Source organism: Cricetulus griseus, chromosome 3, assembly GCF_003668045.3.
Source record: "Cricetulus griseus strain 17A/GY chromosome 3, alternate assembly CriGri-PICRH-1.0, whole genome shotgun sequence".
Classification (NCBI taxonomy): domain Eukaryota; kingdom Metazoa; phylum Chordata; class Mammalia; order Rodentia; family Cricetidae; genus Cricetulus; species Cricetulus griseus.
The window spans coordinates 183,456,936-183,529,024 of NC_048596.1; the positions used below are offsets into that span (position 1 = coordinate 183,456,936).

Genomic DNA, 72,089 nt, shown 5'->3' on the forward strand with positions numbered 1-72,089 from the left:
ATAAGTTAGTCATCAATCTCATTATCAGGGAAGGGCATTTAAGGTAGCCTCTCCTCTCTTGCTTAGATTGTTAGTTGGTGTCATCTACACATAGTTTTTTAGAATATAGCTTTACATAGTTTACATACAAGTACCTTATATTAGATATATGACTTCCCAACATGTCCTCCTTTTTTTTTTTTTCCCCCGAGATAGGGTTTCTCTGTGGCTTTGGAGGCTGTCCTGGAACTAGCTCTTGTAGACCAGGCTGGCCTTGAACTCACAGAGATCTGCCTGCCTCTGCCTCCCGAGTGCTGGGACTAAAGGCGTGCGCCACCACTGCTCGGCCATGTCCTCCCTTTTTATAAGCTGTCTTTTAGTTTTCTTGATAGTAATCTTTGAAGATATATTTCTAAAATTTTGACAAAGTTAGGTTTATGAAATGGCCAGCAGGTAAAAGTGCTTATGGCACAAATTTGACAATCGTAGTTTGATCCCTAGATCCCACAGTGGAAGGAGAGAACCGACTCATAGCATACACATGCCCACACTAATGCTCACACAGACATCACTCTCGTGTACAATAATAGTAATAATAATAAATGCAATTTAATATTGGCAAAGTTCAAGTTATTTATTTTTTGTCTTGACCCTTGAGCTCTTGTGGTTGTATTTATTCCTCTTGCTTTTAATTGTAACAGTTGTTTGAGAGATCAAGAGTTGCACTCACCTCTCTATTTGCATGTAGAGGGTAGAAGTCAATGTCAGGTGTCCTCTATTTTTCCCAACCTTATTTACTGAGACAGGGTCTCTCACTAACCCTGGAACCTCATGTTTAGATCATAATGGCTTGCCAGTGAGTACTTAGAATCTGTCTCCACTCCTCAGTGCTGGGGTTACAGGCATGTTCTCATAGGGTCTGTCTTTACATGAGTTCCAAACTCAGGTCCTCATGCTTGCATAGCAAGAACTTTACCCGCAGAGCCACCTTCTCAGCCCACTGTTTCCATGTTTCCTAACTCTGAGTTAGCACAATTGTGTTAATTACTTTTTCTTGTGTTATGTCCAAGTCTTTGATTATGTTTGGATTTTAGCTTAATGGTTTCTTCAGAAAAATTCATGGGAAAGATTTAATTATTATTAGGTTGTTCAAGCACCAAAGAAGGCCACCTTTTCTCACAGACTTATTTATTTATTTTTGGTTTCTGGAACAGGATTTCTCTGTGTGTCTCTTGTTGTTTTGACAGCTCTGTAGACCAGGCTGTCCTTGAACTCAGAGATTCTCCTGCCTCTCCCTCTGGAGTGCTGTGATTAAATGTATGTGCCGCCACCACCTGGCTCATCACTGATTCAAAGTAACATTTTCTTTTTTTTTTTTAAGATTTTATTTATTTATTTATTATGTATACAACATTCTACTTCCATGTATATCTGCACATCAGAAGAGGGCACCAGATCTCATAACAGATGGTTGTGAGCCACTCTGTGGTTGCTGGGAATTGAACTCAGAACCTCTGGAAGAGCAGTCGGTGCTCTTAACCTCTGAGCCATCTCTCAAGCCCTCAAAGTAACAGTTTCACCTCAACATCTATTCTAATTTTTTTCAGCCCTGAGACTGGGACCTGGGGCCTCACACTCACTAGTTGAAAGCTTTAATATTAAGCTATATTCTTAGCTCTGCTCTTTTTTTTTTTTTTAAGTTGGGGACTAGCAAGATGACTTATCCAGTGGTAAAAGCAATTGTTAGCAAGCTTGATGACCTGAATTGGATCTCTGGAACCCACATGATAGAAGGAGAGAAACCAACTACCACACATCACCACCTGACCTAACAGTGACAAATGCATGCCCACATGTGTACATGTATATGTACATATATACATACAGAGAGAAATAAATGTTTAAGAATTAAAAGATATTCTGAGACAGGATGCTATCACTTGATTATGAAATGTCCCCCATAGGCTCACGTTTTGGAACACTTGGTGGTGGTGCAATTTGAGGAAGTTGTGAAACCTTCAAGAAGTAGAGCATAGACGAGGAAGTAGCCTGCCAGACTATGAAACAAGGCATTCCAGGGAATTGGAATTTCTCCCAGGACTTCAGTGCTTTGGGAAGAAAAAGGCAGAAGCTTTTTTAAGAGGGAGAAGCTATAGTCATTGGAGAGGAGGGAATCTCAACTGAGAATATGCCTCCATAAGACTGGGCTGTTGATGGCCAGGTGATGGTGGCACAGGCTTCAATCCCAGCACTGAGGAGGTTGAGGCAGGCAGATCTCCAAGTTTGAGGCCATTCTGGTCTATAGAGTGAGTTCCAGGACACAGAGAAACCCAGTCTTGGAGAAAAAAAAAAGACTGGACTGTTGGCAAGCCTGACCATCAGTGGTTCTCAAGCTTCCTACCGCTGCAATCTTTTAATACAGTTCCTTATATTGTGGTGACCCCAAGCCATAGTTATTTTCATTGCTGTATCATAATTGCAACTTTGCTACTGTTATGAGCCATAATGTAAATATCTGATAAGCAACCTTGTGGGTTGAGAGGGTTGTTTGACCCCTCCCCCCAAGAGGTCATGACCCACAGGTTGAGAACCAATGCTGTAGAATATTTTCTTAATTAGTGATTGATGGGGGAGGGTTCAATCTACTGCAGGTGGTGTCATCCCTGGCCTGGTGGTCCCAGGTTCTATAAGAGAGGTTCTATGAGCAAGCCATGAGGAACAAGCCAGTAAGCAGCACCCCTCCATTTCTTCTGCATCACTTTCTGCCTCCAGGTTCCAGCCCTGCTTGAGTTCCTGTCCTGACTTCTCTCTATAACATGGAAGTGTAAGCCAAACAAGTCCTTTCCTCCCCAACTTGATTTTGGCCATGGTGTTTCATCACAGTAACAGAAACCCTAGTCACCAGGACAACTTGTCTCCCAGAGAGATTTCACAGTGCTAATACTTGCCATACCACCTTGCAGGATGAGACTGAAGCTCATTGATGGGTGGGACCTCGCCTTAACCTGGACTGAATAGATACACATTACTCTGGACATCTACTTACATCTCAGCTTCATGTGAGGACCCAGCAGATGGAATGGGGGCGGGGTTCACTAGATCTTTGTCCCTCTTCCCAGTGTGGCCACATTGAATGCATCTTCTTCTGTAGCCAGGCCCTATGTAGGCGTGGCTACTTTTCTGCTTTTCATTTTTTATTTGCTTCTTTTAATTGTCGTATAGAAGTGAGAGGCTGGTAATGTGCACTTATTTTTACTTCTTTTTTTTTTCCCTTTTGCTGCAGCTTGAATATGGGCCTTTGTGTGTGCTAGGCAAATGCTCTGTTACAGAGCCACACCTCCAGTCCATGTTTATTTTTGAAATGTGAACATACTTATTACCAATTAAAAACAAACTGACAACCCTGGAAGGAGGAAGAATGAGGTTCTGATGCTAGGCAGCTGAACTCAAAGAGGAAAACATCCTCATTAGTGCCTGTTTGTCCAGAGCTTTCCCCAGATAAAAAGTAGGGGAAAGCAGGCTGATCTGAGGGTGCGAATTTTGCCACAGAATGCTGATGACCAGGCTAGAGGATAAAGGTTCCTAGCTTTGCAATAACAAACTTCCCAAAGAACTTCTCAGAGGTTGGCCCTGGGAAGGAAAAAAGAGAATGATGGACTGTGATAGCTTTAAAAATCCGTCTTTCCCTCAGGGAAAGACCTACTTTTCCTTTTCCAGAGGAACATCTTCCACCTCTCCCTTCGACAGAGTTTCTCCCATTCTATCTTTTTTTTAAAGATCTTATTTATTTATTGTGTATACAGTTATCTGCATGTTATTGTGTATACAGTTATCTGCATGCATGCACACCCGAAGAGGGCACCAGGTCTCATTACAGATGGTTGTCAGCCACCATGTGGTTGCTGGGAATTGAACTCTGGTCCACTGGAAGAGCAGTCGGTGCTCTTAACCTCTGAGTCATCTCTCCAGCCCCCATTCTATCCTTTTTAAAGACACCAAACATTATGCTGGGCAGTGGTGGTGCACACCTTTAATCCCAGCACTGGGGAGGCAGAGGCAGGCAGATCTTTGTGAGTTCGAGGCCAGTCTGGTCTACAAAAAGGGTTCCAGGAAAGGCTCCAATGCTACAGAGACCCTGTCTGGAAAAAACAAACAAAAACAAAACCAAAACAAACAAAAAACACTATTGGAGGTAGAAAGGAAATGATGAGAGAACTTTAATTAAATCATCATATGGATGATAAAGGTATTTTTATCATGATTTAAAATTCAGTGTTTTTCAACACTGTTCACAGACAAACTGCATGAAAAACAAGGGAAACACTTGCTAAAAATGTCAATTTCTGGCTCTATATCCGTACCTACCGGTCTCTGCATGTGCGGCAGAGAATCCTCAGAAGATTCGCATGTACTGAGGTTCCTTCTGAGCTATCAAATATGTGCAGAGAGCTTGTTTTCACTGCTTTTGGCAATAATCTCTTTTAGAAATTAAATCTCTCTCTCTCTCTCTCTCACACACACACACACAGAGAGAGAGAGAGAGAAAGGTACATTATATGTGTCTGTGTGCCTATGTTTCATTTCTTTCAGAGGAGAACTGGTTTCTTTGGATTTTTTTCTTTTGTTCAGAGCTGGAAATTGAACCCAGGGCCTCAGACATGCTAATTAGGCATTGTATTTTTACACCCTCAGCTTCCAGAGTTTGTTTTTTTTGCTAGAAGTGGTCACACACACACTTAATCTTAGTATTTGGGAAATGGAGGCAGAGGCAGGATCTCTGTGGGTTCAAGGCCAGCCTGGTCTACAGAGTGTGTTCCAGGACAGCCAGGGCTGTTACACAGAGAAACCCTGTCTCGAAAAAACAACCAATCAAACAAAAAAGATAAGAGGTTCACAACCCTGAACTTTAACTTGGAATTCCGAAATACCTAGACTTCTGGCAGGGGTCTGAAGTAAGTCCCATTTTAGTTTTTTTGTTTTGTTTTTTGTTTTTGTTTTTTTTCTGAAACAGGGTTTCTCTGTATTGTTTTGGAACCTGTCCTGAAACTCACTCTGTAGACCAGGCTGGCCTCCAACTCACAGAGATCCACCTGCCTCTGCCTCCTGAGTGCTGGGAATAAAGGCGTGCACCACCTTTAGGCTCCACCGCCTGGCATCCATTTTAGGTCATTTAAAAACTAAAATAGTGTTGACAGGTCCTGATCACTGAAAGATTCCATCAGAGATCATTTTTTTTTTTTTTTTTTTTTTTTGTAGTGGAGGAAACTTGGGGTATCTGCTCATGCCTCCAAGTGCTGTCCTTGTGTGTTGTGCCCTGGTGTCCAAAGCCAGCTGCAATTTACACAGCGACTGCTGTGTGCTCAGACCTTTCTTTACACACTCCCATTTAGTGTGTCAAGCGTCTGCAAAAGGAAGGTAGAGGTCATCACGCCCATTTTTATTGCGGAGCCGTTTGGAGCCTAAGGGGAACCAGAGCAACCCGGGGCTGCAATTCTGTTCGGGAAGATAGAGCTTCCGGTGACTCGGGGAACCCAGGGTGGAGGGAAGGGAAAAGAGACTCTGGAGACCCGGTTCTTTCAGGACTATGTTTGCCTGTGGGCCCAGCGAAGAGAACCCTCTCCCGAGGTGACATCTGTCACCCGGCAACGTTTAGGCGCCGGTCCAAAATCACGGTATCTGATTGGCAAGGTTGGAAGGACTGGACGACGCTGATTGGTTACCTGGAGGTCGGACCAGGCTTTACCCGGTTACGGAAGCCGACGAGGAACAAGCGCGGGCCGGACCTGAAGGAAGTTCGCTGCAGAACCCCAGATAGCGGTAGAGAGGGACTCGGACCCAATGGCGACCTCAGAGGCCTGCGGCAGCGGCGGGAATGACGAGGGCTGCGACCCCTCCGTCAAGTACTACCGGCTGGAGGAGGTGGCGAAGCGAAACTCCGCGGAGGAGACGTGGATGGTGATCCACGGGCGAGTCTACAATATTACCCGCTTCCTCAGCGAGGTGCGGGCCTGGGAGGCGGGAGGCCGCCGCGCGCTGCCGGGGTGAGGGGTGGAGGCCACGCGCAGCCGTCGCGCGGCGCGCCGGAAGGGACCGCAACCCTCTGGGGGACCTCCCGGGAGGCAGGCACGGGCTCTCGTGGCTGCAGTCTCAGCCTCGGGTGACAGCGTGCGTTTCTTAATGAATGCAGTACTTGCTAGATCACGTGGCAGACCATCAGCCCGTTTTCCATATAGAGAGACTGAGGCTCGCGGAGGCCCGTTTTCCATATAGAGAAACTGAGGCTCGCGAAGGCCGAGAACCCTCAAGGTCACACACACACACACACACACACACACACACACACACACAACACACACACTTACTTAACGGCCTAATCCACACACACACACACACACACACACACACACACACACAACGGCCTAATCCACACACACACACACACACACACACACACACTCTCTCTCTCTCTCTCTCTCTCTCTCTCTCTCTCTCTCTCTCTCTCTCTCTCTCTCACTTACTTACTTAACGGCCTAATCCAGTCGAAACCGTTTCAGAACTGCTCCTTACTTTCCAGAAAGTATGCCTTAGGAAACAGTACCTTTGGGGCTTTTATTTTCTTGAGGAGAAGCCGAGAATTTTTTTTTATTAAAAAATTAAATTATTATGTGTACGAGGGCTTGTGCATCAGTGTTTTGGTACCTGCAAAGGTCAGAACCCCAGGAGCTGGAGTAATGTGGGTTCTGGGTACTGAACTTGGATCCTCTGAGAGTGTAGTTTGTGCTCTTAACCAATGACTACTCTCTCCAGTGGAGCCGAGATTCCTGCTATCCCCGTTCCCAACTAGCCAGTTGATTTTGATTTTTGTTGTTAAAGACCAGGTCTCATTGTATATATCCTTGTCTGTCCTGGAACTCTTTGTAGACCAGTCTGGCCTCAAACTCAGAGAGATCTGCCTGCCTCTGCTTCCTGAGTGCTGAGTTAAAGGATGATGGCCTGATTTCTTTTCTTTCTTTTTTTTTTTTTTTTAGATATTTTCCTCCCCTATTTTGAGTTGACCTAGAAGCCATGATTTTTTCCCCTTTTGCCATTGACTATATATTCCGTCACTTTATTTTTTATTTTTGAAACTTCTAAAGGTATTGGGGATTGACCTTGGGCCTTGGCCATATTAGGCAAGTCTTTTACTTTTAAGCTAAATTTCTCAACCCTTTTTCTTAGCTCTTCAGATCAAATCTCATTACACAAGATTTCTTTGAGACGGTTGTGCAATAGATAATTTTTTTTTTCTTCCTGAGACAGGGTCTGATGTATCCCAAGCTGGCTTTCATCTCAACTATGTTGTCGTCTATTTAGACCTTGAACTTTTTCTCGGACTCACAGAGATCCGCCTTCCTCTGCCCCCTGAGTGCTGGGATTAGAGGCATGTGCCACCACCGCCCGGCTAGACCTTGAACTTCTAATTTTCCTGTGTGTGCCCTGCTAGGGATCCAGTCCTCTTGCTTGTCAGGCACTCTGTCAACTGAATTACATCTCTAGACTTAGGTTTGACAGGTATTCAGCCACGTAATCACCTCTGAGGAAATGGAGCATCTTCATTCCCCTAAAATGTACCCTTTTGTTCCTTTGCTGTCATTCTCAACCTCAGGGAAGCAGTGATCAGCAGTCACTAAAGATTAGTTTGAAGCCTTGATTTGTGTGATCATTTTTATTTTGTTATAGAATAATACCCTATGGCTGATATCTTATAATTCAGCTTTGTTTTGAGAACAATTCATTTGTGTGTGTGTGTGTGTGTGTGTGTGTGTGTGATATTGGATATTGCATATGAAGGCCTTGCACATACCAGGCAAACACTACTTCTGAACTATTTTCCCAGAGCCACACCTTCCCTCTAGAGTCTCAGTATAAAGTTTTGCAAAAAGGACATTGTGCTAATGAATTTTTCCTAGTAGACAATGAACAAAATTAAAGAATTTGGTAATTTCTTACATTTGTATAGTAGACCATACACTCCACCCCCCAAAGGCTGGGAAATGAACCCAGGACCCTCACACATGCTAGGCAAGTAAAGTATTCTACCCTGAATGTCATTGTTTGAGACAGGATTTTACTCTGCGGCCCAGGCTAGGGACTAAACTCTTTGTAGTCCTACCTCAGCCTCCTGAGAGCTGGGTCTCCAAGTCTGTGCCACCATATCTGACTCTCGGGTTTGCTCTTCCTCCTTTTAAAGAAATGGTTCTTCAGATTGCACCCGGGGCCTTAGATGAATACAGGGCAAGCACTGTACCATACCTCTATACACCCAGCCCAGTCATTTGTTGTTTTGTTTGTTGAAACAAATCTTACATAACCTTTAACTTTTGATTCTCCCAAGTACTAGAATTAATGATGCCTGTATAACATCACTCCTGGCCAGGCCCCTCTTTTCTGTCATTCCACCCTTCCTTTCTCTCTCTCTCTCTCTCTCTCTCTCTCTCTCTCTCTCTCTCTCTCTCTGATGTCTGCCTGCCTCTGCTTCCTGAGTCCTGAGATTAAAGGTGCTCAGCTTAATTTTTTTTAAACAACTTGTTAAGAGTGACATGGTTAGGGATACCAGAAATAGTTTCTGGGAGATTATGATCATACAATTGTCTGATGAGTGACAGTCAGGCTTAGAAGATCCCTTGATTTCTTTTGTCCACATAGTATTACTTTAAAATCCTAGTTTTAAGTATGTATTCTGGTATTTGCCTTCTAAGACATTTTCTGTTAAATTATAGTCCATAATATGGAGGCAGTCCATTATTTTACTTCAAGCTTTGTGATTTTCATTTTCCCAGAATTTATTGATTGAGCATAGATAGTGAATTTGGAAGGATCCAGGTAAGTAAAGGTTATCCGCCTATTTTACCATGAACTGATGTATCTACAGATGACATCTGGTAGGCAAGGCTTCCCTTGAAGCTTGAGATATGGCTCTTTATCTTCAGTTAGCTGTTTCTTTGTTGTCTTTTTTTCTTTTTCTTTTTTTTTTTTTTAAGATTTATTTATTTATTATGTATACAACATTCTGCATCCATATATGCTTGCACGCCAGAAGAGGGCACCAGATCACCAGATCTCATTACAGATGGTTGTGAGCCACCATGTGGTTGCTGGGAATTGAACTCAGGACCTCTGGAAGAATAGTCAGTGCTCTTAACCTCTGAGCCATTTCTCCAGCCCTCTTATTTTTTATTTATTTTTTTTTTAAGACAGGGTCTTAACCTGTATTCCATGCTGGCTTTAGGGTGCCCAGAATGGCCTTGATTTGTGGCAGTCCTTCTGTATCAGCTTCCTTAGTGTTGATACGACACACTTGAACCACCATGCTTAGTTTGCAGTTAGCTGTTCCTGGTTAACCTGTTCCATAATCTCTATCATTCCAAGCTTATTCATTCATCTACTTAGGCAAATATTAAACCTCTACTTAGTGCCAGATGCTGTTTTAGGTACTAAGGATACGGTAGTGGATCTATGCCATCTAAAGTCCACAATGCATAGGAAACAGACAGTAAACCGAGTAAATGAATGAATTGTAATCCATGGTTAGATAGGTGCTAAGAAGAAAGGGGATGGTGTAATCTGTGTATATATGGTGGAGAGAGTAAAGATAAGGGATTGACATTTTTGGTATGAAAGCCAGGGATAGTGTCTTGAGGGTGAGTAAAGGCCAGGAGTAAAGTGAGGGAGCTAGTCAGGTGGATGTCTACAGGGAGAGCATTCCTTGGGGGAGGGCACAAGAGGCCTTGAGGTAAGAATATGTCTGATATGTTTGGGGACATTGGTTGGGTAGTAGCACAGGAGACCAGAATGATTAGAGGGTTGATCATGTTCCAGCTTTGTTGGTTTTAGGATGAAGTTTGATTTTTATTCTGAGATGGGAAATCACTGGAGAAAAAGCATGATATAATGCAATTTAATGTTTAATTGGGTCATTTCTCAAGCTCTATTGAGAAAGCAGTGATGGAGGACAAAGGTAGAATTGGGGAGCATAGTTAAGGAAGATGTTGTAATTAAGGCAAAGAATAGTGGCTTGGACTAGAAGGGTAATAAGTACACGCTGGGTGGTGGCGCCTTTAATCCCAGCACTCAGGAGGCAGAGCCAGGCAGATGTATAAGTTTGAGGACAGCCTGGTCTACAGAGCGAGTTCCAGTACAGCCAGGACTGTTACACAGAGAAACCCTGTCTCAAGTCTCCCCTCTCCTCCCAAAAAAGATAATATGGCCAGAAAACTATGCAGAAGCCAGTAAATCTGGCTTGGTAGGTAACTCACATGAGGTACCAGTAGATGTTGGATTCCCTTGAATTAGAGTTACAGGCAGTTAAGAGCACCTGATGTGGATTCTGGGAATAAACTTGATTGTAAGCACGTACAATCAATCATTGAACCATCTCTTCAGCCCCTGCATTGCTTCTTTGTTTTGCTTCATTTTTGTTTTGTTTTTGAGACAGGTTCTCACTATGAAGCCTTGGCTGATCTGAAACTCACTACGTAGATCAGGCTGGCCTTGAACTCACAGAAATCCCCCTTTCTTTGCCTCCCCAATGCTAGGATCAAAGGTGTGCACCACCAGCCTGGCTCCTGTGTTTCTTTTTTTAACCTATGTTCTATTTCTATGAAGAGATACCATGACTAAGACTACTTACAAAGGAAAAGTCTTTAATTGGAGGTTTGCTTACAGTTTCAGAGGTTTAGTCCATGAATATCATGACAGGGAGGAATGACACAGGAGCAGTAGCTGATCTACAAGTTGTAGAGAGAATAAGACTGGGCCTCCTGTGGGCTTTTGAAACCTCAAAGCCTACTCCCAGTCACACACCTCTTCCAACAAGGCCACATCTGATCTAACAAGGCTATACCTCCTAATACTTCCCAAACAGTTCATTCAAATATATGAGTGGGAGGGGAGCAATTCTCATTCAAACCCCACAGTACCTCAAAGGACTTTCCCATATCAATATTTGGATAGGATTTGTTGTAGATAACCTAATAAATTCAGGCAGTTTCCTATTGATAAACATTTGGGGTGTATAAGTATCTAGTTTCCCTCTAGCCCCAAGTCAGTTTTATTGACATCTTACATACAGACAATGAAGTGTACAGATAATGGATATAGAGTTAAATATTTAAGTTTTCGGCCTGGACACATGGGGGAGGGCCCAGGCCCAGCCCAGGATGATGTGGTGGCCCTAACCTCCCTGGGGAGCAGGGGGGGGTGGGGTGGGGTGGGGTGGGTGGGGTGGGTGGGGTGGGGCTGATGGTGGATTGGGGGGAAGAGATGGAGAAGGGATTGACAAAAAAAAATACAAAATAAAAAAAATATTTACGTTTTGGGAAATGTTACATTTGTAACCACCATTTAAATCAGGAAGAATATTTTTACCATTTCTAGTGTAACCATTGATTTGATTTCTAATGTAGAATAGTGTATATGTCTCTCACTTCTTTTATCCATTCCTTTTCTGTTTCTTTTTCTTTGTATGGATATGCTTTTTATTCACCTGTTGATTGACATTTGGGTAGTTTTGGTTTTTGACTGTTATGACTAAAACTGCTATGAACTTCCATGTACAAATCTCTTTGTAGACATAAATTTCCATTCTTAATACTTACTGGTTAAATGGTAAGAGTGAAGCAATATATCTGTAAATTTTTAGGCAGTGGTCAGTGCTTCTCTTAGAATTCACATCATTTTATACTCATACCAACATGTAAGTTCTTTAAGGTCTGCTTGTCTTCACTGGCACCCTGTATTTGTTAATCATTTTACTTGCAGCTATTCTGATGGGTAAGCAGTGGTATATAGTTCTACTTCCCTGATGACTCATGATCTTTGGTACTGTTTCATGGGCTTTATCTTTTTGTAAGATAGCTTTTCAGTCTTGCATTTTTTTTTTTTTTCACTTTTTTTTTGTTTGTTTGAGACAAGGTCTCACTGTATCCCTGGTTGGTCTGGAACTCACTGAGATCCTCCTGCCTCTGCCTGGGATTAAAGAAGTGGGCTACCATGCCTGTCCATAACTCCCCCAACCCGCCCCCCCCCCATAAGATTTAACTAAATTGCTCAGGGTAGCCTTGAACTTTGTATGTAGTCTTGGCTGACCTCAAACTCAATCCTTCTGCTTCAACCTTCTAAGTACTGGAATTGCAAGTATATATCATCATGCCCAGCTTTTTTTTTTTTTTAATTAAAAATGTTTATTAAGTTTTAAAAATTGTGTGTGTGTGTGTGTGTGTGTGTGTGTGTGTGTGTGTGTGTGTGCGCGCGCGCGCGTGCGTGTATACAAATTCACAAGAGTGCCATGGTGCACATGTTATGGTGTGTTTAAGGTCAGATGACAATTTGTAGAACCTGATTCTCTATGTCCACTCTGTGGGCCCTGAGAATTGAGCTCAGGTTGTCAAGCTTGACAACAGGTATCTTCTTTACCCACTAAGCCATCTCATGGGCCAAGATAGTTTTTTAAAATTTTTTCTCCTCCCTCCCTCTCTCCCTCCCTCCCTCCCTCCCTCCCTCCCTCCCTCCCTCCCTCCCTCCCTCCTTCCCCCTCTCTTCCTTCTTTCCTTCCTTCTTTCTCTTTCCCTTTCTTTTCCCTCTTTCCCTTCTTTCTTTCTCTTCCTTTCTTTTTCCCTCTTTTCTTTCCTTCCTTCCTTTTTTTTAATCTGTTGTTTTAACCTGAAAGCATCCTCTTCTAATAATGACTGGAGGCCAACTTTATGGCCCAGGTGCCTGGTTCAAGTGTCCTACTTTAGTACTTACAAGGTATGCAACTTGGGTAAGTAGCACTGTAAAGACCCTTTCTCATCTGTAAAATGCAGATAGTAGTATGATGGGGGAAGTCCTTTTGTATATATGTTTTTTCTTATTGGTTGATGAATAAAACACTGCTGGCCAATAAGGCAGGAAGATAGGTGGGACTAGGAGACAAGAAAAATTCTGGGAAATGTAGGCAGATAGAGTTGTCATGTAGAGCCCCGGAAAGAGAGGACTTGCCAGGCATTCTCTGGTAAACCAAGACCACGTGGAAATACTTAGATTAATAAAAATGGGTTAATAATTAAGACAGAGCTAGCCAATAAGCCCTAGCCATTGGCCAATAGTTTTATAATTAATATAGAGTCTGTGTGTTCATTTGGGGTTGGCGGGAAAGAACCTCCGCAACAGTAGTACCTTCTTGGGGTGGTTTTGATTAGTAATTTAAATAGTGCATATAAACACTTTCAGAACCTAGCATAAAGAGCTTAGAAAAACATGGATTTTTTTCAAATAATATAGAACTAAATTGTTCCAGCAACATACATTTATTTATTTATTTATGGGTAGATAAAACCTGGAACTTTCCATATTCCAGCCATATCTTTGCAATGCTAAGTGTCAGAAACTTTGAATTAGATGCCTAGGAGTAGCAGGAAGGAGCTGGCAGTAGTTGCTGTCATATGTAGGAGACAGTGGCTTGGCCTGACAGAAGGTAGAGAATACAGTCTATTAGGTGCAGTCCCAGGGGATCCCCTGAAAACATCAGTTTGACTACTCATTTTAGTGGATTTTCATAAGAATGGTTAAAAAAAACAAAAACAAAAGCAGCAGCAACAAAACCATTCAGTTGTTAAGTGGTGGGTAGGCATATCTATATCTATATCTCTATCTATCTATCTATCTATCTATCTATCTATCTATCTATCTATCTATCATTCTGTTCCCTCAGCAGTTCATGTGAGTAGTCCTAGGGAAGACTTGAAATAAGATGAGGCAAAGTTTAATCCTTGGCCCTGCACAAGCAGGGTGACCCGATCAATGGCTTTGTCTTCATTTGTGTGTTCATTTCATATGTGGTCATAGGCATGCATGTACCCTTTGAACAGAATGAATGTTCCCCAATCGTCTTATAGATGTCATGCTCTGTCTCAATCACATAGAAGGCAGCTGTGGTCCCTATTCCTAAGAGTTTATAGTCTAGTGGTAAAGAAAGACACTAAATAATGTAACAATTGTGGGTTCTAAGAGGTGACTCAGCTGGTAGAGCACTTATGGTTCAAGTCTCACTACCTGAATTCAATTCCTGGGACTTACATAGGGTGAAGGAAAACCTACTAAACAGGATTGTTCTCTGGTCTCCACACATGTGCTCTGTCTGGCCTGTGTGTGCATCACCCACAGTAATTAGCTAATTAAAATTGTTATTCTATGAAGATACCTAAACACTTGTGAGAGTCTGTAGCAGTGGTGCCTGGGGTGAGTAAGGTTATCAGGTTATGTTAGAATTTGTAGACCTGAATTTGGGAGTTGGGGTAGTTTGGTGACCTTACGAGGTACACCCTTTGGCATCAGGCTTGTTTCCTAGGCAACACCCCTGTCTTACCAGGTTCACTTTTATCCTAAGCAAATGCTATCATTTCCTCCTGTCACTTCCTAGCTGTGTTATCTTTCTTTTCCCTGTCACACTTTAATCTTCGTTTTTGGCTTTGGTGATATAATGTATTTGGCTAGAGATTGCTCTTTATCATCCAGCCTAATTTTTGCAGCTTCCTCAAGCTAATGTTTCTCAGTTCCATTTTCCAAATCAGGTGATCTCTAGTAGAGTTCCATTGTCACATTTTTACTGCATCAATATGGAATTTCCATCCACAGACAACTTGAATACTTTTTTTCCAGCTAGAATTTTATACTGTAATTGTCATTCCTCACATTCTCTTGTCAGTTGATTACTCCTCTGTTCTTTCCATAGACTTAATAATCTGGGATAAATTTCCATTAGTAATTTGTTCTTTGATTTGTCTTGTAAAGCATAGATTTTTCTGTTCTCTATCAGTAGTATTTAGTAAACTAATTGAATTTAAGACTACTTCTGCTCCCTACAACATACATAGTCTTTGGATGGTTGAATTGTGATCCTTCACAAGAGGATAGTACAAAGTTTTCTCATAGCTGTACATGTTTTATTTGGTTATTTTTTGCTTGAGTTAAAAATATGTTATGTAGACCACACAGTCAATTGTTTCTTCTGTTAGCTTATATGGTAGCTTACATGAGATTTAAATGCAAGCCATCTGTGGTGTCAATCTGAAATCCCTGTACTTAAACTGAATTAGGAAAATCTTGAGTTTGAGAACTGTCTGAGTTACAACAAAACCCCAAAACTAAACACAAGAGATTTTAATGCAAAGTAGGCGCTAAAGAAAGTGGGCATTATGTATTATATAATACTAGGTTTTATTTAATCAAAGTAGGTGGGAATCTTACTTGTTTGTTTTGGTGTAGAGCTTGAACTGGGGACCTTGGGCTTACTAGGCAAATAAACACTCTATGATTGAACTGTTTCTCTAGCTTGTGTGTATGTAATTGGCTCAGATTTATTTTTGATTTTGTGTATGTATGAGTATCTGTGAACTTGAGTGCAGGAGCCTGTAGAGGCTAGAATAGGGTGTTGGATCTCTTGGAACTATAGTTATAAGTATCCCTAAAGTGCCCATTGTGGGTACTGGGAACCAAATGAGTCTTCAAGAGCAGTAAGTGCTCTTAACTGTGGAGTCATCTCTCCAGCTCCTTGTAAGTTTTGTTGTTATTATATTGTATTTTGTTGTGCTTTTGCTATGCTAAGTATCAAATCTTCTGCATGTTTGATAAGCACACTGCTACTTCCTAGGCCAAGGAAGAAATTTTTTGTTGTTTAGTAGACTTAATTATTAATTATTTATTAATTATTAATCTAGACAACCAGTCTTGATTATGGAGCATAACCTCAAACTCTTGTCTTGTTTGTCTGTGATTTAGACAGAAGTAAATTTGGGCTTATGTTAAATGTTGGTATATAAATTAAGGTTCTGTTTTATAACAGTAAGTGGTGTATATGTGTATTTATATATGTGCAGGTATATAAAACTATTTTTACCTTTTTTACTTTTGCAGTGTTGAGGATTGAACCATCATCAACCATTTTTGTTTTTGTTTGTTGGTTGGTTTTTTGAGAAAGGGTTTATTTTGTTTTGTTTTTTCGAGACAGGATTTTTCTGTGTAACTGCTCTGGCTGTCCTATAACTCACTCTGTAGATCAGGATGGCCTTGAACCCACAGAGATCCACCTGCCTCTGCCTCCTCCTGAATGCTAGGATTAAAGGTGTGCTGCACCACCACCACCACCAGCACCACCACCACCACCAGCACCACCACCAGTCTTGATACAGGGTTTCTTTATGTAGCCCTGGCTGTCCTGTAACTCAATCTGTAGACTTTGTTGGCGTCAAACTCAGGGACCTGCCTGCCTCTGCTTCCTGAATACTAGGAGTTGAGGACTACCTCGACTATGGCTTTAGCTCTTCATTTTAACCATTTTTACCTGTACAGTTCAGTGCCATTCATTTCATTTACAGTATTGTGTAGCTATCACCACAATAAGCACATTCACATTTTTTTACAACTATTACCATCATCTGTCTTCAGAGTTCTCTCATTCCATTCTGAAACTACCCATTAAACAACAAATCCCAGTTCCCTGATGCTCCCAGCCTTGGCAGTTCACTGTTCTGATTTCTGTTTCTATGAATTTTACCATAGAAATGGGATTGTATAAGTCAGCTGTGGTGGTTCATGCCTGTAATCCCTGTACTCAAGAGGCTGAGACAGGAGGATTACTTTAAGTTCAAGGCCAGTGTGGGATTCCTTGGTCATGGTTGAATTTGGGTAGTAATTCTTCTAGATGCTATTAAGTAGAATTTCCTTTTCCTTCCTTTTTTTTTTTTTTCCCGGGGGAGGGAGAATCATTCATTTCTGGTTATGGAAACATTTTTTTTTTTTTTTTTTTTTTTTTTTTGTGCTTGTTCCCCAAACCTTGCTGACTTATTTTGTGACCTGTTAATACCTTTTTTGTAGATTCTTTAAGCTCTTCTATTTCTTTCTCTCTATATTTCCTTCCTTCCTTCCTTCCTTCCTTCCTTCCTTCCTTCCTTCCTTCCTTCCTTCCCTCCTTTCTTCCTTCTTATTTGGATTTCTGTTTATTTGTCTAAGTTTCTTGGCCAGAACTTTTAAGTACAGTACTGAACAGCGGTCCTGAGAACTGACATCTGATCTTGTTGCTGATTAAGGAACAGTCTTTCACTTTGAGTATTCTTTTGTATGTTTTTCATAAGTGCTACTTATTATGTTGCTGAAATTTCCTTCTTTCTAGTTTTCTAAGATTTTTTGTGTTGAACTTTGTCAAGTGCTTTCTTCTGTCACTAGATGATTAAGTTGTTTTTCCCTTCTTTCAGTTAATGTGATGTGGTACATTGATACATTTTGTTTTTCTTTTGGAAATTTTATTATGATTAAACACTTTATTTATTTAAAATCTGTTTGTATACATGTACATGCCGTAGCACACATGTGGAAGACAGCAGACAATTTTCAGGAATCTGTTCTCTCCTTCTGCCACGTGGGTCATGGGGAATGAACTCAGGTCATTAGGGTTGGCAACAAGTACTTTTACCTGATGAACCTTCTGAACCATCTTGGAGGCCCTGTACCTTGTGTTTTGAGACTGTCACTGAACTGAATCCTCATGTCTGCTTCCCCTACTCTTGGATTATAAGCACTCTCCACTGTGCTGAGCTTTTTACATGGGTGAGTCTTTATGCTAATGTGGAAAGCACTGTACTGACTGAGCAATCTCCCCAGCCCACATTGATTGTGATACACACTTATTAGCCCAGAGTACAGGAGACAGACTAGGGCAGGTCTCTGAGTTCTAGGCCAGCCTGATCTATAGAGTTCCAGGGCGACAGCCAGGGCTATGCAGAGAGATCCTGCCTCAAAAAACAAAAGAAATCAACCTCTTTGCTTTTATTTTTAAGGAATCCTTTTGTTGCCTTTTATTTTCGTTTTTTTTTTTTTTAAAGTAGGTTTTTTGTTTTGTTTTGTTTTTGGTAATTTCATACATTAGTACACTATATTATTTCTATCCCTCAATCTCTTCCCTCCAACTCCTCCCATGCTCTCCTTTAGTGTTGATCATATGTCATATGTGCGTGTGTTTAGGTCTGACGCTTGGGATTGGACAGCCTATCAGGAGGTTCCTCCCTGAAGAAAAATGGATTCTTTTCTCAGCAGCCAATACCTGTAGCTCTTCATCTAGGAGTGGGGGCTTGTGAAGTTTCTCCCATTCATATTGGCCTCCCAATTGGTGTGATCATTATATGGTTTAGTTTAGGCAGCCATGTTGAAATTTCTTGTGTGCAGAGTCCCTGTCTTGCAGCAGATATCCTGGTCTTCAGGCTCTTAAAATCTTTCTGGCCCACTTCTAGGATGTTCCCTGAGCCTTAGGTGTAGGGTTGTTCAACCCAGGGATTTCTAACCTAATAGCATTAGCATTATTTGCATATAGTCACATGTACAAGGATTGAAAGTTGAGCTTTTGGCTGGGCAGTGGTGGTGCACACCTTTAATCCCAGCACTCAAGAGGCAGAGGCACGCAGATCTCTGTGAGTTCCAGGCAAGCCTGGTCTACAAAGTGAGTTTTAGGCTAGCCAGGGTTGTTACACAGAGAATCCTTGTCTTGAAAAAAACACGACCCCCCCAAAAACAAAAACAAAAAAACAGTTGAGCTTTTGACTTTGAACTGCCTTCTTTGGCTTTCCTGGGAACAGGATGAATAGAACTTTTGTTTTGGGCATCCAATTGCAAACTTGAAAGTGTTAAGAGCTTTAAATGCCACAGGTCATATATGGGACAAATATTGAGAAATAGAAAATCCTGAAACTTGTCTTAAACCTTGCTTTGGTTTGTTCTTGAGCTGAATATGTTATTACACAATTTGTGGCTCCCACATAATATCATTGTTTTTACTCAGAAAGGCTGAGAATAATTTATCCTACCCTCTTTGAGTTAAGACCTGGTATTCTTTCTTGATTAAACAAATATAGGAGTAGGAATGGAGTTGTAAAGAACATTTTTGTTTTATTTTGGACAGGGAATTACTGTGTAACCCTGGCTGTTCTGGAACTCTATATAGACCAGGCTGGCCTTGAGCTCACAGAGCCACCTCCCTGAGTGCTGGGATATTTATTTTATGAGAGACAGTCTCAAGTATCAGTATGTCACCTAACACCGAGGCTGGTCTTGAACTGCTAGGCTCAAGCAATAATCTTCCTGCCTCAGTCTCATGAGAAAGCCCAGACCACAAAGTATTTATTGTCTATAACCCAAGTTGATCTCAAACTTGCTGTGAGGACGACTTTGAACTCTATGTCCTGCTTTCACATCACAAGTATCAATCAGTATTGCATGTGTGTACCATTGTGTTCAGTTACCAAAGCCCCCCCCCTTTTTAAAATACCGAATGTCTCCTATAATTGTTGAATACTATATAGTATATTATTGACTTGCAGCTGTTTGCCCTCATAATTGGATGGCCCACTGGAAAGTGGCTTCCTGTCACTGTCCATTAGAGAGTCATACTGTTTATCACCAGTTTCAAAAAGCTAAAAATTTGAAGTATGGTTTTTACTGGGTACATATCAATTTTTCAGCACTTTAAAGACCAAAAATGTAAGGCAAAGCATTAAGTCACCAATGCCTTCTACAAAAGAGTTAAGATGGAAATGAAAGTATTTCACTATACAAATCGCTTGAACTGGCAAGATGGCTCAGTGGGTAAAAGTACTATAAATAAATCTCTTCCTAAGGAGGACATAGTGACACATGCCTTTAATTCCAGCACATGGGAGGCAGAGGCAGGTGGATCTCTGTGAGTTCGAGGCCAGCCTAGTCTACATAGTGAATTTTAGGACAGCCAGAGCTGTAAAATAGACCCGATTTCAAAACAACAACAAACAAAAAATCTCTTCCTGATTTGGTTTCACAAAAACACTGCTTATTCTGTATTTATTAGCTAAAATATTTTTTTTAAACAGTCTCATGCTTTGCTGACTTTTATTTTTTGAAAGCTTTTGGTTTTGGTAGTTAATTGCATGGCTTTAGTAGCTATTAATTGTATATAAAATATAAATCAAGTATACATAATTGAAATTGTCACAACTATTTCTGGCCTCCACGGTTTCTGCTTTTTCCACTCTGTCCCACCCCTTTTGCTGCCTTGATTGTCTTCAATGGATGAGGTAACAGACAGTTTTATCTGGATTGTTATTAGTATAGTAGCATATCTGTACCCCTTAACTAATGTGGGTTTTGCATGTTAAGTAGCTTTTAATTAGTTTGAATAATGAGGCATAAATGTAGCACAATTCCAGTAATTTTTGGCTTTAAAGGGCTAAGAGCTCTGGACTGTCAAACTTGTAGCTGACTAATACTGTCAGATGGCAGAGGGATTGATATTTCCTCATAATCCCAACATTGAAGTGTGGTGAATAGGTGCAGTGTTGTCCTACTGAAAAGAATCCAGTATTATTACCAGACCTTAATGTTGAAGTTTTTGAGGTAGAGTTGTTTTTGAATTTGTAAAATTTATGTGAATAGATGTTTTGCCTGCATGTCTGTACATCGTGTATGCTTGGTGCCAATGTAGGCCAGAAGGGGGTGTCAGATCCCCCGGAACTGCAGTTACAGATGGCTGTGAGCTGCCATGTTAGTGCTGGTAATTGAACCCAGGTCCTCTGGAAGAGCAGCCAGTGCTCTTAACTCCTGAGCCATCTTTCCACCCCTAGTAGTTGAGGTTCTTGACTAATTTGACAGCCAATGAAGAAGTTAAAATCTCATTTAGAAAGTTTTCTTTATTTGACAATTTAAAATATTTTAGATTAGCTACAAGGTATTATATATCACTGTGACGTTCTTCAAAGCCTGTTAAGTAGATTTTCCTTTCCCACCCCTCTCTTTTACCCACTCCTGCCTGATTACTCTTTATAAACCCCACCAGCCATAATATATAAATAATTTTAACATGAAGATGAATAATCAGTTGGAAAATACTTAGTTGACATGGTGGAACTGTTTTTAGAAGCAAGCAGAGAAAAATGTTATGCTTAGATTGTTAAAGTATTCTTTTAAATTAAATCAGATACATTTTTATCTATGATTTTTGCAAATTTGATGCATTTTATATTGTTAGTGGCATTCTGATTCTTTCATTTTTTTTCAGTTGGCTTGTGTGTGAGGAATGGTGTATGTATGGTGTTGGGAATCAAACCTAGGGTCTTGCCCTTCCACAAGTGTTCTGCCACTGAACTATATCTCCTAAGTGTAACCTTTCACTACTAGTAGTAGTAGTTCCTACTCCTCTCTTTCTCTTCTCCCCCCTCCCCTGCTCTCTTCTTTGCTTCTGAAGTAAAAAGAAAAATGAAAGCTGAGTTAGCAAGATGGTTCATTGGGTAAGCGCTTACTGAGAAGTTTTAGTTTATTCCTGGAATCCACATGGTAGGAGAAAACTGACATCTATAAGTTGTTCTTGGATTTCCATACAAGTGACTTGGGGTGTACACACACACACACACACACACAAAATAAATAAATGGATTGATTTAGAAATGCCCCCAACAGGTTTATAAACACTTATCTGCCAACTGCTGACACTATTTTGGGATGCTGTAAATCTTAGGAAGTGCCTAAGCTGACAAAAATAGGTCACTTGGAGTAGGCCTTTTTTTTTTTTTTTTTTTTTGCTTTTCGAGATAGGGTTTCTCTGTGTAGCTTTGGAGCCTATAGCCTATCCTGGCACTCGCTCTGGAGACCAGGCTGGCCTCGAACTCACAGAGATCCTCCTGCCTCTGCCTCCCAAGAGCTGGGATTAAAGGCGTGTGCCACCAACATCCGGCTGGAGTAGGCCTTTTGAAATTATGCCAACTCCTACTACTCCCTGTAGTGATCCAGACTACCACAGTATGAATCTGCATCTTGTGATCCTGTTACCATGCCTTCCCTGCTCTGATGGACTAGAAATCCTCTGAAACAGCCAAAAGAAGTGTCTCCTCTCTGATGTTGTTTGAATGGTTTACTTTGTAGAGTGAGAAGTTATTTGTTATGATTATATCTACTTAAAATTATTTATTATTATTATTGTGTTTGTGTGGATATGGGCATGCCTTTGCCATGCTACGTCTGTGAAGTTCAGGGAACGGTTTTAAGGAGTTGGTTTACTCTTTTCATCTTTAGTTCAGAGGATTAAACTTGGTTTTTCAGGTTTGCACATCAAGTGCTTTGCTGGATAAACCCATCTTACTAGTCCTACATGTACTTCTTGACAGAAATGTCACCCTGTCATTTCTCTGGGACATTTAATCCAGGTAGAATATCCCTGGGCAACTCACATCTATGTGTCTGCCAGAAATTGCCTTTGCTGTCTTTTTACAACATTTTATGAAACGTCTTAACCAAAATAACTAGGTCTTTAGTTCAACTGAGTGATATACTTACTGAGAGAAGCTTTGATTTTTTTCTGTTGATTTGATATATTCTTTTTTTTTTTTTTCCGAGACAGGGTTTCTCTGTGTAACTATGGAGCCTATTCTGGAACTCGCTCTATAGACCAGGCTGGCCTCGAACTCACAGAGGTCTGCCTGCTTCTGCTTCCCAAGTGCTGGGATTAAAGGCGTGCACCACCAACACCAGGCAATTTGATATATTCTTTTAAAACTTTTGTGTGTGAATGTTTGTGTGCATATATGTCTGTATACCACGTGTGTCCTTGGTGCCTAAACAGGCCAGAAGAGGGTCTCTCCTACTCCTCTTCAGATCCCCTGGAACTGGAATTACAGACAGTTGTGAGCCCCTAGGTGGGTTCTGGGAACAGAATCTGTGCCCTCCCTCCATTTGAGCAGCTAGTGCTTTTAGCTGCTGAGCCATCTTTCCAGCCCCAAATTGATAAATTCTTAACTACAAGATAAGGACCTTTGTAGTATAGCCCCTCTTTGATTCTAAAAGCACTTGAGAATATAGCAGTATATTAGAGTCATTCATTTTTCCTAGACAGTATTCAGAGATGTGTCTGTCCTGGTACTAGGTATTCATGCTGAAAATAATTTTTGTGAATAAAATTTTGAGTCTTTGTTCTAAGTGTCAGTTGAAATGAACAGGGTAATTTCATTTGCTCATCTGTAGTTAATAAATTTTTAGTAATAGTAATTATGAACTTTTGTAAGGAAAATGATTAAAATACCAACCAGATATAAATATATTAATCCACAAAATAGTTTTATTATGTTTAAAGTTAGGACTAACTGCACATAATACTTAGTTATAATTGATAATGCTTTTCCAAATGTTCGAAAAGTAGCTCAGGGTTTCCCCTTTTTCTGCCTATTATTTGTGGTGTTAACAGAAGAAAAAAGTTAAAACATTTTTATGTATCTATGTGTATGATGTGTGTATGTATGTTTGCATGTGGTGTTTGTTTGTATGTGTGTATGCATGTGTGTAGAGGCTGAGGGTGACATCAAGGGTCTTCCTTAATTTGATGCAGGGCTTTCAGTTGAATTCAAAGCTCACTTGTATGACTAGTCTAGTTAGTCAGCATGCTCCTATAATCCCTTATTTCTGCCTTCCCAGCTCTGGAATTACAGGTAAGCTGCCAGGTTTACCTGGCATATACATGACTTCCAGTTTTCACTTATGTGGGATAAGCAGTTTATCCACTGAGCCATCTCTCAGCCTTAAACCATTTCATTTTTAATTTCTTTGAACTTCTTTTTTTTTAAGCCAGGCAATTTTAATCCAAGCACTTGGGAGGCAGAGGCAGGTGGATCTCTGTGGGTTTCACTGACTACATAGCAAATTCCTGGACATTCAGGACTACATAGTGATACCCTGTCTCAATACCTTCCCCTCTAAAGATTTTCTTACATAATATTTTTTGTTTATTTTATATGTCAGTCTTTTGCCTTTGTGTATGTGTGAGTAAAACAGGTGTGCTTTGGTGCTTGCAGAGGTTAGATGGTATCAGATCCCCTGGAACTGGAGTTACAGATGGTTGTGAATCACTATGTAGCTGCTGGGAACTGAACCTGGGAACTCTGCAAGAGCAACAAGTGCACTTAACCACTGGACCCCCTCTAAAACTTTTTTTTTTTTTTTTTTTTTGGGAGATAGGTTTCTCTGTGGCTTTGGAGGCTGTCCTGGAACTAGCTCTTGTAGACCAGGTTGGTCTCAAACTCACAGAAATCAGCCTGCCTCTGCCTCCCAAGTGCTGGGATTAAAGGCGAGCGCCACCACCGCCTGGCCTCTAAAACATTTTTTTTTTTTTTAAAGATTTTATTTATTATGTATACAGTCTTCTGCCTGCAGGCCAGCAGTGGGCATCAGATCTCATTCAAGGTGGTTGTGAGCTACCAAGTGGTTGCTGGCAATTGAACTCAGGATCTCTGGAAGAACAGTCTGTGCTCTTAACTGCTGAGCCATCTCTCCAGCCCCCCCCCAAAAACATTTTTAATTTGACTTTTTCCTTGTGAATTACCAGCCACACACTTGTCATTTCCTGTTTTCTACTATCAAGGCTCAGAAAAGAATGGTCCTGCTGTGTGTCCCAGGCTCATACACCCCTTCCCTTTTATTCAGAGAGACTCCAGGTTAAGGGCTGCTTGTTTTAGTCATATTTTATTTCTTTTTTGAAATTTTGTTGTTCATTTTTGAGATTGTATTTTAATTATAACATTTCTCTCTCCAAATGCTCTCATATATTCCTCCTGCTGTCCAAATTTGTGGCTTCTTATTTTCATTAATTGTTATTACAGGCATATATGTATTTGTATGTACATATATTGGCATTGGACTACCAATTGGGGTGTTCTCCCCTGGGGGCGACTACCTTTCCTCCCAGCTTTACTCAGTTGTAAGGGCAGCTCTTAAGCCCACACAGGAATCCACTAGTCTCTGTCTCTTGAGTGTACCACTGCGGCTTTTCATTGTGATACAGCATCTGACAAAGTTGTCCCAGCTGGCTTGAGCTTGGGATGCCCTCCTCAACCTCTTGTGTTGTTGGGATATGCTGTAAGGGGAAAATATCTTTCATAGTTTAGACACAGAGCAAATTGGGATGCAGATCCCTATGCAGTGATTTCATTTTTCTCTCCAGATGAAATAGCTGAATGGTTTCAGATGAAACAAGTGAACTGTACTCTTACTCCTGCATTAAAATAGCTTAGCTGCTGGGATTTCCTGGGTGCATATCTTTGAGGAGAACTAGATAGAAGCTTTCTGATCCTCAGAGAGCTATCGAGTAAGTGACTGGAAGGTGACTTTGAGGAGTTTTGTATTTCTTTCGAATTAATCTTTTAAGACATTAATACTGTCTAAGTGGTTGTTATAAAAAGTAACTAACTAAAAAGCACGAGTACTTCAGGAATACAGGTTTAGATGTGTTAAATAATAAAAATTCCAAATTTGCTAATAAGTAAATGTCTGCTGAGTTTTGAAGTCAGGGACTGCTGGGTTAAGAAAATACAGTTTTGGAATAGGTGATACTTAGTAAAAACAGTTTCAAAAGGCAGGGTGTTTACCTTGTGCAGCCACCAGAGTCCCTTTGGCATTTCCAGGTATCTACTTTTTGTATGTTTGCCTGTCTGTCTGTCTGTTTTGATACAAGGCCTTTCTGTATCCCTGGCTGTCCTGGAACTCACTGTGTAGACCAGGCTGGACTGGAATTCAGAGATCTGCCTGCTTCTACTTCCCAAGTGCTGGGACAAAAAGTGTGTGTCATCATTCCTGGCAGGTGTCAAGTTTTTAAAAATTTACTTTATTATTAGTTTGTGTGTTTGTACATGTGTGCAAGCTGCCCCAAAGCATGTGTGGAGGGAAGTCAGAAGACATCTTTTGGAAGCTGGTTCTCTTCATAGGCTCCAGGAACCAAAAACAGGTTGTCAGGCTTTCTCCTACTGAGCCATCTCCCCCAGTGTCAAGTGTTTGTAACCTATCCTATGTAATAGCAGTAGCTGTCAAGAACTCTCATTATTCTATTTTTACAAGTATGGATACAAAGACATCTCAGTCTCTTAGTAACTTATAATTATAGTGTACTTCCTCTGCCCTACCTACTTACTGACTTTTTTTTTTTAAAGATTTTATTTATTTATTATGTATACAACATTCTGCTTCCATGTATATCTGCACATCAGAAGAGAGCACTAGATCTCATAATGGATGGTTGTGAGCCACCATGTGGTTGCTGGGAATTGAACTCAGGACCTCTGGAAGAGCAGCTCTTAACCTCTGAGCCATCTCTCCAGCCCCGACTTTTTTTTTTTTTTTTTTTTTTTAACTTGAAAACAAACTTAGAGAGAAGTTGCAAGAATAACCATTCGGGAAGCTGAGCATAAGGAATCCATGCACGTGCACATGCATACACATACACAAAAGAAAGTTTTTAAAAAGAGAGAGAAATGGAATGCATGAGGCCCTGGGTTCAATGCCTAGCACTTCTGTCTGGATGTGGTGGCCCACACCTTCAATCCCAGGAAAACAGAGAACTGGCTTAAAGGTCATTTTGGGCTATATATCGAGTTCCAGGTCAACCAAACTACATGAGACCCCATCTGAAAAAAGGAGTCAGGACGAAGGAGGAAGAAAAATGTAGAAAACAGAATAAAGAACTCCAGAAATTCCGGAGTTCCCACTTGTGGTTTTCATTGTTGTTTTGTTGCAGTTTTAATGTTGACAAAGGAAATAAATTATTACCCACATTATGCATTTTGGGCCAGAATATTGTAGAAAATGGTTGTGTTCTTCCTGATGTGCCTCACATGTGGCACACAGTTTGTTCCATTAAATGGAGAAAGGGAAAAGGAAGAATGGGGATGGAAAGAAAAAACTTCAGTTTGCTTTTTAGAGAGAACCCTATTTAGCAAATGCCATTTCCTTCTAGCATCCTGGTGGGGAAGAGGTTCTGCTGGAACAAGCTGGTGCTGATGCAACTGAAAGCTTTGAAGATGTTGGCCACTCCCCTGATGCCAGGGAAATGCTGAAGCAGTACTACATTGGTGATGTTCATCCGGTAAGAACTGTCGTATAATTCAGTCACTTATGCAGAGAAAACTACTGGGCAGGCATTAAGAAGATGAGAGAATGAAGTAGAGTAGAAATTCATTCAACCTAGCTCTCAGGCCTGGTTTTCTCAAGAATTATCAAGCTCTCTTGTGTAGCCCATAATATCAGAGAAGCCAAGGGAACTAGTTTTTTACTTTTATTAACTGATGTTTATAATACCTGATCCTAAAATAGTGGTTTGGTTATTCTCGAAAAGTTCCTTACTAAAGGTATTAACTATGGACTTGTAAATCCTTTGTGCTTAGCATTCTAATAGGGAATCTTGATAACCTAAAGGGTGGAGCTGGGCCCCTTCTTCAGACCCTAAAGTCTCGGAGGGATAGGAACTAATTAATGCATTCCTACGGTTCATTTAGATCCATCTAACATTGTTCTCTTTCTTTTTTGAAACAGAGTGACCTTAAACCTAAAAAAGGTGGTAACAAGGTAAGAAATCATTAATTTGTCTTTTGTGTTTCAAGTATTTCTTCCCTTTTTTTTGGAGACAAGGTTTCTCTGTATAGTCCTAGCTGTCCTGGAACTCACTCTGTAGACCAGGCTGGCCTTGAACTCACAGAGATCCACGTGCCTCTGCTTCCCAGGTGGGATTAAAGGCATGCATCACAAGTGCCTGGCTTTTAGAAATAATTTTAATAAGAGACATGAAAATGGGCTGTAGAGATGGTTCAGTGGTTAAGAGCACTGGTTGTTCTTCCAGAGGACCTGGGTTCAATTCCCAGCAACCACATGGTATTGTTCATAACTGTCTATAACTCCAGTCCCAGGGGATCCAATGTCCTCTTCTGACTTCTGCTGACATTGTATGCACATAATGCACAAATGATATTCATGTAGGCAGAACACTTATACACATAAAATAAAAATAAAGACTTAAAACAAGGAGAGAGCCCTAATATGGTGGTGCATGCTTTTAATCCTAGCACCCCAGAGGCAGAGGCAAAGGCAGAGGCAGATGTATCTCTCTGAGTTCGAGTTTACTTTTATCCAAACTAAAATTCTATTTTTAGGGAATTTGGATTTTATACCTGTCAGGACAAAAGAATAGCTAAATCTTAAACAAAAGAAAGCATTTTAACAATTTGTGAGCCTAGCCTTTAATGGCTGAGCCGTCTCCTCAGCCCAGTAAGAAGCATTTTGTTAATGCTTTGTATGCTTTTTTATTGAGATTCCAAAGTATGTTTATTGTAGTTTTGAAAGAAATTAAGTTACGGGTTCAGTTTAGGAAAAATCTTATCATTACTTATATAAAACAGATGATAAATGTTCAGATTAAATTTTTTCCTACAAGATATATTCTTTATCTGTAAAATAGAAGCCTTTCTTTCTGTCCGTATTTCCCCAAATGAATTTTTTAAAACCTTATGCTCAAATTGTCCCACACCCTTCCCAGTTTGCTCACTGATGCAGCCAAAACAAAAGATTCAGTATTTGAGTATTTAGAAACCTTAGTGTGCTTTGCCTTATGTACCAAGAAGAAAGCTTGAAAGCCTTTTCTAATTTCCACAAGCAGGGTGGTGTCATCACCCATGTTCTCTTACAGATTCCTTCGACTTCTGTCCTTTATAAGGTTATTACACTACCCTATGACCTCAAGGGATAGCAGTCTAGGTGTTTCCTTGCTCATTGTGCACACAACAGAGACTCACTCCTTCCTCCTTCTAGATCCTCATTCTTCATTGAGCCAGGAAATAATGAACAGGTTTGGCACAGCAATTCAAACTGGCCTTGGCACAAGAATTCTTTCAATTCAAGAGATTGCTTGCTTGGCAGTATCTGCCTTCTGTTGCCCTGAAATCCAGAGTGTTTATATAAATTAACTCCTCTGTCTTGCTCCTCTATTGCTGTGAACTGTTAAATTGTGAAAGGCAGATGAAATGATTCTTTAAACATTTGTAAGCACTTTTGGCTGGTTTTTGTCTTTCCTTCCTCACACCTTACCCATTCTTGACTCCTCTTGTGACATTAAGGTAAAATTTGAGCTAATCATGGCCTTAATTGAACATGTTCCAAAATGCTGCTTTCAGAGTTCATTTCATGCAAAGGATACTATAATTTTCTATAAGGGACACACCTTAAATTTAGGAGTCTTCACTCAGTTCTTCACAGCAATTATGAAAGCACTCTTTATGTTAAAACAATAGAAATATATTTTTATAGTTATCCTGTCTACAAATTTATCAAGTGTTTTTTTTTTGTTGTTTTGTTTTGTTTTTTTAAAAAAATACCAATTGGTTTATTAGATTAAAAACAGTGGTCAAATGGACACAACGCCAGTTAGAGCAGGACATCTTCACATCCTCCCCCTACTTCATCTTCATTAAAGGTTTCAGAGAGCCAGGCCCTCCTTCCTCCCCTTCACTGTTCACCTGCCATAGAAGCAAGAACTGCAGTAGAGGAACCCAGGAAGAAATCAGAGGTGACTCTAGTACTGTCAAAAATCTCATCCCTAAAAGTCTCTGAGTTGGAAGCAGGGAGGGAACAAATACAGGACCATAGGGGCTCATTACCCATCATGTTCCAGAGACCTTTGTCCTTGTCTCATCCCTAATAGGGACCATCAGGCTATGAGAGTTTGAGGAAAGGGTGTAGATGATTCTACAACCACATGTGGTTTCCAAACCCTTCACCAGAGATTGTAAAAGCCCTGGAGGTACCCAGTTCAGGACTGGGTGACCCATACTTTCCTTCCCACCCAAGGGATGAAAAGGAATTCCTGGGGACACAACATCCATGCTGTTCTTAAATCTCCACATCACTTTCTTTGTCATTATCATGGTCTCCTTCATAGAATTCATTGGGTGCCTCTGGTGTAGAACTCTGCTGTAGTTCTCCTCAGGACCTCGCTCTTCTGCATCAGCCTCATCAGTCCTGTCATATGTCAGGAGGTCTGCAGGGACATCATGAATCTGGACACTAGGTGCATGGTTTAGCATCTTCAAGTTTTCAAAGATTGTCTGGCGTATCTGGACCAGATACTGGCGTGAGTTCTGATTCTCGATTCAGGTGCTGACATCTGGATGGAGCGTGAAGTCTGGAGCAAAGTACTCGAAGTATTCACTATAGGGAAGTTCCTCACTAATGGCCTCTTCTACCAGCAGAGATGTCTCGTATGTCCAGCACCGGGCAACGTTTCGGACAGTGTAGCCACCACCACCCAGCACCAGGAGCGGATATTAAAGCTCTTGACGTATTTAACACATTCCCCATGTCCTCATATGCTGAGATTAAAACAGCCTAATCGATCACAGCCTAGGGAGTCAGCTCCACACTGAAGCACGATGCATGTAGGTTGGTAGAAGTCCACCACCTGGCTGATGACTGGCTGGAAGAGGTGCTTGTAACTCTGGTCATCGATGCCATCCCGTAAGGGCACATTGAGACAATGGTAGCGGCCACTCTCTGCTCCAGCTTCATACATGTCACCATGTGGAAGCGGAAACTTGATGCAAACAGCAAGAGGCTTTATTGTAGTTGTTTAACGAGCTAACTCCATGTTAGCTTGGGCCTTTCATCCATCCACCATGGCGGATGGCTAGAAAGACCTTATCAAGTGTTTCTTGTTGCTGGTTTTCTTTCTTGATAATACAGGAGGCAGTTAGGAACATTTCTGGAGAATGCACAGTAGTGTTTCAGAAATTCTCTTCCTTGCATCAACTTAAATTGGGATCCCCTGGAATGAACTTGAAAATACAAATCAAGTATTCATTTCCTGGGCTTTCATTATTCCTGTTCAGAATCTCTTGAGTTGAGCTGGGTTTGTATTTTGACTAGCCTAGGTGATAGGAAGGAAGCCGAGCATGACACTTTCTGCTGAATGCTGTGCCTTTCATTGCGTTTGAGAAGAGATTGATTAGCTGACATAAAACTGATAGGCCTTGATTCCCCTGCCATGCAAGATGTATAGAAAAAAGTCTCCTCAACTCACCAAATGGTATGGTAATTTAGAACTGCAAATGTAGTGTGGCCTCATCCTAGATTAGGGAGGGACTGAAAGCAGTGCTTTCAAGCTTGTTTTTCTCTAGCTCCTTGTTCCCGAGAGACCTGTCTCCATTAGGATGGTTCTGGCTCTTGTTTGTTTCCAGTCAGGCTGTCTGTTACTTTCAGGCAGATTAGGCCTGAAAGCCTTTTGGAAAAATTTCAAGACTACCTACCAGGTTTTCATAGAATTATATTCCAAACTGATTCCTTTTCCAGGAAGAAATTCTTGATCACTCAGGTTTATTTCTATGGTTGATGTTAGCCAAAGGCTGAGTGATCTGGTTTCTCACAGCAGTTGAAATAGACACTTCCATCCTAGGATATGGTATCTTTTTCCTTCACTTCTTTATCTGTGGTTAAACTTTCACTGTCAAGAAGTAGGAGGGCAGCTCCTTTTATTAACTACTTTCCTTTCTTGTAGTTCAGGGTTTCTGAATCTGTAAGAAATGATTTTTTTTTAAGCTTCATTAAGCAGAGCCTTCAGCTTTATAGGGTAGAGTTTTAGTTTTCATTCTCATTTTCCTTCTGTTGCATCATTTCTCTTCCACCTTCATAAAGCCTCTACAGTCTTTCCATGGAAGTGTGGGGGAACAAAAACAAAAAACAAAACAAAAAACACTAAGTGTCTCTATTTGGGAGTAGAAGTCAGTTTCCATTCCCACTTCTTCATTGTTTGCTTGTTAGCCAGAGTTGGTCATATCCGCTAAGGATATCCTTCAACTTCTGATTCTCCTGCTATCACTTCTGAAGTCCAGAATTTACAAGCATGGGCCACTGTGCCCAGTCTTCATTTCCCAATTCTTATAGAAATAGCTTTTTTGTTACTTTTACTATACCACAGGTAAATAAGTGATCATGGTCACCATTGTTTTGTCATTGATTGATAATACCCTAGTTGATGGCCTGGATATACTACAATATAAAGATTTTAAAGATTTGTAATTTATAAATCTGACAACAGATATCATTGTTTTTGTTTTTGAGACAGGTCTTACTGTAGCCTTGGCTGTCCTGGAACTCAAAGAGATCTGCCTGCCTCTGCTTCCCTATTCTGAAATAAAAGGTGTGCCATGATGCCTGGCTTTAGTCAGTAATAACTAATTAGAATTAAAAAAAAAAAAACATTTTTCAGTGGTGATGCTTGCCTTTAATCCTAGCACCGGAAGGCATAGGCAGGCAGATCTCTGTGAGTTTAAGGACAGCCTGGGCTACAAAGTGAGTTCCAGGGCAGCTAGGGCTACACAGAGAAACCCTGTCTTGAAAAACAACAACAAAAAATTATCCTTTGGGGTATGTTGATGCTAAAGGTTACATGGTGAGACTCTTGTCTTCAAAAATAAAAAGTAGTAAAAAGAGAATACCTTGTACTTGATAGTTGGGGTTAAGAGAGTCACTATGCTAAAACCTCTTTAGCCACAAGGCAGGTTTGGGCTACAGGAGAACCTGTTTCAGAAAAATAAAACCAGGAAGGGTTCTTTATTGTTCCTATCTTAACCACCTAGCTTATTGAAGTTTGGAGTTAGGCCTCATAGATCCAAGTAGTAATTGCTACTGATCAAAGACTTCTATCAGGCTATGTCATTGTTCCTTGTAGTTTGTCAGACATTTATGGTCTTTGGAAATTAAACATAAAATGTCATGGCCCAATCACTCTTGAAAAACAAATGCAGTTGTTTTATGAGCAGTGCCAGAGATTAATGTCTTCCTATGAAGTTCTAGAAGCAAAATTAGGAATGAGAGGAGCCAGGCAATGCCCTTTCATACTTTCCAGATAGAATTGGTGGGTCACATTTTCCCCTTTTAGGTCCGACTATATGGGGATGATCACTTTGGGATTTTTTTTTTCTTGAGACAAAGTCTCAAGCGCAGGCTGGCCTCAGGTCACCATATAACAGATGATGACCTTGAACTCATGATTCTCTTTCTGCCACCTCCTAAGTTCTGGAATCACTTGTGTGGGCCACCACATCTGGATAATATAGTGTTGATTGAACCTGGGGATTCATATGTGCTAGGCAATCATTCTACCAACTGAACAATGCCTTTTTTTCTTTTGTGTTATATGTATCATCACAGTGGGTTCTTTTATGCTGTTTTCTTGAGACAGTTTCTCAATATGAATCCTATAGTGAGTTCTTAATAGCTATTTCAGAGGACTGAAGTTCAGTTCTCAGTATCCATATTAGGTAGCTCTCAACAGCCTGTAACCCTAACTCCAAGGGACCATATACCCTCTTTTGGCCTTCTGGGGCACTGTACTCACATACATACATACTCACACATAGACATAATGTACTTTTTTATTTTAATTTTAATTTTTGTGTTCATTGGTATTTTGCCTGCATGTATATCTGTGTGAGGGTGTCAGATGCCCTGGAACTGAAGTTACAGACAGGCATGAACTGCCATGTGGGTGCTGGGAATTGAACCAGGTCCTCTGGAAGAGCAGACAGTGCTCTTAACTGCAGAACTATCTCTCCAGCCCTGATATAATGTACTCTTAATCACCAGTAGTAACAAAGTTTTTATTGAAAGAGATGATTTGTAGTAAAAGCATGAAGCATGCTGGAACTTCACGAAAAGGCTGTCTTCAAGATTATATACTACATGACCTTATATAATTTTATCTATAAAATATTTAAATCTTGGGCTAGAGAAATGGTTCAGTGGTTAAGAGCAGTGGCTGCTCTTCTAGAGGACACGGGTTCTATTCCCAGCACCCACATGGCAGCTCATACCTGTCTATAACTCCAGTTCCAGGGGATCTGGTATCCTTACACCAATGCACATAAAATAAAAGTTAAATAAATATTTATTAAAAAAAATTAAATCTTAAGTGCTTTGTCCCCTTCTTTTTTAAGTGGTAGCATGTACCTAATAATAAAATTCAAGCCAGACGGTGCTGGCGCACGTCTTTCATCCTAGCACTTGGGAGGCAGAGGCAGGTGGATCTCTGAGTTTCAGGACAACCAGAACTGCTACACAGAGAAACCTTGTTTTGAAAACAAAAAAACAAACAAAAATAAAATTTATATAGAGGTACATTTTGATATAAGGGCTATGGTATAATATGGGGAGAGAGTCATTCCAGAATTGTTTTAAATAAAAAGCTCTCGACTTGTTTTTCTTAAGCCATTGGCCACAGAAATACCATAGTGAGCAAGTAAAAAGCTGGGGAACTGCTGTGAGGGTTATTGAAGAGGCTTAAATTTTAAATACTTGGAATCCTCTTAGAATAGCAAATACAGCTTAGGAATTGATCATAAGCTCCTTACACATTTTATGCATCTGTTATTTATGCTTCTGAAAGCCTAAGTATAATCTGTGATTAATCAAAGGTACAGTACCCTATCTCTATTTTAATGCCTTGTAGTCATAAATTTGGCTCTTTCCTATGTTCTGGTGATGAAGTTTACCACATTCCTTAAGTGTGTGTTCTTTCTCGTGTTTTCTTATAAATGCGAGTGAAATCTTCCTTCACTGATCTCAACATCCCAATCTATGACTGCTAGACAGACATTTCTTTCTGATCCTCATTTCACATTGCTTCTTGAGAAAATATCTGGGGAAACTTCTCTTGTGGAGCTAGTGAACAAGAAAGAGATGGGCATGTGGTAGTGATGCTCCTTCGGGCTCCCTAGACATGCAAGAATGTTTCTTCTGCTCATCTTAAAGGTCTTGCTAAAATGCCTTGGCTCAGGAAATTGTGCTGGAGTAATGATTTTAGAATTTAAGTTCATCTGAATCTTCATTCTACAAACAACGAAACTGAGTTAGCGCTGAGCTGGAAGATACTATATATATTTCAGTTGTGGGAAGATTTATAAAAAGTTTACTTGGGCCGGGCGTTGGTGGAACAAGACTTTAATCCCAGCATTTGGGAGGCAGAGACAGGTGGATCTCCGTGTGTTCGAGGCCAGCCTGGTCTACAGAGCAAGTTCCAGGACAGCCTCCAAAGCCACAGAGAAACCCTGTCTCAAAAAACAAAAAAAAAACAAAAAAAAAAAACAACAAAAAAAACCCAACAACAACAACAAAAGTTTACTTGGGACTGAAGAAATGGCACTGTGGTTAAGAGCACTAGCTGTTCTTTCCAAGGACTGAGGTTTAGTTCCCAGAACCCACATGGCAGCTCTCAACTGCCTGGTAATTCCATTTTGAGGAGATCCAATGCTCTCTTCTGATTTCCATGTATGTAAACACACACACACAAGCACACACACATATGCAGTCACACACTCATACACATAAAATAAACAACAACAACAAAAAAACTTAAAAAGTTTACTTAGTATGCTGGAAAGTTTTATATCAACCTGATACAAGCTAAAGTCATCTAAGAGGAGGGAACCTCAATTAGGAAAGTATTTCCATAGGATGCAGGGCATTTTCTTAATTAGTGATTGATGGCCCTTGCCCCTTGTGGGTGGTGCCATCCCTGGGATAGTGGTCCTGGGTTCTATAAGAAAGCAGTCTGAGAAGCCGGATGTTGGTGGCGCACGCCTTTAATCCCAGCACTCAGGTGGCAGAGGCAGGAGGATCTGTGAATTCGAGGCCAGCTTGGTCTCCAGAGCGAGTGCCAGGATAGGCTCCAAAGCTACATAGAGAAACCCTGTCTCAAACAAACAAACAAACAAACAAACAAACAAACAAAAAAGCAGGCTGAGCTAGTCATGTGGAGCAAACCAGTAAGCTGCACTCCTCCATGACCTCTGCATCAGCTTCTGCCTCCAGGTTCCTGCCCTGCTTGAGTTCCTGCCCTCACTGCTTTTGATGATGAACTGTTACATGAACTGTGAACAAAATACCCCTTTCCTCTTCAAGGCGCTTTTGGTCATGGTGTTTCATCACCACAGTAGTAACCCTAACCAAAACACTTGAGCATAAATTATTTCCTTTTAACCTACAAATCCCATCTTTAGTATTACTGTTCATAAGAATATATTTATTTATTGATTGATTTTATAAGGAATTAAACCCTTAATACCTTGTGCTTTAGGACTGAATTTTGTTTTAAATTTTGTGTGTTATATTTGTGTATGTTTTATGGTTGTGTACACACAGATACATGAGCACATGTGCATGTGAAGGCCAGAGGTAACTTTCTATATTGCTTACCACTTACCTGTCTTTCTGTCTTTCTGTCTGTCTGTCTGTCTGTCTGCCTGCCTGCCTGCCTGCCTGCCTTTCCCTTTTTTCTTTTTTGTTTTCTCCCCTCCAGGAATGGATTGCTCTTAAAACAGGGGTATTTAAAGGTATCTAGCTTTAAAAAATGACATTTTACATTATTTCTTGTTAGAAATGATTACTATTTCAGCCTTTTATAGGCATAGTGCTGTACTCTTTCTCCTTACTTATGATGTAGTCCAAGGTTCACTGTAGTTAGCACATAATTCAGAACTTTTGTTATAAAAAGAGTATAAGAGGTTTGAAATGTAGAGATTCCATCTGTGTGTTTTCAGGATTGAAGTATGTATTAATCTGTATAGCTGTTTTTAGTTCATTTGTGTAGAAATGCATTGTACAATAATAATTGCAATCAATTTTATAACAACTTGATCACTATAAAAAGGAATCATGGACCTGTTACCAGCTATATTCCATTTACCTCCCAATCCCATCTAAGGCAACTGCTGATCTTCGTCTGTTTTGATTCATTGTCATTGTAAATGGACTTATATAATAGATGGTCTTTTGTGTCTGCCCCTTGTCACGTAGCATAGCATAGTGTTTTGAAGGTTCATCCATGTTATCGCATACATCAGTAAGTAATTGCTTTTTATTCCAAACATTGTATTTATTTATTTTTATGTGTTTGGGTGTTTTGCTAGCATGCATGTCAGTGCACCAAATACATGCCTGGTGCTTGTGGAGGTCAGGAGAGGGCATCAGATTCCCATGGGACTGCAATTACAGACAGTTGTAAGCTACTGTGTGGTTGCTGGGAATTGAACCCGGGTCCTCTGGAAGAGCAGCCTGTGCTCTTAACTACTGAATCATCTCTCCAGCCTCCCAAATCTAATTTTTAAGATTATTTGGATCAAGTTATAGTGATGCACACTTGTAACCTCAGCAAGAGGCCAAAGCAAGAGGGTCATGAGTTTAAGGCTAGCCTGGACTACACAGAGAGGATTTTTCTTTTAAAAAGATAAAGGATTCATTTAGTATTTTCTTTCCTTTAACAGCTCTTCCCCTTTTAGTTGTTAAATAATCAAAGGCTGGAGAAATGGCTCAGTAATTAAGAGAATTGCTTGCTCTTGCAAAGGACCCAAGTTTTATTCCCAGGAACCATATGGAGGTTTTCAAATGTTTATGCCAGTTCCAAGGTGTCCAGCACCCTACTCCTGGCACACATACATACACGAAGGCAAACACTTATAATGCACATAACATTAAATAAATCTTGAAAACAGCCAGGTGGCGCATGTCTTTAATCCCAGTACTCTGAAAGCAGAGGCAGGCAGATCTCTGTGAGTACAAGGCCAGCCTGGTCTACAAAGTGAGTTCCAGGACAGTCCCTAAAGATACACAGAGAAATCCTGTCCCCAAAACCACAAAGCAACAACAACAACAACAACAAACAAAACAAAACAAAATCTTAAAAAGGAAAAAAAAAGTTAAATATTTCCCAAACTCCCTAGCTTCGATTCAAAAAAATAAGCTAGGTCCTTTCTGTAAGCCATAAAGTAGTAGTCTACATGTCCAAGAGTGTTTGATAGTTAATGGTTTTGCAAGAGAAGAGATTTGAGGACTTTTTAAAATGTTTTCAGAAGTTGTGATTTTAGCTATGCTGTGGCAAGTCCAGTTAAATAGGCCTGTCTTTGTGACCCAAAATATTAGTCCATTTCAATAGACTTTTTTTGTTTGTTTTCAAGACAGGGTTTTTCTGTGTAACCCTGACTGTCCTGGAACTCATTCTCTGGACCAGGCTGACCTTGAATTCACAGAGATCCACCTGTCTCTGCCTCCTGAGTGCTGGTATTAAAGATGTTCGATACCGTCACCTGGCCATTTCAATACACTTTTATCATTGATATTTTTACATGTAAAAAACTTAGGTTATTTCTGTGTTCTCTTTAGTAGTTATTCACTAAGAAATACCAATGTGTTATTAGAAATAAAAGATTACCATACCTAGAGGCTGTGGGCATCAAATGTATAAAGGAAATTCTGTTATGAGCTACAGTTTATAGATATCCAAGAAGACTTAAATGCACTGTGCTAATGTTCTCTTTCTGTTATTTTTTAACATGTGACTTCTTCAGGATCCTTCAAAAAGCAGGACATCCAAAAGGTTAGTATCTCCCTAATGGACTTTCTTACAGTCTACATAATGTCTAGCAAGAGGTTCTTTTTAAGTATGCATGTTTTGGGCTGGAGAGATGGCTCAGCAGTAAGAGTACTGGCTGCTTTTCTAGAGGACCTGGATTTGCATCCCAGCACCTACATGGTGGTTCACAACCATCTCTAACTCCAGCTCTGGGATGGGGGTGGGATCTGATGCCCTCTTCTGGCCTCTGGGAATTAGGCATGCACATTTAAACAGACAGGTATGAAGGTAAAATGCCTATATGCATAAATTTTAAAAAGAAAAAGCAAAGCACAGACTTTCTATGCAGATAGAGGCAGCAGTAATTCGTTTGGGGGAAGAAAGAGTATTAATTCTTTTAAAAAGAGGAGGTGAAGTTGGGAGGGAGACAGGATGGAAGCCCCACAGCAGTGGTTCTCCACCTCCTAATGCTGTGATCCTTTAGAGTTCATCATGTTGTGCTGTCCTCCAACCATAAAGGTATTCTCATTGCTACCTCATAACTGTAATTTTGCAACTGTTGGAAATCATAATGTAAATATCTGTGTTTTCAGACAGTCTTAAGTGATCCCTGTGAAAGGGTTGGTTGACCCCCAAAGGGGTTGAAACCGACAGTATGAAAACCTATGCCCTCGAGAGTTGTAGGGGGTTAGTAGTGGAAGGATACCATCAAAATATAACAAATGTATGACATTTTCAAAGAATCAATGTTTTTAAAAGAATTATTATCCAAAAAAAAAAAAAAAAGAATCCTACAAATGAAGTTTTAAAAATATCTCAATAGAGCTGGGTGGTGGTGTCGCACACCTTTAATCCCAGCACCAGGGAGGCAGGTGGATGTCTGTGAGTTCGAGGCCAGCCTGGTCTACAAAGTGAGTTCTAGGACAGACTTCAAAAGTTAACACAGAAAAACCCTGTCTCAAAAACAAAAACAAACAAATCTCAATAGAATTTGCAAAAAGATTTTAATTTAAATACTTTACACAGATATAAGCATGTGGGAAAAGGTTTAATATCATATCATTAAAAATCATAGGTCTATTTCGAACCTAGTAGGTGGGCAAAAACTATAGAGTTCTTACACATAAGAAGACTTGCTTATTAGGAGTTAGTTACCAAGACTCTTACTCCCTCTTCTGGGAACATTCACTTTGGGACCCATTTTGACAGTGTTCATAAATAATTTTTGACTTAACAATTCCATTTCTATAGAACATGTCACAAATCAGAGTGTAGTATAGTATGCCTGCCTTATAGTCCCAGCTACTGGAGAGGATTCTTTGACCCAGGAGTTTTGAGACCAACCTTGGCAGCATAGTATGACTATGGTACAAAAGAAAAGTACAAGGAAACAGATACATGAATGTTTATAGCTGGGGCTGGAGAGATGGCTCAGTGGTAAAGAACACTGCTCTTGGAGATGACCCGTGTTTGATTCCAGCACTCTCATGGCAGTTCACTACCAGCTATATATCTCAGTTTTAGAGGACCTAGCACCTTCTTACCTTTGAGAGCTCCAGGAACTCATGTGGTGTGCATATATACATGCAGGCAGAAAACACCTCGATGTCTTGGCTTTTTAAGCAGAGCTGCCTGTTTGCCTGTCATTTTCATTTGTTAGAAGTAACTTGACACTGTACTTTTGTGTACACTGTGCTAGATCTGTCTAGGTAGGCAAAGAGAATAAGTTTTGTTAACAATATCAGCTGGCTTTATTGGTTTGGAATGTTTTCATGCCAAGACTAGATATGTTAACTAGAGGGGCAGCCAAATCATTTGGATCACAAAAAGCCTCACAGCTTAAGCTGAACAGAGCTAATAAGCTCTATTAAAGAATTGTTTTAAGGAGACTGGAAAGATGGCTCAGCAATTAAGAGCACTTGCTGCTTTTCTAGAGGGTCTACGTTCAGTTCCCTGCACCCACATGGCAGCTCACAACCATCTGTAACTCTAGTTCCAGAGAATCTGACACCTTCTTCTGATCTTCTCAGGCAGAAGGCATGCAAGTGTGTAGGGATTTATATAAACATCAAACACCCATTCCCATAAGTGTGTGTGTGTGTGTGTGTGTGTGTACATACACTAAGAATTAGGTTTGCTTTTGTTTTTTGAGACAGGGTTTCTCTGTATTGCTTTGGAGCCTGTCCTGAAACTTACTCTGTAGACCAGGCTGGCCTCGAACTCACAGAGATCTGTCTCTGCTTCCTGAGTGCTGGGCTCAAAGGTGTGCACCACCCCCGCCTGGCTACTAGGAATTGTTTTAAGGACAATAGTGTCTGCTCTGAAACTCCTAAGAGAATTCACCTACAGTACTTCCCATGGTATTGCCACTTGATTAACTTCTTTTAGAACAACCTGTGTGCTTTTTGTATATCCTCATTAGTTTCCAAGAAATTAAAACTAGACATTAAGGGGTTAGAGAGATGGCTCAGTAGTTAAGAGCAATTGCTGCTCTTGTAGAAGACCTGAATTTGTTCCCTAGCAGCCACATGGTGGCTCACAACCATCCACAACTCCAGTTCCAGGGAGATCTGACTTCTGACCTGAGGGTGCCACGAACCCACATGGTGCCATACATCATGCAGACAAAAAAGCTCAGATATAAAATAAATAATACATCTTTAAAAAATAACAAATAAAACTAGACATTGAAAGCTTGGCTACCTGACTCCCATTACCAGCCTCTTACTTAGGGTGCAAAGATTGTGTTGCTTCTAAACTTGCAATAAGATAGATAATATTAATATCTATCTGGGGTCTTGCCCCTAGCAGCATACACATAAAACTAATACTGTAATACTTGTAATAATCTTTGAGATTTGTAAAAATCTCAAAGGCAGATTTTAATATCTATAACCTCATAACCCAGAAATAACCAGTATGTCTTCATAGAAACACCTAGAAAAGTATTTAAGTATATGTAGTGGAAACACCAGAGCAACTTTGAACTTTTTTTTGTTTTTTAATGTTTGTGTGTCTCTGTGTGCATATGCATGCATGGGATGTGCAGATTTCACCCTCAGAAAACTGTCTATCTCCGAGACTTGGCTTCTCACTGTTCTGGAGCTTACTAGTTTGCCTACACTGGCACGTACCAGGGATCTGCCCATCTTTATCTCCTAGCACTGAAATTTCAAGCATAACCACTGTTCCCTGAAGTTTTACTTGAGTTCTGGGCTCACACTTAAGTCCTTAACTTACTATCTCCTAGTCCTTAAACTCTGATCTTCCTCCCTTAGTATCCAAGTGCTGAGATTATGGGATGTGTGTGTGTGTGTGTGTGTGTGTGTGTGTGTGTGTGTGTGTGTGTGTGTGTGTCTGTTTGTTGTTTGACAGCTGGCGATAGCTGGTGTTGGACTGGCATTTACAGTGTAGCCCAAGCTAGCCTTTAAGTTGCAACAATTCTCCTGCCTCAGCTTCCAGAGTGCTGGGTTTGCAGGCATGTACTACTCTGTCCAGCTTATATATCTGTTTTGATAACATATTATGCATTCTCTTTCTTATGTTGTGGTGCTAGGGTTCAAACTCAGGACCTTCTGCGTGGTGGTAAGCATTCTACCACGGAACTACTTTTTTTTCTTTTTTCTTTTTCTTTTTTTTTTTTGAGATGCGTGCCACTGTGTGGCGGTCTTGAACTTTCAGAGATTTACTTGCTTTTGCCTCCAGAGTGCTGGGGTTAAAGGCATACACGACCTCACCCTGCAAGTTAAATTTTGTTTTGTTTTATTTTGTTGTTGTTGTTTTTTGAGATGGTTTTTCTGTCTAACAGTTCTGGCTGTCCTGGAACTCGCTCTGTAGACCAGCCTGGCCTCAAACTCACAGAGATCCGTCTGCCTCTGCCTCCCAAGTGCTGGGATTAAAGGAGTGCGCCACCACCACCCAGCAAACTAAATCTTTTTTTATTTTTTTACATCCTTTCTAAAGAAGGGCTTTAGGGCCCTCCAAGATGGCTCAACAAGTAAAGACACCTGCTAAGTCTGGTAATTCAAGTTCCTGTGTGGTGGGAGAGAACCAACTGCCACATGTTGCCGTCTGACTCCACATGCACATAGTGCCATGCCTGAGCACATATGTACACAAACACAAATGTTTTCCTTTCAGATGCTGTGTGGTAAAAGTTTAACTAAGAGAAAATCAAGACTCTTTTCTCATGAGTTTTAAAACATGGGTACTGAAAAGCATACTATTATTTGGATAAAATACTCTTAACTTCATCGCTTTTTCGTCCTACTTCTAGTTGCTGGGCATATTGGATTCTCCCCATCGTGGGCGCTATTCTTGTAGGTTTCCTGTATCGTCACTTCACGGCCGACAACAAATCCTCCTGAGGAGACGAGACCATGCTGAAGTGTGGGAGTGCGTGCTCCTGGAATTGAGAAGTTGAGACTTACTTTGGAGGCTGCAACAATGCTTCCTCCTTGAATCCTGCCAGTTTCTCCCCCTCCCCACCCCCCTTGGAGCCAAGATGTTTGACTAGATATCTATCCTTCAGTCTAGGACCAGGGTCTTTCACCAGCCAGAGGCTGATGCCCAAAGCACCTGCTCATGTTGTGTCCTTGCCAGGGTTTCTTCTCACTGGCTTCCACCTGTTCCCTTCATTTCAGAGTTTATGTTGATGATTATAGAGTTCCTGTGTTGTAGAGACATGGCCTTTGGGGACAGTATATAATTTCTGATACTCTCAGTTCACATTAGGTATATTTAAGGGAACAGTACTCTAGTTTTGAATCTTTTCCCCATTTTTCTTTTAAGTAAATTTATTTTTTAATTCTGATTTAATTTTGTCATTTATCATAACGGGTTTTCATGAAGTTAAGATGTGTCTGTCTTATTTAAAACACAGCTGCCAAATGATCCTATTTATGATTATTAAAGTAAGGGGAAGCAAGATAGACCATTGGGTAAAAGCAATTGCTGCAAAGCCTGATGACCTGAATTTGATTCCCTGGACACACACGGTAGAAGGAGACAACCAGTTCCCAAAAGTTGCCCTCTGACCTCCACATGTATGGTATGGCCCTAATGTAACACAGACACCTGTATATACACACAGGTACACACATTGAGACATAACATACAGAGGCACAAGCATACACTAAATAAATGTAATTTAAAAAAATATACAAAAGAAATAAAAATTTAAATAAAAGTACTATGTGGTTTTCTCCCTTCCAGATAGTGTAGCTGATTGCTCCCTCCTATCCCTAAGTCCAGCCCCTTTCTTCCCAAGAGTACTTTACAAACTGCATCCCTTTGGTTTCTGAGATGTACAAGAGCCAAAGAAGGGATCAGTGAGTTAAAGTGAATTCAGAATGATCTCTTTTAAAAAGAGAACAAACACCGCTTACAGGACAGCAGTTTAAAGAGTGACTGGCACGCTCTCTGTGGTGTGACACCAGTTACTAACGATCCTCCACCCTGACTGTCTCTACTGGTGAAAGAGTGTTACCATGGAGTGTCACTGTAGTCTGTGGTTGTGTTCATGCAGCTTCATGGAAGGCTCTTGCTGCTTTTTCGTTTACTGATTAATTTTTAATTCCCTGTTTTACCAAAGTAAGAAACTCAAGTTTGGCCTTATCTCAATAAAATAACTAACATGTAAATGTCATTGTTGGGGCATGCCACTTAAGATAGGAGACCTTGCCAAGAGACTTCTGTTTTCTGTTTTACTTTCATGGCTTCAACTTGGTGATTTTGTTCTACTCTTTTTCTGAGAATTATAATGATAAATCTGGAAGCTTTTCCCTCCTTCCTTGGATATGTATTTCATTGGAGAGTAGTTAATCATTTAAAATTACTGTTTCTCCTTGGTCCGGGCATTTTCCTGGCTTCTTTGACTTTATTCTTTTCCCTGTGGGAGTACCTGACAGTTTCCCAGTTATTTTTTACCCATTATCTATGATTTTCCTCCACATCCTTTGTTCATTACCAATCTGCTTCTGGACTGTTGTCATGTCCAGCAGGAAGCCATTGAATTCTAGAAAGACCAGAAATGCTGGGAAGTGTCTCCTGCCTCCCTTCCAGCTTGCCAGGGGCTTGACGGGACAGGAAACTGCACATTAAACCAGTCTGCCCATGCAAACTATTTAAGAAAAAGTTCAGCCCAGGACTTCTATTCTGTGATTTAGCAATTGAATAAGTTCAGAATTCATCAAAATAACATTAGCCTTTTCCTTGAATACTCGGATATGATATTTTAATTTCTAGATGATTTCTATATATCAGGGATACAGACTTAATCACTTTTATCTTTAGAAATTTTGTAATATAGTAGATTGAAAGAGTAGTTATTCTGTAACAAAAGTGGCTTGACTGCCTCCACTTAAAGGCAAGGAAGGTCTGTGTGCAGTGAGGCCTGGGGTTCACTTGCTGTGATAGCTAAGCTACATTCAATATGTTGGGTAGATGGAAAGAACAAAGGTTCAGTCAAGTGCAGGTAACATTCATGCTGACACTAAGCCTGAAGATAACTTAGATCAGTTATGAATGTGTGTTGGCAATCTCTTTACAGACACTGAAAAACATCTGGCTATAGGAAATGTTAAGAACTGTTTTTTAGCTGGGTGGTGGTGGCACACACTTTTAATCCCAGCACTTGGGAGACAGAGGCAGGAGGTTCCCTGAGTTTGAGACCAGCCTGGTCTACAGAGGGAGTTCCAGGACAGCCAGAACTATATAGAGAGACCCTGTCTCAAAAACACCCCCAGCACACACACACACACACAAAAAAAAAAGAACTGTATTTTTTAAGTAAAATCGTGTTTTGATATTTCTATAGTAAACATCAATACAAAAATGGTGTTTTTCTATTTCACATCTATGTTCTTTTCCTGCTTTTATCTGAACTTGTTTCTTCTACTGAGAGCCAGAAGGAAAAAAATTTCCTACTTTGTCTTTGCCATTTATGTAATCCATCTAATACCCAGGGCTTCTTTTGAACTACTGATAATGTGATATCATATTATAAAAAACATGCTGCTTTTTTGGGGGGTGGGGAGCAGGCATGGTGGTACATGACTTTATTCCCAGCACTTGGGAAGCAGAGGCAAACAGTTCTTGAGTTGTAGGCCAGCCTGGTCTACATAGCAAGCTCCAGGCCAGCCAAAGCCACATAGTGAGACTCTTGTCTCAAAACAAATCCCCCAACCCCTTTTAGGTTTATTTGCTGTAATTCTGTTGCTTACATAAACAGCTAGGGGGAGAGGTAGGTCTTAGGTGAGATTTTGTTGAAGCTTTTCCTAAAGAAAGCAATATAGTATGTGTACCAGCTGCATTAAAAAGGACAGAACTTGTCAAAGAAGCCTTGACATTTATGGGTTATGCTAACTCACTGAGAGCAAGAGGAGCCAGTCCCTGTTGGCTGACAGTACCCCAACCTGTGGGGTGTTTGGTTGTTTATTCCTGAAGTGGCCAGCTGCCACCACACCATACAAGTTAACATCTGGTGAACACAAAAGGGAATTTGTGCTATCAAGACACAGGGTGTTAATGCCCATTCTCTAAAAGTTCTTATCTGGTCCTGGGAGCTGGTTTCTTCTTCCCAAGTGACTTCACGTTTGTAAAGAATGCAGTGGGACAAAGTTTGTTTGTGGACTGTGTTTACAACTCCTTGTGTGATTACTTGAGCAGACAAGTCTGTCCAAAGCTATCATTTGAGCTGGTAGGCAGGCTCTTTGAGCAGTTGCCACCCGGGCGTATGATGCTGGGTTTGTGCTCATTCAGTGCTTGGAGCAGTGAGAAGTGCTTTTTCAAGTCATCACACATGGCATCCATACTTCATCTCAGGTGTACCCATCTGGCTGAAGTCCACCTGAGGTGACTGAAGCACAGAACATGAATGTTCTTTGCTTCCTACCCAAGGGAAATGGAGTCAGACATGTCATGTCTCAACAAGAAACTGAAGTTTTGAAGCTATGTGATTCAGTTGCCAAATATCTCAAAGTAACGGAGAGCTCCGTCATATTTGGCCAGCTTTGGAATTTATGGGGGTGGCCCTGGAGGGGGTTCTGAAGAAGCAGAGATGTGCCAGTCACCTGCCTTATGCCCAGTGTCTTACTCATGAATTTCAGTGGCCCGTCCTTGCCCACGCCTACATCGCTTACAGTGGCTGCTCAGGCAGAACATCATTTCAGTTATTTAACTTGGTTTTTACTGCACCCTCAACTGTGAGTGACTAATATTAACATTCCTTTTGTGTATTCAATGATGGAGTTTGTTTACCTATTTGATTTCAGCTTATTTTGAACAAAGATCTTTGTCTCTTTCTACTGGAATGTGCACACAGTGAATGTTTGTTAGAACTACACAATAAAGATACTGTTTTCCTTTTCTTGTCCTGACTACAGTTGCTTTTAAAAAAAAAAAATCAACTTTTTTTTTAAAGAAATATTGGGGTGCTGTACTTCTCAGGTATTCCAAATGAGAACAGTTAGGGTGCACACAATTCTTCTGTGTATCTCTGCCAACATTTGTTTAACCCAAGTGTGCTGTGGCTCCTCAGGGCTCTTGTTGGAAATGGACCTCTCATTTGAGAGTTGCAAGATACAGCTATCCCAGTTCTGCCATGTTAAGGGATATGAAGTAGGAACCAGAAAACAATTTGGAGTTCTATTTCTACTGGTAAAGAAAAGCTAACTTGAGGTAATGTTTTATTATCTGTAGTGCTGGGCCTCAAATGATTGCTTTTTTTGGAACTAGCTAAACTGCTGGGGAAATTTAAACAGAGGTTGAGGTTCTAGTGATTGTATGAAGCAAGGGAAATAAACCAACCCTTTTAATAATTACCTCTATCTCATACTGATAGCCTTCTAGCATGACCAACATTAGGTCAGAGTAGATCACTCATTAGGACCTGGTGATTCCACTACCACAGGAATCAGGGATTAGTGACAGGAAGGGATAGCCCCATTCTTAATGCCAGCATTTGAACCTAATGTTTAATCTCTGATACTAATAAGAATTCATTATCAGGGCACTCTTCCTGCTGTTTGGTAGTTTCGTGACAAATCTTGCTTGATGTATGATAATCTGACAAGGCTGTGATTCCATTTACACAAATTTAAGGTTGGAAAACCCCACATAATTTATTAAAGTCTGACATCATTTAGCTAGATAGGTGTCTGTTCTGTGTATTCAAAGCTGGCTTGATTTAGTCCCTTATGTGCTTTTTTTTTTTCCTTAAGTTTTTTGAGATGGATTCTCTGTAGCCCTGGTTGTATTGGAACTTGCTCTGTAGACTAGGCTGGCCTCAAACTCAGAAATCTGCCTGTGTCTGCCTCTGAAGTGCTAGGATTAAAGTCATGCACCACCACTGCCCTGCTGTGGGTTGGTTGGTTGGTTGGTTGGTTGGTTGGTTTTACTTACATGCATCTCGAAACTTAATTCTTGAAGCTAAAGAGATGGCTCAGCAGTTAATAGCACTGGTTGTTCTTCCAAAGGACCTATGTTCGAGCCCCAGTACCCACATGATAACTCACAACTCAATATCTTCTTCTGACCTCTACAGTCATTGTTCATAAGTGATGCACAGACTTATGCGGGCAAAACACCCATACACATAAAGGAATTTAAAAAACAATGCAATTATTTTATAAAGCACTGAAAAGAGACAACAATTGTTTTTCTGATGAATTATAAATGCAGTTGTAGAACTTTTTTATGTGACACTTGCTGTGTGTTACCAAGTGACTGATGGCCCCAGACATTACTGATCTTTATTTTTACTGTAGTTCCCGAGTAACATGGGATGTCCAGGTTTTCCAGATTTTACTACTGAGTCGGAAAATCACATAGGGGTTGGGGGCAGAATTTGAACCTGGCTGGCTGAGGTTTTTTCTTTTCTTTTCTTTCTTTTTTTTTTTTTTTTTTTTTGGTTCTTTTTTTTTTTGATTTTACTTTTTGAGACAAGGCCTAACCATGTAGCCCAGAATGGCCTCTGAATTCAACACCCATCTTCACTTCTTCAGCCTACCTAGTGTTGCAATTATAAATTGATGCCACCACCTGTTTCTGTAGTGATAACAGACTTACTATTTCTCAATTTTCTTGCAAAACAGATTTTTTTTTTTCTGGTGCTGGGGATCCAACCCAGGGCTTTCATACATGCTAGGCAAGTATCGTACCACTAAGTGACATCTGCAGGACCAAAACTGTTTATTAATTATTTAAGAGTCTTGCTGTGAGCCAGGTGGTGGTCCACGCCTCTAATCCAAGCACACAGGATACAGAAGCAGGTGGATCTCTATGAGTTCAAGGCTAGCCTGCTCTACAATGTGAGTTCTAGACAGGCTCCAAAGCTACACAGAGAAACCCTGCCTCTAAAAACAAAACAAAAGAGCCTTGCTGTGTACCTATGCTGGCCTAGAACTCCAGCTCTCTTTACCTCACACACTTGCAAATTTATTGTTAAAAAATGTTCAGATATATAGGCATCAAGGAAATGCCTCTGGCTATCCAAGGAAATGCCTGTAATTTCAGAGCTTGGGAGGTTGGGGCAGGTAGATCTTGAATTTGAGGCCAGCCCAGGCTTCACAGCAGAAAGTCTGCCAAAACCAAACAAACAAAACACTCAAATTGTACAAGAAGGATATGTATTCTGGAACTGTACTTAGAATAGTCTTAATGTAAATACTGGAAGAAAAATGCTGCCTATAGGAGGATGGAGGAGCCATGTGGGATGGCCGTATGTGAAAGTGCAAACTGATCTTTCTTTAAAATGAGAAAGTCAGGAAGCAGCGACAAAAGTGACAAAACACATTCTTTTTAAGATGGCTTTAAATACTAGAAGAAACTGTAACAGTTGAAAAGCTTTCTTGTGGTCCAAGAATTGGGAGGAAAGAAGAGTATGGTGGTACACGCCTTTGATCCCAGCACGGGGAGGCAGAAGCAGGCAGATCTCTGTGAGTTCGAGGCCAGCCTGGTCTACACAGAAAGTTCTAGGCCAATCAAGGCTACACAGTGAGATCTTGCCAAAAAAGGAAAAGAAAAAAAAAATGTGAGGAGTGTATTGCTTAAGGTTCTTTGTAGGAACAGAATTAATAGAATGAATTTATAGATTATATGTTATCTATATAGATAAAGGGGATTTATTAGAATGGCTTACAGGCTGTGGTCCAGCTAATCCAACAATAGTTGTCTTAACAACAGAAAGTCCAAAAATCCAATAGTTGTTCAGTCCACGAGTCTGGATGTCTCAGCTGGTCTTCCCAAAGAAGTAGACTCTAATGTCAGTGAAGGAATGGACTTGCCAGCAAGAGAAAGGCAGGCAGGCAGAAAGGGAGAGAGAGTTCTTTCATATTCTTATATAGGCCGTCAATAAAAAGTGTGGCCCAGATTAAAGGTGAAATTTCCCACCTCAAAAGATTCTGATTTAGGGTGGGTCTTCACACTTCAAATTATTTAATTCAGAAAAAATCCCTCACAGGTGTACCTAGCTGCTTTGAGTTTTAGTTAATTCCAGGTGTAGTCAAGTTGACAACTAAGAATAGCCGTCACAAATCTGACCCTTGTCAACTTGACACATCATACCTCCTTATGGGGTAACCTGGGTGTGGTGGCATACCCCTTTAATCCCAGCATTTAGGAGGTGGAGGCTGGAGAATCAGAAATTGAAGGTCATTCTCAGCAAAATAATAAATTGAAGATCAGGGTGGCGCATGCCTTTTATCTCAGCACTTGGGATGCAGAGGCAGGCAGATCTCTAGGAGTTCAAGGCCAGCCTGGCCTACAGAGCAAGTTTCAGGACAGCCAGAGCTACACAGAAAAACCCTGTCTTTAATAACAAAACAAAAAAGCAAAACTCAAGGCTGGAGAGATGGCTGTGTTTAAGAGCACTCACTAGCTGCTCTTCAAGAGGACCCAACTTAAGTTCTCAGCACCTACAATGCAGCTCAATTTTGTAACTCCAGTCCCAGGGTTCCACCACCCCTCTGAGGGCAGCAGGCATACACTTGGTGCATAGACATGCATGCAAGCAAAATATCCATACACAATAATAATAATAATAATACTTAAAAAATGGGCAGGTGAGATGGCCTAGTGGGCAGAAGTACATGCTACACAAGCCTAATAAGTTGAATCAATTCCCAAAACCCATGTAAAGGTGGGATGAGAGAACAGAAATTTGTTCCAACCCCCACACCAGTGTGTGCCCATACTCATATACATAATCATAATAAAATTTAAAAAAAGGTGCAAACCTGATGCCACATCTATAAGCTCAGCTACTTGCAAGAGGGTTTGTGGTAGGTTCATGTGTAGCTCTCCATGTGGAAGCTTGAAGAACCAGTCTGCTCTAGCGGGAGACTAACATTATTTAACCTTTAGAAATATGTACATGTGTTGCATTGGCTCGCAATAAAATTTTCAAGCTGGGTGTACTAGCTAGTTTTATGTCAACTTGACACAGTTAAAGTCATTTAGAGAGCCTCAATTGAGAAAATGCTTCCATCAGATCAGGCTGTGGGCCAACCAGCAGAACATTTTCTTAATTAGTGATTGCTGTGGGAAGGCCCAGCCCATTGTGGTGGTTGTCGTGGGTTCTATAAGAAACCAGGCTGAGCAAGCTTTAAAGAGCCAGACAGTAAGCTGCACTCCCCGCCTCCCTGCCCCAGCATCTGCCTCCAGATTCCTGCCCTGTTTGAGCTCCTACCCTGACTTCCTTTCATGAGATTTCTTCCCCAGGTTACTTTGGTCATGGTGTATCATCACAGCATTGGGAACCCTGACTAATACACTGGGCATGGTGGTGCACACCTGCAATCCTAGCACTAGGGAAGTGGAGAGAGGAGAATGAAAAGCTCAAGGCATCCTGAGATACATAATGAGTTTGAGGCCAGCCTGGGCTATGTGAGATATGCTCTCAAACATATACACACACATACAAATTTTAGTGAAAATAATACAAACAAATCGTCAAGTTCAGTTTGTCATTTTTCTGTCTTAGTATAAAGCACATTGACCAAAATAGTATTTTGTCCTGGGGTCAGGCCTACATCTGAATTGACAATTAGTTGTGGTTATTCTGTTAAAAATGAGTTCACACTTACACAGTGCTTACGAGACACTTAATATTATACATTGTCTAATTGGTTCTCTTTAACAATCCTACCAAAGTACTTTTATTATCTCTCATTTGTAGAAAGGGAAACTGAGGAATAAAAGGTTACATGACCACATTTACAAGGTGAATTATCAGTCAGAATCTGCACCCACGCTGTCTTGCTCTGCCTGGCACCCTTCCTGTAACCACGAATGGTATTGTCAAGTTTGTGTTAAGTGCTTCATATGCATCTTAACATAGTTATTAACTGAATTTATGAGGCAGCTGCTGCTACCCCTGGCTCAGAGGACATGCAGTGTGAACCTGTCTTGTTTGTGACTCAATGTGTAAAAATCATTTTGGTAACATCATCATTTTCAAATCGGTTCAATCTAGTTTATCAAGAAACCATTTGTGCAAGCAGGGTGTAGTGACAATTCTATAGCCCCAGACCTGTGCCCACTTGGGAGGCAGAGGCAGGAGGAGCATAGCAAGTTTGAGGGCATCTTTTTCTATATGATAAGTTTGGGCCTGCTAGAATTATGGATGGAGACTCTAGTTTAAAAATTAATTACTATAATAAACAAGATTTAAAAACCGTTTGTGGGAATTAAGAATTACCAGTTAGGAAAGCCAGGAAGGGTTGTGTCATATACCTAAAATTCTTAGCACTCAAGAGACTGGGGATCACAAGTTCAAGGCCAGTCTGGGCTATATAGTGAGACTATATAGTGTTTCAAAGAAAAGAAAAAAACAACAGCCTTGAGTTTGCTCATATATGTGATACTTTTTTCTAAATCACAGATTTTTTTTGGGGGGGGATAGTGTTTCATATAGCCCAGACTGGCCTCAAACTCCCTACGTAGCAGAAGATGGCCCAAGTGCACCACAACGCCCAATTTATGTGGTGCTAAGGACTGAACCCAGGGCTTCATTAATGCTAGCCCACTGATCTATGTCCCCAACCATTAATGAAAGTTTTAAAAAGGTGAATATACCCATGGCTCCATAGATAAAGGCACCTGTCATTGAGTTTGAACCCTGGAACCCACATGGTAGAAGGAGGGAATCTATTCCTTTAAGTTTCCTCTGATCTCCACATGTATGCTGGGACATACACATGTCTGTCCCCCCCAACACATAAATGCAGTAAAAGTAAATATACTTATATAATTAATTGTCTATGCATGTTCTTTCTGGACTGTTTTTATTTAATTTCATTTTTATGTATGTATTAATTGCTTAGCGGCACTAAGGATTGAACGAAGGGATCCATACATGCTGGACAAGAAAATTATTTTTCTGTAAGATTTATTTATTTATTTATTTTGGTTTTTTGAGACAGGGTTTCTCTGTGGCTTTGGAGGCTGTCCTGGAACTAGCTCTTGTAGACCAGGCTGGTCTTGAACTCACAGAGATCCTCCTGCCTCCCAAGTGCTGGGATTAAAGGCATGCGCCACCAACGCCCAGCTTGTAAGATTTATTTTTATTTTTATTTTTATTACTTTTGATTATGTGGACGTGGGATTTTATGCAAGTGAGTGCATGTGCCAGAAGAGGTTGGAGGTACCAGATCCCCATGGAGTGTGAGCCGATCAACCTGAGTACCAAGAACTGAACTCTGGAAGAGTAGGACATGCTCTTAACTGCTGAGCCCCAAGAAAACTTTTGTTTATCCAGCACATACTTTATCTGCGAACAGCTTCGGCATTCTCTGTGACCTCATCCAGCATGCTTTACCCCAGACAAATGTTAACAGAAGAGCTGTAGAACCTTTCTTAAAGCTCTGCAGTCCCTTTACAATTTTATTTAAAGCCCAGCCATGGGGGCACACAGCTTTAATCCCAGCATTCGGGAGGCAGAGACAGATCTCTGGTCTACAGAACAGTTTCTAGGACAGCAAGGGCTACACAGAGAAACCCTTCTTAAAAACAAGCAAATAAAATTTCATTTAAAATTTTTTTAAGATTTATTTATTTTATGTTTATGACTGTTTTGTCCACATGTATGTATGTGTGCCTGATGCCCAAAGAGGTCACAAGAGGTCATTAGATCTTCTAGAACTGTATTTAGAGATGTTTGTGAACCACCATGTGGGTGCTGGGAACCGAACACAGGTCCTCTGAAAGAGCAACAAATGCTGTGAACCCCAAACCTTCTCCCCAGCCTTGTTTCTCTGTGGTAGACAACACGTGTGCAGTTCAAAAGCAAAGCTGGTGCTATGTGTCTTCTGCCACAACAGACTGGTCCTTTCCCAGTTCTGTGAGCTACCACGTGGGATTTTCTGGTTTGAATACAGACAATGGAAGTAACTTTGCTCTCCCTTCTCCTGCTGCTTCTTGTGCTGAAGCTGAGCAGGAGACCAGAGTCTTCCAGTCCCATCAGTTACTGGGGAGTTGAAGGGCCCAGCCCCTCACCCAGCCCCCTGCTTTGGTAGCCATGACAGGCTGCAGAAAAGACCCAGCAAGAGGTAGGCCCCTGACTCAGCAGGATTTGCTGAGTGCTCTCTCACCCCCGGTTGCCTGGCCTTTCCCTAATTAACTAGGAAGCTAGATACCCTCCATGTGGTAAGGAATCAATCAGAAGTTAGCTGGCAGGCTTTGGATGTGCTTTACTGATAACAGTGGAATGCAGTAGGTAGCAATGGCCTTCGGAGGGCCTCCAGGCACACAGCAACCTTTCTGCAACTGTTGCACAGCTGACCAATCAACACAGGACTGGTTCCCCCATCCCAGAGTTGTGCCAATCCTGAGACTGTTACTAAGCAACTAGCAGGCTCCCAGATACCCCCCTTGCTCTACGCCCAATATATGACCTGCCCCACTGCTGCTCCGGGTCCCTCCTACTCAACCCGTTATGTAGTCGGACCGAGGATCCGAATTAACTCGTAAATTAAAGATTCTTTGCTTCCGCATGGGATCTGGTCTCTTGGTGGTTTAGAGGGTTCAGAGTCTGGGCACAACAGGGGTAAATCTCACTTTTCGTTAGTGGAATGTAGGACAAATCCCTTCCTCAGGCTCCACCTACTTCTGTTGTTCTCCACCTCTACCTTGTTCCTTCTTAAGAGATCTCTCCAGTGAGCCACTATCCAGAACCCACCAACACTCTACCCCTGCCTCCTGAGGGCCTTTGTCAATAGTTCTGGCTCCAGCTGAGGTTACTTGGCGTACTGCATTTGGGCCTGATGGGTCAGTAGATCCAAGAGGACATTGATTAGCAATGTCTGCCAAAGGCAGGAAGAGAGAGGCGCGAAATAAGCAGACCATTTCCCATGTGGGCCTTGCTCAGTTGTGCCTCAGTTTCATAGTCCGACCCAAGTCTCAGTCTCCATGAAGCCTCAAATGACTGCAGTCCCGGTTGACTGAACTGAATTCTCCATTATTCGGACCTGTCACTGTCCTGTGCTTTTCATTGTTGGGCCCCTGAATGTCGATATGTTGTTTTCCCGTCAAGGGCAGAGGTTGTCTGAGGTAGCTCGTCTGAGATCCCTCACTATACGCAGGCCGGTGCCTTGCTTAGGGACAATACAGAATGCATTGTGTTGCTTGCTTGGGGATAGTTACAACAAAACAGAAGCTGAGAATGTGCCCTCTGCTGGCAGGGTGGGGAAGAGCACGCCTGTTGAAAATCTCTACAACCTTTACCTGACATTGTGGAACTTCCAAGTGACATTTACTTAACTGTAAAGAGAATCCTGAATGTTCTTAAGAAGTAGTTGTGTTGGCCCACGCTGGTAGGATTTACTGAAGGAGTCAGAGGCAGGAGTATCACAAGTTCGAGGCCAGCCTGGGCTGCACATTTTAGCTAGGCAGTGGTGGCACACGCCTTTAATCCCAGCACTCGGGAGGCAGAGGCAGGTGGATCTCTGTGAGTTTAAAGCCAGTCTGGTCTATGGAGCAAGTTCCAGGACAGCCAGAGCTACACAGAGAGACCCTATCTCGAAAAACCAAACCAAACCAAACCAAAACCATAACAAAAGCAGTTGACTGCACTGGAGTGTTTGCTTTATGTGTATGAGTATGTTTACATGTACACGTATCTGTGCACCGTGTGCATGCTCGGTGCCCGTGGAGGTCAGAAGAGGGCGTCGGTCCCCTGGGACAGGAGTTACAGACACTTGTGAGCTACCATGTGGGTGCTGGGACTTGAACACCAGGTTCTCTGCAAAAGCAGCCGATGTTCTTAACCACTGAACCATCTGTCCAGCCCCCTCTCTGTGTGGGGGTCTTGAAATCATGAAATATTCCATTGTCTTCACAAAAGCTTACCTCAAACTGCAAAGTGGAGATGGAATGGAGCTATGAATAAAAGGCACATTCCCAGTTGACATAAGAATGAAGAATACACAATTCAGGTCACTCATGGGGAAAAGTTGAATCCTAACCCAGATGGCCAATTCAAACATCCAGGGACTATCAAGTGGCAAATATAACAGTCAGTACAAGGAAGGCCAGCACACAGCATTACATATCTGTTTTGTCATTAAATAAATTTATTATTTATTTTTATGCACAGGTGTTTGCCACAGTGCATTTCTGGTGCCAGAGGAGGGTATTGGATCCCCCTAGGACTGCAGTTACAGACACTTGTGAGCTGTCGTGGGGTGCTGGGAACTGAACCTGGGTCCTCTGGAAAAGCAAGCAATCTTCTTTTTTTTTTTTTTTGTAGGCAGTGCTTTTAACCACTGAGCTGTTTCTCCAGGTGTTTTATTTTTTACTTTGGTAGAAACAATAGACTCATTTAAATAAAGCATGTTACTGATGTATTTTCTTATAATATTACATAACAGAAGGTTACATGTACTGATGGTACCTTACAAATGGTACAATTAAAATATTAAAACCTTTGTGACTGGGCCTGGAGAGATGACTCAGTCAGTAAGGAGTTTGCTGTGTCCCCAGCCCCTTAGAGATTTTAAAACCAAAATGTACCATTATTGATACATAGGCACTGTGGTAGCTATTCTTGGTGTCAACTTGACTACTCTGGGATTAAGTAGAACCCAAGCAGCTGGACACACCTGTGAGGGATTTTTCTGAATTAAATCATTTGAAGTAGGAAGTCTCACCTTAAATCTGAACCTTTTGAACTGGGAAGATCCACCTTTGACTTGAACCACACCTTCTGGGGCAGCCTAGATAAAGGACATGGAGGAAGGAAGCTTTCGATTTTTGCCCGTGTGCTCTGCTCTGGCTGGCAAGCCCATTCTATCACTGGCATCAGAGACCGCTTCTTCAGGATTCTGGCATACACTGAAGACCAGCTGAGACACCCAGCCTCGTGGACTGAACAACTGCTGGATTCTTGGACTTTGCATTGGTAGACAGCCATTGTTGCACCAGTTGGACCACAGTCTGCCCAGCCATTCTAATAAATCCCCTTTCTATGCATATATAGATTCATTATATCAGTTCTGTTCTTCTAGAGAACCCTGACTAATTCATGAACATATCTGTATAAAATGTTACATGTGTATATAACACAGTAATTCACCATTAAAAGCTATCTGCTATTTATACCATCATTCACAGATGTGCAAATTTTGCCATTTAACACGAAAATATCACTGTTGTGTTGCCATTATTTTTTATTACTATTTACTGATGATGGAATTTTTATCATTCACATTTTCAGTGACAGATTCTTCCAGTTGGTGTTTGTTCAGTGTTATTTATTTATTTATATTTTTATTTTATTTATTTATTTTTTTGAGACAGGGTTTCTCTGTGTATCCCTGGGTGTCCTGGAACTTAGACCATGCTGGCCTCAAACTCAAACATCTGCCTGCCTCTGCCTCTTGAGTGCCACTTCTGGCTTCATTCAGTATTTTAATAAGATTATGACTCCTACATTGAAAAAAACATAATACATTTCCTGTTACCTCATGAAAAGAAATATTGATGGTGCTTGAAAGATGGCTCAGCAGTTAAGAATATTTGCTGCTCTTACAGGGGTCCTAAGTTCAGTTCCCAGTACCAACATGACAGCACACAACCATCTGTAACTCCAGTTCTCAGGGATCTGACACCCCCTTTTGACCTCTAAAGGCACTGCATGCACAGGCATTCACGCAGGCAAACATCCATACACATAAAATAAATCTTTTAAAGAATAAATACAAATATGACTTCTACTCATAATTTTTAAAAAGAAAATGTTGAACTTTTTTTTTAACATGAGAGAATATTCTAGAACATATTGAGGTAAATGAAAAGAACCGGAATCTTTTGGGGAGCCCATGATCACTATTGGTGTACCTTGTAGCATTTAAATGGCTTGCCTCTTGTGTGCAGCAGGCCAACATGTGACTTGAAAGAGGTAGAACTTGTCCTAATTGTAGACTGAGACGTTATGTCCTGTGTTTAGCATAACTGGTAACAGACACTATTCCAATAACTTTCAGAAAATCTCTTCATGACTCAGTGCCCAAGCAGGCAGCTCTGAGACAGGACCATTAGCATTCAGAGGAGAGAGAGGGCAAGGGCTGCTGTGTTTACTTTGTCATGGTCAATTTGTTCCTTCCTCACAGTTACTTACCCCTAACCTTGAGTCTACAACAGTATGTTCAGCCACAAATCTCTGTTTACAACTCTCGTTACCATTTAGCAATATGAAGCATGCTGATAAATACGAAGTAGACGTTTTTTCAGTTTCATGATATGGCTATTCATACAGAGCTATGGAGTAGACACCTCAGTGTCTATCTCAGTCCAAGTGTGAAGACAGCTGGAATAAGCCCACCCACCTGGTCTGGTGAACTGCACATGTGACCCAGTTTTTTCCTGGGACTTGAAGGGACATCTGGGAGCTGTTTCTTCTCCAAAAAGAGAGAGCCCCAAGGAAGAACTAATGTGAACATCTTGCTAGCTTGAGAAATCCACAAACACTGAGCCTAGCCAAGTAGCCTCATACAACTCATCTCAAAGCTTGCCCTATAGCAAGTCTTCCATTTCTGGAGAGGGCATAAATCTTCCTATTGTTGAGGTTATTTGTTTGCAGTTTCTATTGCTTACAGCTGGAAGCATCCTCACTGATAAACTATGCTGAAGAGAAATGACTCATGGGAAAATAATGCTCCCAGCTTCTGATTAACTCTGGCCTCTAGAGATAATTATCTGGGCCATCAGATATATAAAAATATGGAGGTCAGAGGATTAAAACTACAGTGGCTGCCTTTGGGAAGAGGGTGGGGAGTGGCTGGGAGGGCTGGAGAGGGGCTTCTGGAATGTTACTCATTTCTTGATTGGGTGGTGTTTTTGTGAGAGTGTTTACTTTGGGCAAATCCATTGAAATGTACAAGGCCCCGTGTGTTTTTCTGCTTCAATTTTCAGATCTTGACTGGAAGGCTACAGATCATGGTCATTTTAGCAGATAGCCGAATGAAGCTATAGGAATATGTTTTTCTTTTTTTTAATTAAAAAAAATGGTTATTACATTTACAGGAGGACCCAATACCTCTGACTTCCAAGGGCACCAATACTCATATGCACACTCCCACACAAATACACATAATTAAAAATAACAAAATACAATTATGTTAATATTTATTGCATTTATTTATCTATGAATGGGGGTAGAGAAGTATGTGTGGGCCACAGCACACATATGGAGGTCAGAGGACAACTTTCAGGAATTGGTTCTATCCTCCATTGTGAACCCAGGGATTGAACTCAGGTTGTCAGGCTGGGCAGCAAATGCTAGCCCAGGATATGTTTTCTTCTGTAAACTCCCAGAAGCTCTCTTGACAGCTTCCCTGACACTCATGTAGAATCAATTCGATTCTCTAAGCCTAAATGTTTCCCCTTCAGTTTGGATGGAAAAGACTCAGTAAGAACGACATAGTTTCTAGAATTGAGTCACAACTAATACTAAAAACCAGAATAAAAGCCAATAGATTAAAGACTGTTCATGGAGGGCTTCTTTCCAATAAGAATCTTAGGGAGGGGTTTTAGTGATGATGAGTTCATTCCAAGGAAACCTGGGTTTACAAGAAAGCAACCATTAGCTTCATGAAGAATGAGGTATAATTTGTTTAGTCAGTGGGCTTTGGGGACTGTGGTTTGATTGGCCCCCATGGGCTAATATGTTTGAATACTTGGTCCCCAGTTAGTGGACGGATTTGGGAAGGATTAGGAGGTATGGCCTCAGAGGCAGTGTGTCCATGGGGGTGGCCTTTGAGGTTTCCAGATTTGTACCACTCCCATTGTGTTGTTTCCTGTTTGTGGATCAAGGTGTGAGCTGTCAGCTGTTGCTCCAGCCACCTGTCAACCATGTCTTCACCCTCCATCATGGATTCTAACTCTCTGGAACCACAAGAACTCTTTTCTTTTATATGTTTCCTTGGTTATGGTATCTCATCACAGTAATAGAAAAGAAACTAATACAGGGACCAATTATCTGAAGATGGCCCTAACTCTTCTGAAGTAAGTCTAGCAAAGACAGCTATGGTAAGACAAAGCACAGAGAGTTGGAATTAGACACATGAAGGCAAGAACTTGGAAATAGCAATTCTCATGAAAGATGGCTCACTGTAAAGGAGCCTACAGCCAATACTGACAACCTGAGTTCAATTTCTGGGACCCACTGGTAGGAGGTGAGAACTGACTCCTGAAAGTTGCCTTTTGGTCTCTATACACTCAACACGGTACTCATATACCTACATACATGAACACCCATACACACAGACATACACAGATAAGTAAATAAATTGTAGTAATTTTTTTAAAATATGGAACACTTCACGAATTTGCGTGTCATCCTTGTGCAGGGGCCATGCTAATCTTCTCTGTATGGTTTCAATTTTAGTATATGTGCTGCCGAAATGAGCATGTAGTAATTTTTTAAAATGTGTCAATCTCCATGAAGGGAAGTACGTAGGAAGCAACCATATTAGGAAGCCAAATGTGGAATGTGGTTGGTTGGTGATGGAGAGCCCTGTCCTGTTGAGCAGCGATACAGAACTGGAAACACATGAGAAGAATTTGCAGACGTGGTATGCTACATTTATGTTTCACCTAACTCTTTAAGGTGTGTTCACACTGATAGCATTGCAACTATATGAGGCAATTTAGATATTACCATGAGGGAGACTGTGACTAAGAATAGGCCTCAGAGTCACTCAGCCTGGATTTGGATCCTGGTTCTGTGTTAGTAGTGGAAAGGGATTGCACAAGCACAACACGCTAACCTGTTTAAAAGGTTCCTGTCATAGTTACGGTTTCTATTGACATTAAGAGACACCATGACCATGGCAATTCTTGTTAGGAAGATATTTAACTATGGCTGGCTTACAATTTCAGAGGTTCAGTCCATTATCCTCATGGTGGGACATGGTGGCATGCAGGCAGACATGGTGCTAGAGAACGCTGAGAGTCCTACATTTTGGTTTGCAGGCAACAGGAAGAGAACTGTGTAACTGGGTATAGCTTGAGCATAGGAGACCTCAAAGCCCACCCCCATAGTCACACACTTACTTCAACAAGGCCACACCTACTCCAACAAAGCCACACTTCCTAATAGTGCCACTCCCTTTGGGGGCCATTTGCTTTCAAACCACCACAGTTCCCAACTCCAGGGCCCATTTGACATCACATATAGAGGGGGTTAAACATAGGGCTTTGCACACTAAGGACAATGCATACCTAATCCCTTAGGAATCATTTTTAAAAATGATTTAAGTATTTTTACTTTAGTATGTGTGTGTGCCTGTTTGTACATGCACCTAGAAGCCAGATTGTGGGCTGCCTGTTGTGAGTGCTGGGAACTAGACCCTGGTCTTCTGCAATAGTAATGAGTACTTTTAACTCTGCAGCCCCAGTTTTTTGACTGTCACAGCTGGAGGGGTGTCAATAATATCTGGTTAGGAGAGCCCAGGACAGCTGCTAACCATGGCATGGTTCATGTGATAGCACCTCCCACCCACTACAGATAATTGTTGATCCCAAAATGTGCACAGTGCTACTCTTAAAGAACCCTGGGCATGCTGGGTGGAGGTGGCACTAGCCTTTAACCCCAGCACTTGGGAGGCAGAGGCAGGCGGATCTCAGTGAGTTTGAGGCCAGCCTGGTCTCCAGAGTGAGTTCCAGGATGTCCAGGGTTATATAGAGAAACCCTATCTTGAAAAAAAAAGACAAAAAGAGAACCCTGGGCACTGCCTGGTTCTCAGTCTCTTTGTCTATAGAATGAACTTGTCCACATTGCTCCACCGACTGTTAAAGAGATTAGGTTAAGTAGGAGTTGATGTTCAATAGTTTGTTCCGTGCTCCCTGTTCTAGGGCCATGCATGTGTCTCTTCAGCCAACTACTGTGCTCCCATTCAGTTTCATGGCTTGTGTCTCATTTGGTGTGTGATTCTGTTCCTTTGCCACAGCTGATTGGATCAGAGGTGGATGGACACTTGATCCAAATTAGACCAGTACTAATCCTGTCCTTGTGACTTTTGTAGTTTGTACCCAGACTCGCTAGGGTCTGTTGTCTGTGTCTCACATGGAGAAGACACAAACCTGAGAGTTGTGGTCATTTTATCATCTTGACTGGGATAGGAGACAGCCATTCACAGTGTGGGAAAGGGAGGGGGATGCAGCCTTTGGAGACGGCAGCCTCCCATTGAGAGGTGGAGAGCTCAAGGTCCACTCCCAGCTCTACCCTTAGGCAGGCTCTGGCTTCCAACTTTTTTTTTTCAATCAACCTTGGAGCTGCAGAATGGCTCCTGATAACACAAGTGGACTCTTAGTACAGCATCTAGACTTAGGAAGCCTCAGGAGGGCTGACGTTGTTAGCATCCTCACTTTAGGGATAAGGAACCTCAGACAGAGAGTAGATAATGTGCCTGGGGATCACACTGCTCTTGAGTGCTGAACCTGATCTAGAATCCAGGCCTCCTGACACCTGGCTCTGGGTTCTGTTCTGCCCAGTCTTTGAATTATCAGCTCAGACTTTCAGAATGGAAGGTAAGTAGGCAAGTGCCTGTGTCCAGCTGCAATTATTCAGAACAGCCTTCGAGTGTGCAAGCCTAGGATGAGGACTCAACTGGCTGTGGTCTGTGGAAGTTTCCCGTGCCCTTCCCTGACATGGGTTTCCCTTTTGCTGCCAGGGGTAACTGATATCCTGTTTTTTTGTTAGAATCATTTTAATAGTTTTTCCACCTACACATGTAACCTTAAGGCACATGATTCTGTTTCCTTTGTTTTGGAAGTTTATACCAAAGAAATCATCCTGTATGTATTCTCTTGGGACTTGGTTCTTTCAACACTATGTGAGACCCCCCACCCCACCCCACACTCTTCTGGGTAGCTAGAGTTCATTTATTTTGTTTGATGGACAGTCCACAAGGTATTTATGTAATCTATGCTCAATGGACATTGGGTTGTTTCAATTTTCTTTAAACCAGCAACACTGGTGTGAGCATTTTTGTTTGTGTAGTCTGATTACCTAATGTGTACATAAGGGTGGATCTGCAGTTGTTGAGACCTCCTTTGCTCCACATCCTGGTCTGTTTGGGCACTTCACCATGCAGATGTCAATACCGGCAGCCACATGACAAAGAAAGCACTATGCAGTGTTGCGGGATACACAGAAACCGAACATACAGGATCCTTCCTGAAACATTAACTGCAAAGTGATCATGTGACCTAGCAGCCCCCCCCATGTACATGCCATGAGTACTGAGAGCCTGTTTAGCCAGGCATGATGGCACATACCTGTAATCTCAGTGCTCAGGAGACCGAGGCAAGAGGATCATGAGTTAGAGGCTATTGCAGACTACACAGCAAGATCCTGTCTCAAAATAACAGTGTGGGGGAGGGTGGGAGGGGGCTGGAGAGATGGCCCAGCAGTTTAGAGCACTTGTTACTCTAATAGAGGACCTGGGTTCAATCTCCAGCACCCACATGATGGCTCACGACCATCCGTAACTCCAGTGCCAGGGGATTACACACCCCTCTGACCTTGGCAGGTACCAGTCATGATCATGGTGCACACATATGCATGCAGACAAAAAACCCATACACATAGAATAAAATAATAAAAAAGAAAGAAAATATATGTTCATATAAAGTATGCATAACAATGTTCACAGAGGCATTATTCAAACATTCAGAGATGTTTATGCCTATGTATGTGTGTGCACACTTGTACATGTACACAATGGAAAATTATTCAGCCATAAGAATTAATAGAACACTGATGCATACTAAACACAGATGAATTTTGAAAGAAAAGAAAGAAGACACAAAAAAAATAACATACAATGTGATCCAACTTATGTGACATGTCCTGAATAGGCAAATTCATAGACAAATGAGCACAGATTGGATTGCCAGGGATGGAAGGGACACCTGGGCTAGGACTGCTCATTAGTATAGGGTAATGAAAGCCTTCTCCAGTTAGTGCCCATGGTCACAGAGGCTTGTGAGTATACCAAAAATCCAAAAATGTATTGTTAAGAGGGTGAATTTTACAATATACGAATTATACTTTAATAAAATTAAAACACGACATTCTCTTTCTTTCTTTCTTTTTTCCTTTCTTTCTTTCTTTTTTTTAAGAAGACAGGATTTCTCTGTATAACAGCCCTGGCTGTCCTGGAACTCCATCTGTAGGCCAGGCTGGCCTCAAACTCACAGAGATCTCCCTCCATCTGCCTCCTGAGTGCTGGGATTAAGGGTATGCACCACCACTGCCTGGCTAGCCTTCTTCTTTTAAAAGATATTTTATTTTTAATTGTGTGTATGTGTGTCTGTATGCAGGTATGCTCACATGTGTGGGTGCCTTGGTGTTGGGTTCGTGAGCCACTTGGTATGGCTGCTGGAAACCAAATTATTTCCCTCTGCAAGAGCAATAAGCTCTCGTAACTGCTGAGCCATCTCTGCAGCCTCAAGCATGCTCATTCATTCATTCATTCATTCATTCATTCATTCATTCATTCATTTGTCAAGACTGGGGCTGCAGTTTCATGACAAGATGCTTACTTAGGATGTTCAGGACCCTGGATTCAACTCATAGCACAGCACTGAAACAAAATAAATGAAGCTACCTATTGAAAGTAGTCACATTGAGTGCCTAGGATCTGCCAGACCCTACTCAGTGTGTTGTTGAGGAAACAGCGGTCAGTGAATCAGACATGATCCCAGACTTGGTCATGGAAAGTAACAATTGCACCATCCAAAGGAGAGTTTAACAAAGGTACCGTGTGCAACGTGTAGGAAGGGTCAAGAGGAAATCTGTCTGGAGGCATAAGGTAGCACATGGCAGCCAATGCTACGCCGATCTGAAAAGGGGTATGTGACAAGGTGATCACCAGGAAGACCTGTGGGGGAGAGCTGCCATCAGGGGCTTCACTAGGAGAAAGCTCACTACTCTCATCTCCCATTAGGGCTCCCACCTGCCAGCCAGGGAACTTGGGCAATGGGGCCAGTCGGTGCAAACTGCCTGAGACTGGCTTCTGCAGAGGCCGTAGGCATTGTCCCCATTTGTCTACTCCCTGAGGCACACAGAGGAGGAGAGAAGTCTGCCAAGCCCCTGAGCAAAAGAAAGAGACTGTGTAGCTGTCCCAAGCCCTCATGACTTTACAGACTGAGTGGAGACAGAATGTGACCCTGAGAGAGGTCGACTTTAGTGAAAGAAAGTTGGCGCATAGGTACAAGCACTTAGGAGATGGTGACTAGAAAGGCCTTTCCAAGGAAGTGGTGCCACCATAAGTTGGTGCCCCAAGGATAAGCCCTGGTGATGAAGGTGCCATTTATGGCTACGGGGAAGCTTGGAGTTGGAGACTAAGCGTCACTGGGGTGTTTTAAAGAGAAATTTATACAAGTGCAGAAGGACAGCTCCACACCAAGGGACATCCCTCCTCCTGCCTCTGGGGCTCAAAGCCTGGGGTTGAGCCGGAGAGTCTGACTGTGGGCAGACACCCAAGGTCTGCTCTTGGAAGCCAGGATGTGTGTGGACTGCGCCCTCCCCGGAGGTTACCCTGAGTGCTGGCGCAGCTCTCTGGCTCGGCCGCCTGCGCACTCACGGGGCTCCTTCCAGCATTTATTGGGACATCTGCCACCTCCTAGGTCCTCCTCTTCCAAAGCCAAGAAGGGTCAGAGGAAGGGAGTGTCCCTGAATACCAACGTAGCAAGGGAGCTTCTGAAAGCTGAGGGGGACCCTGGGAGAATACATGGCCTTCCCAATTTTGAAAGTTTCAAACTTTCTTCTAAAAGCACCAAGGGCCCATGAGTAAGATCATGGTGCTGCATGGGTCAGGAGGGCCATGAAGAAAGCAGGCCGGGACGCTGCCTCTGCAGCAGGCACTTTGTTCCTACTGCTCTGTGCGCTTCGGGTATCTCTGTCCGGGTCTGAGCCCACCCTGAGCCGCTTCCAGCCTGCATGGCTCAGCACCCCGCAGGATTTTCTTCCGTAAAGGTCTCTCACTCTGGCTCCTGGCCAAGCCAGTTGCCCACAGACTGGAAAACAAAGGCACACTGCGGTCCCTGGAGACCTGGGCTTAAGGGATGGGCCTTGGGCAGGCTGGGCGGACGCTCTGTTGATTTTTTTTTTTTTTTTTCCAAGTGCAGAGACTATGACAGCCAATTCCTGTTGGAAGTGGCTTTGTTTTCTTTGGAGCATGAAACACTTTTCCTTTCTCGTGACTGTGGCAGTTTTGGGTCCTGTTTAGGATGGTGACTGGCCTAATCATATGCCTTCCATAACCGCCATTCTTAACCTTTTGAGACACAGATGTTACCATAACACTGAATGAAAAAAGGGGGTCCTCTCCCCTCCATGCCTCAAACTGAACATTTAACTTCTTTGAGGACAGCTAGTGGAGTAGCTCAGGTAGAGTTCTGCCTAAAGGCTCCATCCTAACTGGTGACAAAAAAAAGAAAGAAAGAAAAAAGAAAAAGAAGAAACTGTTGGGTTAAGGAAATTAAGGAAAGGCCCGTCCTGTCCCCACACTCCTACCCCAGATTTCCTTCAGTCTGGCTTTTAAGAGTCTTAGCACTGGTGGCAGAAGCATGTCTTGCTTGGCTCCTGTCTGCCACAGTCTCATGTGTCCAGGCATGCTTCTAGCTAAGGCTGCCTCTGGTGAAGGCTGCAGGCCAGCACCATGCCACTGTTTCAGGCAGCAGAATATTCTAGAGTTATTTGTAAGCCCTTTGTCTAATCTATGTGTCTCTACTACAGAGGAGTTGGGCCACCAGAATCTCCACAAGGAGAGGTGGCCCAGCTCTGGAGGAAGCTCTGGGGAGACAGGCGTTGTCTGGTTTTGTTAAATTCCAGAAGAAAGTCACTTTGCCAAAAATGCCAAAAATAAAAAGGACTGTCTAGACACTCACATATTAGAAGCTCTAATATGGAGACCTGACCGTGACATCATCAGTTTATGCTTCCATGGCGAGATGGAGGGGGTCAGTCATTTGACAAACAGGATCGAGAGCCAGCTGTGTACCAGGCTGTGTTCTTGGCACCCGGGGACAGGGACAAGATGAGAAATATCTCCAAGAATATGCAACTGGGACAGAGACCCCTGACAGACTCACTTACCTGCTCACTCTCTACTTCAATTTCTGTAGCTAGTTAAAGGTCATCTGTGTAAGAAATTAATGGGAACATTATAGAAATAAACAGCGAATAATCTTTACATTGTGCATTATTCTGAATAACATGATAAAATGAGCAATGCCACTCTGTCCACCCAACTCATGAGTGTGCCCATGCTGTATCTGCTACCTACCCTTGGCTAACATTCTGAAGCCACACTTCTGCAACTTTTATCATAGTACACTGTGATGATTGCTCTGTCTTACTACTAGTTATCATTGATCTCTTTGTAAATCATGCCTTATCATCGATATACACATATAGGAAAAACACATGTAGGATTCGGTGATATTTGAGGCTTCAGGCTTCCTCTGTAGGTCTTGCAACATATCCCCCATGAATGAGCAGGGACTACAGTATTAAAAAGACAGCAGCCACTCAGAGGACTCCAGGCAGAGGGACCCAAGGCTGCAAAGGCCCTGAGACTTGAATGGTTGACTTGCTTAAAGAATTGGAAAATCCTCAAGACTGGCAGAATGAGGAAATGGGGGTAGGAGATGAGAAGAGAGCAGGGGCTCCATCACATGGGGCTTTGTAAGCCTTTCCAAGACTCGGAAGTTGGGATTTTATTATAATGTGACAGACAGTGAAGAGTAGGATGCTGTTTGCATTTTTAGAGCTGGTCTCCACAGAGAGGAGACTATTACAGTAGAAGTGGACGAGTGGTCCAGGTAAGTGGGGGTGATTATAGCTTGGTCCTTTTTGGTAGCAAATCAGGCAGAGGGCTGGGGATTCTTTTTCAAGTGGATATACACTGTTTAAAAAAAAAATTCTCCTCCCCTTGTACCTAATTTGTTACAAATCCATGGTGGTTAAAACCCATAGAGAGCCCAGCTTGGTGGCACATGCCTTTAATCCCAGCACCCAAGAGGTAGAGGCAGGAGGAGCTCTGTAAGCTCAAAGTTATAGGCCAGCCTGGTCTACACAGGGAGTTCCAGGACACCCAGAGCTACATAGTGAAACACTGTCTCAAAAAAAAAAAATTCATAGAGACTTCCTCTTATGACATCTGTTTATTTACTTATTAACTTTAAAACAGGGCCTCACTCTGCAGCCCTGGCTGCCCTGAACTCAATGTGTAGACCAGGCTGGCCTCGAACTCACAGAGATGCACCTGCCTTGCCTCTCAAATGCTGAATTAAAGGTGTGCACCACTGCACCTGCCACTTTTGAGAAAGGGTCTCATGTAGCCCAGAATGGCCTCATACTTACTAGGTAGCCCAAAATAATCTTGAACATCTGATCCTCCTGCCTCTACCTCCCAAGTTCTGGGATTGCCAGTGTGTGCTCCCACATCTGGTTATAGCATGCTGGGGATCGATTGAAGGGCTTTGTTCATGCCAAGCGAGCACTCTACCAACTGAACTACATTCCTAGCCTGCATAATGTGCTTTCAATGGCCACGTTACAGCTCTCTTCTTTGTCCAAGCTGTCTGTCCCTGCTCTTGCAGGAGATTGAAATAGGAGCAAGTGCATGGCTGATCTTGTCTTGGTAGAGTGCTAACATCCATGGCAGGCAGCAGGAGGAGAGATAGAGAGTTGATACTTATTAAGTGCCAGATGCATAGCTTTGATCCCTTTATTCTACAATGACCACACTATACTCCGACTTCTGGCCTTGGTTTCATTTCTTACAGTTTGTTTCTTTTGTTTGGTTTTTGGGGTTTAGATAAGGGCATTGACAGTCAGAAAGCTCGGATACATTGCCCAAGGTCACATAGCTAACAAATGACAGAGTTGGCATCCAGTGCTATGTCTGTCTGATTCCAATTCTTGCCACATCAGCTGAGGCTGGTGAGACCAGTTCAGCACATCCAGGAGGCCCTAAGATCACCAGGACTCCCTGGATTTTAGCCACTCTGGTCTCCTATTGGGGGTGTCTGCTGATTTGCTGAAACTGTGAGGGTGGGCTGAGGAGAGTCAGGGTGAAATGCGTCTTTGTAAGGTTTTCCTCAAAGGTCAAAATTTAACAATGCCTACAAATCTAAAGAAGAAAGAGAGAGTGTGGGTCTTGAGAGAAATAGACTCATTGTGTAGTAATAGATAAACTAGGGTGAGATCAATTAGATTGGACTGGAGGGCAGAGCTGACATCATGTGTCTGGACTCTTTTGACCTGAGAAATTGATGATGGCTATTAGTGTTTCATGGAGGAACACCCAGAAACCAAGATCCTGGTGACAAATTATTACTTTTGTTAAGATTTATTTTCATTATTTTGAAGTGCGTGTGACTTTTAGAATGTGCAGTGCCCACAGAGGCCAGAGGTGTTGGATACCCTAGAGGTGGAGTTACAGGAGGTTGTGAGCTGCCCAGCATGGGTGTTGGGAACTGAACTTGGGTCTTTTACAAGAACAATATGTGCTCTAACTGCTGAGCCATTTTTTTTTCTAGCTCCAGAAGTTCTAATGCATAGAGGAATCTTATCCCTGCTTCTTGGTGACAATTGTAACCTACAAAGGCTTGGGGGAAGAATACCCAAGTTTCCAACAAGACCTCCTGGGCCATTGTTCCAGCAGCCATGGCTTTGTGCGCCACTCAGTCCTCACAAACCTTGAGAGTGCCCCGAAAGCAAGTAGCATGTGCAAAGTTGACCTGACCTGGCTAGCGAGGACTGTATTGGGAAAGGACTAGAACAGCAGTTCATAGGAAGAGACTGGCCCTCTAGCACAATCAGTGGCAATTTCACTCAGGGTTACAAAGAACATGATCTACTTGTCTTCTCCCCTTGGGTTCTTGGGGCTGTCTAGAGAGTGAGTTTGCCTGTGGCTAACCAGCGGCTCTTAACTATGACCATCTTTTCCTTCCTAGAGTGGGATTTTTACCCACTCTAGAATGAATGAAGTCAGACTGATGGACAAATCCTGTGCCTTCCACAAGACATTTCAGTTGGAGTTGTAAGTCTATTATGAAGAAGTGGAGATTGTCCAGCTGTGGTGTTGCACACTTTTAGTCCCAGCACTCGGGAGGCAGAGACAGGTGCATCTCTGAGTTCGAGACCAGGCTGGTCTACAGAGTGAGTTCCAGGACAGCCAGGGCTGTTCAGAAACCTTGGCATGAAAAACAAACAACAGGTCTGAAGAGATGGCTCAGTGGTTAAGAGAACTGGCTGCTCTTCCAGAGGACCCAGATTCAATTCCCAGCATCAACATGGCATATCATTGTCTTCTGTAATTCTAGTAACAGAAGATCCAACACCCTCTTCTGGCTTCCTTGGGCACCTAGATTGCACTGGGTGCATAGGCATACTTGCAGACAAAGCACCCATATACACACACAAAAAAATAAATCTTAGCCAGATGATCACGCACGCCTTTAATCCCAGCACTCAGAGGCAGAGGCAGGTATGGATCTCTTGTGAGTTTGAGACCATTCTGGTCTAGAGAGTTCCAGGACAGCCAAGGCTACAGAGAGAAATCCTGTCCCTCACCCCCTCAAAATAGAACGAAACAAAAAAGAAATAAAGGAAGGAAGGAACAAAGGAAAAAAGAAAGGAAGGAAAAGCAAACAACAATAAAAAAATAGAGGCATTCAGATCTGGCTTTCAAGGACTAAGTTCTGACATCTTCTGTAGGTGTCAGGACATGGAGCACAAACCCAGGTCCTCTGCAAGAGCAGTACACACTCTTAACTGCTGAGTCACCAGCTCAGCCCCCATATTCACTGTTCCAAGGCAGACAGCTCAGTGATTTGTTGTAATACCTACAAAGTATCCATCTAATCCCAGACACCTACTGCTCCAAAAGGAACTGTGCCCATCAATAGCCATCCCATATTCCTAGGCTGTTGAGATTCGAATGTAAAATCGAATGTAAAATCCCACCCCATGTATTTAGACACCGAACCTCCAGCTGGTGGCACTGTTTTGAGAGGCTGAAACCTTTTGGATACAGGGCCTAGGATTATAAAGGTGGAGCTTGAGGGTCATATACAGGTCAATCCAATTCAGGCCCAGTACCTTGCCTCCCAACTGCTAAGATAGCCAGCCAGTTTCCACTGCTGCGAGTGGCCCTGGCTCCCACCACGCCTTTGCCACCACAATGATCCGTATCCTCTGAACTGTGAGCCAGAATGCATCTCTATCTCTTGCTTCTAGTAGGCAATGTGTCATGGTGAGGACAAAACACCCTAGCAAACAGTGATCCTGTCCAAGGGAAGAGACTGTGGATAGACCTGCCTCTGGGGCCTCAAAGTGAATGGACACACCCCCATCCCCAACAAAGCCCTGAACTGGTGTTTCTGGGTTTGGTCCAAGTACTGGGTTGTGAATTCCAAGACTATCCGAGACAACTGTGACTCACACCCTGTGTCGCCACTACCAACCCCCACCCTAGACCCACTCCATCTTGAGGACATGCTCCTCATCTGGATCGTCTGCCTATGGAAGATAACAACAAGGTCATGGTGGCTAAGGACAATTTAGGAATGTGTTAGGTGGTGGCCGGAAGTGGGTTTGGAACTGAGGTGGGTGGAAAGGAGTTAGCAAAGAAGCTGTGGCTGACCACCTGGAGGAGGAGAGAGGGATCCAGATGTGACCGGAAGTGGCTCCTGTGCCTGCTGCTGCCTACTTCCTAATCTGGGCTCCACCTGGTACGTTGGAAATGCGCCTTACTCTGTTCACCCTCTCTACCTGGAAAGGTGTGACGGAAAAGACATCACAAAAAGACAGAGGGCAAGAAGAAACTGACCCTACCCAGCCAGTGTGCCGTCTTCATAGCTGGCTACTGGAGGTAGGGACTGGCAGGGTGGGTGGGGCCAATCTAGACTGAAAATGCCACAATCATAGAAGCTGTTTCAAAATAGCTGTGGAGAAATAAGAAAAAAAGTGTTGGTGCTAAAGAGGCCTCTTTCGCCACTCCAGGACACAAGACAGGGAGTTGGGGCGCTACTGATCTGTAAAGAAAGAGCATGTGCAAGCTGAGGCAGGCTAGGCTGGGCGACAACACGAGACTCTACCTCCAAACCGAACCAAACCAACCAACCAACCCGCTAACAAACCAAACAAAGAAAAAAGAAAACAAAAAGGATAAATGCACACCACCAAGATAAAATGTTGGAGATGTTACTGAAAAGAACATAATTTTGGTTGTGAGCCTAGCCTTTAATGGCTGAGCCATCTCTCCAGTCCTGAAAAGAAATAAAAGCATGGGCTGGTGAGATGGCTCAGAGAGCAAATGTGCTTGCTGCCAAGACTGATGACCTGAGTTCAATCCTTGGGACC

The 72,089-nt window shown here is 41.9% G+C and overlaps 1 protein-coding gene, 1 non-coding gene and 1 pseudogene across 2 annotated transcripts; 1 reads left to right on the plus strand and 2 right to left on the minus strand.

The window, feature by feature from the left end:
• The first annotated feature begins 5,738 nt into the window (after positions 1 to 5,738).
• On the plus strand, positions 5,739 to 46,580 carry LOC100760422 (cytochrome b5 type B). Its single transcript, XM_027405943.2, has 5 exons — positions 5,739 to 5,979; positions 26,780 to 26,908; positions 27,355 to 27,387; positions 38,205 to 38,233; positions 42,486 to 46,580. The coding sequence occupies exons 1-5, from the start codon at positions 5,818 to 5,820 to the stop codon at positions 42,574 to 42,576; spliced, it is 444 nt and encodes a 147-aa protein (XP_027261744.1). The 5' UTR covers positions 5,739 to 5,817; the 3' UTR covers positions 42,577 to 46,580.
• On the minus strand, positions 29,686 to 30,931 carry LOC103159625 (annotated as a pseudogene).
• Positions 46,581 to 60,009: 13,429 nt separating the features above from the next.
• Positions 60,010 to 60,116, minus strand: LOC113834697. The gene has a single exon (XR_003483431.1). It is a non-coding gene; the product is annotated as a U6 spliceosomal RNA (small nuclear RNA).
• Positions 60,117 to 72,089: the final 11,973 nt, after the last annotated feature.

Excerpts from the sequence above, each read along its gene's own strand:
- LOC100760422 (XM_027405943.2), top strand. The coding sequence starts at position 5,818 with ATGGCGACCTCAGAGGCCTGCGGCAGCGGCGGGAATGACGAGGGCTGC. Across the intron at positions 5,980-26,779 it reads TTACCCGCTTCCTCAGCGAG|CATCCTGGTGGGGAAGAGGT; the intron begins GTGCGGGCCTGG and ends ATTTCCTTCTAG. Across the intron at positions 26,909-27,354 it reads ACATTGGTGATGTTCATCCG|AGTGACCTTAAACCTAAAAA; the intron begins GTAAGAACTGTC and ends TTTTTGAAACAG.